The sequence below is a fragment of the Mobula birostris genome, chromosome 28 (genome assembly GCF_030028105.1).
Source record: "Mobula birostris isolate sMobBir1 chromosome 28, sMobBir1.hap1, whole genome shotgun sequence".
NCBI classification, from domain to species: Eukaryota; Metazoa; Chordata; class Chondrichthyes; order Myliobatiformes; family Myliobatidae; genus Mobula; species Mobula birostris.
Genome location: NC_092397.1, coordinates 25,892,988 through 25,964,839, shown reverse-complemented (window position 1 = coordinate 25,964,839; position 71,852 = coordinate 25,892,988). Strand labels below are relative to the sequence as shown.

Sequence of the window (71,852 nt, the reverse complement as noted above, 5' to 3'; positions counted from 1 at the left end):
AAAAATGGGAAACAGATCTGAATATTAATATTGATGAAACAAATTGGTCAAGACTTTGTCTTGACAGTATGACAAATACAATAAACGTTCGACTTAGATTAGTACAATATCATTTTTACACCAATTATATATTACACCGCAAAAAATGAATAGATTAAATTCAAATCTATCTGATAAATGTTTTTGGTGTAATCAAGAAATTGGTACTTTTTTTACATTCTACTTGGTCTTGTTTTAAAATTCAACCCTTTTGGATAAATTTAAGAATCTTATTGGAACAAATTACTGGAACTCAACTTCCACATAACCCTGTATTATTTCTATTAGGTGATATTGAAGGGATAAAACCGAAACTTAAATTGAATAAATATCAGAAAGAATTTATAAAAATTGCATTGGCAGTAGCTAAGAAGACTATAGCAGTTACTTGGAAATCTGATTCCTATGTAAGTATGGATCGTTGGAATAATGAAATGGCTCGTTCTATTCCACTTGAAAAAATTACTTATAATTTAAGAGATAAATATGTAACATTTTTGAATATTTGGCGCCCTTATTTACAAAAGATAGGATGGCATATTTAAGTGCTCCGATAAAGACTTTGGTCACTTGGGGAAAGTAACGAATAATTATACCAAATTTATTTTGAATCCCATGGAGCATGTGGAAACCTTCCAATACCTAGGCGGTTCTTTTCTTTCTTTCTTTTTTTTTCTTTCTTTCTTTTTAGGTAGGACTATATATGGGGGGGGGAGGGTTAAGGGGAGTGGGGAGGGTAGATTCTATTTTTTTCATGTATTCTTTTTGAAAATTCAATACAAATTATATTACAAAAAACATTAAATTTTGCTTTTGTTTACTTGTCCTCTTTAAATGATTGATAATGTTTGATTTGTCTTCCTTACCAAAAACTCAGCTGCAAGGCAACCTTTAGGAATCCTACAGGAGAACTCCCAAGTCCCTTTGCACATCCACTTTTTTGAATTTTTAACCTGCTTAGAAAATAGCCAACACCATTACTGCTTATACGCATGACCATACAGTTCCCGGCATCTGGCACTGCTTTGTCCATTCTCCGAATCTACCTGTCCTCCTGCAGATTCACTGCTTCTGCAACACTACCTGTCCCTCCACCTATCTTCGAATTGTCAATCACCACCTCCATTTCCATCACGTTTTCAGTCAGGAACTGCAGCTACTGCAAATTCCCTCATATGAAGTTATCAGTGACACCGACCGACTCCAGGATCTCCCAGGTTCTCAGGCAGAAAATGTCTCTGCCATAACTGTCATTACAGCTATGCAACAGGGAGAGGAATTCTGAAGAAAACCTCTGAAATTTGACTTTGCAGAGTACACTTCACCTTATAAGCCATTTCTCTGATTCACAGTCTGACTTGTTTCTTGCTTCCTATATGTTTTTCCAATGTCCTGTCCAATTTCAGCTTTCTAAATCTGACATATGACTCCTCCTACTTTTTTAAACAAATACAATATCTTTCATCTTCCTAAGTTCCTGAAAGTCCCCGTCCTTTTCTACCTTCCTAACATGGACAGGGAAATCCGGAATTCTGACCGACTGGACTGTGAGTGACTCTGACATGCCAGATGGAAAACGGCAACATTGACTTCCAGACTACCCTCTAAGATTCCTTTCCAATTCTGATGTAACTTGCCATCCACAAACTTACATTCATCGACCTGTAGGTCTATCCTTATCAATAACCATCTGAAACCCTTCAGATTTATAATCCTTAAATCTTTCCCAATTAAACTGCAAACATCTCTATAGGCTTATTACCAAGACTAAGTGAAGTATGTCCCCCTCCCTGGTGAGCATTTAGATGCTGTTTCAGGAAACCTTTCTGAACACACCTAACAAATAAAGCTCCATCCAAGCCTCAGGCAGTAAGGGAGCCCTAGTAATTCTGGGGAGATTAATTACCCCAGTACAGCAACTCTATTGAAATTTTATCAGACCATAACCTGCTGACATATCTGTTAATCTCTCTCACCGTCTATTGGTAGGCCTACAGTATCATCCCATTACAGTGATTGCACCTTCCGTATTTCTGACTGCTACCTACATTGTCTTACTGGATGAGTATCTTGGAGGACCTCAACTTCGTGACATTCTGCCTGATCAGCAGTGCAGCTCCCCAACATCGTTCACCTCTCTCTGGACTGTTTGAATCATCTAAATCCTGGAATGTTTAACCATCAGTCCTGCCCTTCTCTCAGCCCGATCTTTGCGATGGCTAACCCACTGTTTCACATAGTAATCCTATCTCCAAGTATGTCTGCCCTAACTTTTCCACACCCTTCCAGAATCACAAGACAGGGCAACAAAATCCTGATTGGCTAACATGCATCCAAGTCCTGTTATCTCCAGCCATAACCCAAACATTGCTGCTACAGAGAAACGGTTACTCCAACAGTGAACATTACAAAAAAACCTTTCCATTAGCAGTGAACCCTTACAGTGCGTTACAATGGGAAACATCCTCTCCATATCCACCCTATCTATTCTTTTCAACATTTGGTAAGTTTCATTTAGATGAACCGTATTCTTCTCAATTCCGGTGAGTCATCTGAAGGTTGACAAACGTTCCTCATATGTGAACCCCTTCATTCCTGTAATCATCCTCGTGAACCTCCGCTGGACTGTCTCCAATGACAACACATCCTTTCTAAGATATGAGGCCCAAAAGCTTACTCCAAGTGAGGCCTGGCTAGTGGCATGTAAAGGCACAGAACTATCTCTTTGCTTTTGTATTCTGTTCCCCTTGAAATAAACGCCAACATTGCATTTACCTTCTTTACCACAGACTCAGCCTATGAAATAACTTTTTTGATGTCTTTCATGAGGACATCTATGTCCCTCTGCACCTCTGATGCCTGAACCTTCTCCCCATTTAGATAACAGTCTGCACTATCATTCCTTTTACCAAAATTCATTATCATACCTTTTCCAACACTGTATTCCATCTGCCACTTTTTTGCCTATTCTTCCAACTTCTCTAAGTCCTGCTGCAAACACATTGCTTCATCAGCATTACTTACCCCTCCACCTACCTTCATATCATTTGCAAACTTTGCCACAAACCCTTCAATTCGATTAACTAAATCATTGATAAACACTGTGAAAAGTAGCAGTCCCAATACAGACCCCTGAGGAACACCACCAGTCAGTGGCAGCCAACCACAAAAGGCCTCTTTAATTCTCACTCTCTGCCTCCTGCCTGTCGGCCATTCCACTATCAATGCGAGTATCTTTCCTGTAATGCTCTAGGATTTTATCTTGTTTTGCAGCTTAATGTGTGGCACCTTTTCAACACCTTCTGAAAATCACTTTGTCCACAGTGCTTGTTACTTCCCTGAAGAATTCTAACTGATTTATCAAGGAAGATTCCCCTTCATAGAAATCATGCTGCCTGTGACTTAATTTATCATCCCTCTACAAGTACCTCGAGACCTCATCCTTAATAAGACACCAGTACTTTCCCAACCACTAAGGTTAGGCTAACTGGCCTCTCATTTCCTTCCTTTTGCCTTTCTCCCTTCTTAAAGAGTGGAGTGACATTTGCAATCTCCCAGTCCCCTAGGACCATGCCAGAATCAAGTGATTCTTGAAAGATCATAACCATTATCTCTTCAGCCACCTCTCTCAGGAATCTGAGATGTAGTCCCTGGTGACATCCACCTTAACACCTCTGAGTTTGCCTAGCACTTTTTGTTTTTTTATTAACAATGGCATTTACTCCTGCTCCCTGATACTCACAAAACTCTGGTACATAGTGTTACGTACCTCGTAACTGGGTTGCCAAACCAGCAGAAATGGATCACTCAGTTGGAGTCTGGATTACTGGAACTAAGAAAGTTTTATTAAAGAAACAAGCAACACAGTAATCAAAAGGATAATAAATGCAACAGTTCAGCAATGATAAACACACATGTGCACAGAATTAAGATAACAGGATCAATCAAGCTCTATCGTTGTCTAGGGGTAAATGACCGATTTCAAAGTGACACAAAGTTCAGTCCAATTTAGTTCAGTTCGCAGTAATCGTTGCCATGGCGATGGACAACGTGGGGGGAGGGAGAGAGAGAACAAGAACGACTGATCATTCAGAACGGCTTCCACTCACAGACCTGCGATATTGCTCTCAAGCAGCTTTCGGGTGGGTCCTTTGTGATGTCACCTGAGGTCACCGACTGTGACCCCTCCTCCAGATGCGGTCGATCCTCTGCAGTGAACCCGGCACCCAAGCAAGGGTGGACACACACCGGGTTCCCGCTGATCGTACCTTTCCACCCTGTGCGTTTAAGGCTGATCCCCCGATCAGCCGTCCAAGAGCTTTCCACCGACTTGTGATAGGCGCACTGCTTCCAGGGTCTCGTTACCTCGGGTGTCGTGTGTGTCTTGCCTTAGCGAACCTGTCCCTTTTTATCCCCCTGCTGGGGTATCGCCTGTCCATCACTTCAAACAGTTCAGGGTTCAAAGGGGGAGCCGCTCTAGACAGCTCTCTCTCTCCCGTCCCTTCATTACACATCTCCAGATGCTGCTTCATTGTGTTCCTTATCTCTCCTTCCCCTGAGGACAGGTGGCAGACCAACTGCTGATGCCTCTGGTGCTAGCCCAGGCCAGCAAACATCTTAATTTATGTGTATTCTCGTCACAATAGCTAGCATCTTCTACAGTGAAGACAGATGTGAAGTCCTCATTAAGTTCATCTTCTATTTTTTGTCCCCCAGTACTATCTTACCAGCATCATTTGCCATTGGTTCAATAACAACCCTCAACTCCCTTTTACTTGATATATAACGAAAAAAAAACTTTTTTATCCTACCTTGTAGGTACTCCTGTCAATGTGAGATCATCTTTCTCTGTGCAACACAGCTATCCTGCACCTTGTGCAATATTCCCAGAAACTTCAGCCACCTCTGCTCTGCTGTAATCCCTGCCAGTATCAACCTCCAATCCACCTGGGCTCCAATCCACCCGGGCAAGGTCCTCTCTCATGCCTCTGTAAATCATTTTATTCCATTGGGCTATGATATATGTGAGTAATGCTTCACTCTCTCAAATTGCAGTATGAATTCAATCATATTATGATAACTGCCTCCTAAGGGTTCCTTCACATTAAGCTCCCTAATGAGATCGGGGCTATTACTCAACACGCAGTCTAAAGATAGGTTTTCACCGAGCAGGCTCAAGCAGAAGCTGCTCTAAAAAGCCATCTCATGGGCATTCAACAAATTCCCTCTCCTGTGAATCAACACCAACCTGACCTTCCCAATCCCCTTGCATATTGAAGTCTCCAATACAATTGTGTCATTACCCTTATTATCAGAATAAGAATCAAGTTAGTTAACTTAGAAGCAGCAGTTCAATGCAATACATAACACAGAAGAAGAAAAAAACTAAATTAAATATATAATATAATAAATAATAATAAATAAAGAAGTAAATCAATTACAGTATAGGAAAATTGATTAGATTAACATCATGCAAAAACACAGAAATAACATATATTAAAAAGTTAGGGAGTGTCCAAGGGTTCAAAGTCCATTTAGGAATCGGATAGCAGACTGGAAGCTTTTCCTAAAGCGCTGAATGTGCGCCTTCAGGCCTTTGTACCTCCTACCTGATGGGAATAGTGAGAAAAGGGAATGCCCTGGGCTCTGGAGTTTCTCAATATTGGATGCTGCCTTTCTGAGACAGCGCTCCTTGAAGATCTCCTGGGTAAATTGTAGGCAAGTACCCAAGATGGAGCCGACTCAATTTATGACCCTCTGCAACTTCTTTCCGTCCTCCACCACCACCCCTCCCCTTACCAGACAGTGGTGCAGCCTGTCAGAATACTCTCCACGGTACATCTATAGACGCTTTTGAGTGTATTTGTTGACTTACAAAATCTTTTTAAATTCAAAATGATGTATAGCTGCTGTCTGGCCTTCTTTATAAAGGCATTGATATGTTTTGACCAGGTTAGATCCTCAGAAATCTTGACACCCGTGAACTTGAAACTGCTTCATCTCTCCTCTTCTGATCCCTCCATGAGGATTGGTATGTGCTCGCTCGTCGTACCCTTCTGGAAGTGCACAATCAGCTCTTTCGTCTTACTGACATTCAGTGCCAGGTTGTTGCTGTGGCACCCCTCCATTAGTTGGCATATCTCATGCCTGTAGGACCTCTCATCACCACCTGAGATTCTACCAACAATGGTTATATCATTAGCAAATTTATAGATGATATTTGAGCTGTTGCTAGCCACGCAGTCAAGAGTATGGAGAGAGTAGAGCAGTGGTCTAAGCACACACCCCTGAGGTGCACCAGTGTTGATTGCCAGCAAAGAGAAGAGGTTATCACCAATCCGCACAGATTGTGGCCTTCCGGTTTGGAAGCTGAGTATTCAATTGCAGAGGGAGGGACAGAGGCCCAGGTTCTGCAACTTCTCAATCAGGATTATGGGAATGATGGCATTAAATGCTGAGCAATAGTCTTGTCATCGGTGTTTGTGCTGTCCAGGTGGTGTTAAGCCGTGTGACGAGCCACTGAGATTGCATCTGCTGTTGAACACTTGCGGCGATAGGCAAATTGCAATGGGTCCAGGATCTTGCTGAGTCAGGAGTTCAGTCGTGTCATCACCAACCTCTCAAAGGATTTCATCACTGTAGATGTAAGTGCTACCAGACCATAGTCATTAAGGCAGCTCACATTATTCTTCTTAGGCACTCGTATAATTGTTGCTTTTCTGAAACGAGTGGAAGCATCTGCCCATAGCAGTGAGAGGTTGAAAATGCCCTTGAATACCCCCGCCAGTTAGTTGGTATAGGTTTTCAGTGTCTTAGAAGGTACGCCATCGGGACATTCCACCTTGCGAGAGTTCACTCTCTTTAAAGGCAGCTTAACATTGGCCTCTGAGACAGGGATCTACCTCCTTGCCCTCCAAGCTCCCTAACATATTTATGCATGCAGCATTGTCGCCGAGTCCAAATCTTTCCCCATTGGTAAATACTGAAACAAAGTACTTATGATGTATTTCACTCATATCCTGCACATCCAAGCAAATGATTCTCTTTTTATCCTTGAGGTGTCCTCCCCTCTCCCAAGTTATCTTCTTATCTTGATGTATGTACAGAGTACTTTGGGATTCACCTTAATTCTACTTGCCATTGACTTCTCATGGCCCCTCTTGTTTTCATAAATTTCCTTTTTTAGTTCTTTTCTGGATTCTGTATAACCTTCATCTACTCCATTTGATCCTGACTTCCAAAATTTGACATACTTTTCCTTTTTCTTCTTGACTAAATTTATCACTTCTGTGGGCACCCAAGTTTCCCTTCTCTTTCCATCCCTGTCCTTCCCCCTAAGAGAAATATACCTTTCCTGTACTCTGTGCAATTGATCTTTAAACACTCTCCCCATGTCTGATAGGGATTTTCCAGAAGAAAAGTTATTTCCAATTAACCGTTCTGAGTCCCTGCATAATACCCTCGTAATTTTCCCTTCTCTGATTAAAAAATACCCCATCCTTATCTATAACTATCTTAAAAGTGAGAGAGTTGTGGTCCCTGTCAGCTGACTGCTCACCCACTGAGGGGGCAGCCACCTGAATAGACTCATTACCCAACACTAGGTAGTAGTACAATCCCATTAGTTTGATTGCTCCCTTCCTGTTCTTGAGTTCTACCCAAATGCACTCAGCGTCTGAACCCTCCGCTAGATCTCTCCTGAGTGCAGCTGTAATATTGTCCCCGACTGGTAGCCCAACTCACACCTCTTTTACCTCCTTCTCTATCTTTTCAAAAACTTCAAAAGCCTGGTAGATTAATTGTGCATCCCTGCCCATCTCTCAACAAAGTCTCTGTAATGGCCACAACATTGTAGATCCATGTACTGATCTATGTTCTATGTTAATCACCTTTGTCCATAATATTCCTGACATTCAAATACACACCATTGAAACGATATGTCTCATAATACCTGTTAATTTGATTTTGCCTGGCCATACTTTCACTGATATCTACCTTCGGTTCTAATCCTTCACTTACTGACCTGGGGTTCCAATTCCCAGCCCCCTGCAAAACTAATTTAAACCTTCTGAGTAGCATTAGCAAAACTCCCGGCCAGCATATTAGTTCCCTTCCAGTTCAGGTGCAACCTGTCCCTGTTCTACAGATCAGTCCTTGACCAGTGAAGGGTTCCATTGATCCGAGCGTGAAACCCTGCCCCCTGCACCATCTCCTCAGTCACTCATTCAATTATGCTGTAATTCCGTTCCGAGCTACACTTGCCCATGGCACCGGGAGTAATCCAGAAATTACTACCTTGGAGGTCCTTCTCTTCACACCATTTCCTGTCTCTATATGCTCAGTCTGTAGAAGCTCATCCTCGTTTTTGGCAATGACATTAGCGTCAATATGCACAATGAGCTCTGGCCGCTCACCCTTCCCCTTGAGAATATTCTGCAGACACCCTGATAGATCTGGACCCGAGCACCCGGGAGGCAACACAGCATCCTGGAGTCTCTGTTGTGTGCACAGTATCTCCTATTTGTACCACTAACTATCAAGTTCCCAATCACTAATGCACTGCATGACTTGACCTTTCCCTGCCACAGGGGAACCACCAGGGTTTCTTCATCTCATTTTTAACTTTAAGAAATTTATTGAATCACGTACAGGCAAAAGTTACCAAAATTGTTCATGGACCAGTGCTGACTGGCGAATAGTCGGTGACTGCATCGGTTTCCTTCCAGAGACCAAAGGCGAGTTGGATGGTGCATTCACTGGCCGCAATATACTGTCCTTTGTGTACGTGGGAGACAGAAGGAAGTGGCGATATAAGATAGTGCAGTTACTGTGGATATGGTGAGGGCCATATCAATGACAGTTACGTCCTGCAGAGTCAGAGCCCAAGTTCACGGTCAGATTGCGAAGTTCGGTCTGGGATGAGAAGCAGCGAGAGCCAGTGCCTGATTCCGGGAGCAAATCTCAGCGATTCCAGGACCAGTGCAGTTGTCAAATTGTGGCCGGTTGGGAATATTTTGCAGTAAGTGTGATTACACTCACAAATTGCGGTACTGCCATTTTATGCTGTCCTGGGTCTGGGGAGGAGCTCTGAGTGGAACTGCAATTATACCGTATTGCAGACCGCACTGGTTTCCTTCCAGAGACCAAAGGCAAGATAGATGGTGTGTTCACTGGCCACAAGATACTGATCTTTGTGTACATGGGTGACAGAAGGAAAGAGGCCTCTTTCCTAATTCTATACACTCAGCATGTAGGACCTCTTCTCAGTTTTTGACAATGACATTGGTGCCAATTTGCAACAGGACCTCTGGCTTTTCACCCTTCCTCTTGACAATATCCTACAGCTGCACCTCTACACCCTGGACCCCAGCACCAGGGAGGCAACACACCATCCTTGTGTTTATTTTGCTGCCACAGTATCTCCTGCCTGTCCCCACTAAGTACTGAGTCTTCTGTCACTACCACACTGCCTGACTTTTACTTTCCCTGCCACAGGGGAACCACCAAGGTTCCTTTGTCTCACTTTGAACTTACAGAATTCATAGAATCAGGTACAGGCAAAAGTTTCCAAAAAGTGTTAGTGGACTCAGGCTGACTGTCTGAGAACCTTGCTTAAAAACTGCCACGTTCTTGACATTGAAGATCACGGAGATCAGGCCCACAGGCCAAGTGTTGCATGGTGCACATAGAAGGTGACCACATCGGTTTCCTTCCAGAGTCCAAAGGCGAGCTGGATGGTGCAGGCATTGGGTGTAGGACAATGTCCCTTGTGTACATGGGTAACATCTATATATGGAATACTGAAAAAAATAGTACCCCTGTAATACATTTTAACCACAGGGTATATGCAAATATGAGAGCTATAGTCAAGTGGGAAATTGTGATTGCCAAAGGCAGCTTGAGAAGGATATTCCTGATAATGGTAACATTGAACCCCAAGAGACTTTGTCAATATTTTAGTTGTAAAAGAAACGTCAAGTGGGAAGTTAAGTGTATTTGGAATAACAGTGGGGTATTAAATTATGCAGAGAAGGACATAGCGGATACTCTCATCTCTTATTTTGCTGAAGTGTTCACCTGCAAAGATGTTAGCAATATGCCAGTAAGGGTAGAGAAAAATAAAGTTCCCTGAAGTGACTCTGAGATCTTAGAAAGTGAAAAGCCTGAAAGTTAATAAATCTCAGTGTCAGACAACATATATCCAAGGGTACTTAAACTAGTCTAGGATTGAAAATACAAAGGCCTAACAAGAATTATTCAAAATTCTCTTAAGATTGGTAAAATCCTGAAGGTCTTGAAATGGGCTAACGTTTTACTGGTATGTAAGAAGGGTGACTGTGCTGACCCTTGTAACTATGGACCAGTAAGCTTGATGTGTATTGTGTGTAAGATAAGGGAAGCATTAATAAAGAACGAGTTGTAAAATCATCTGGTAAGAACAGGCATGCAGCTAGTGGGAGTATAGGATCCTTGTCAGGTTGGCTGCCAGTAACTAGTGATGATCCGCAGGGGTCGGTGTTGGGACCAATTCTTTTTATGCTGTACCTCATGATTTCCATGGTGAAATAGATGGCCTTGTTGCCAAGTCTGCAGATGATACAAAGATTGGCGGAGGGGCATGTAGTGTTGAGTAAGCAGGTAGGATGCAGAAGGACTTGGACAAATTAAGAGAATGGGCAGGAAAGTGGCAAATGAAATATAATGTTAGAAAATGCACGGTCATGTACTTTGGTAGTTGAAATAAATGTGCGAACTATTTTCTATATGGGGAGAAAATCCAAAAATCAGAGATGCAAAAGGACTTGGGACTGCTTGTGTAGAACACCCTAAAGGTCAACTTGCAGGTTGAGTTGGTGGTGAGGAAGGCAAATGCAATGTTAGCATTCATTTCAAGAGGTCGAGAATACAAGAGCAGGGATGTGAAACGTCCACTGTACCTCTTCCTATAGATGCTGCCCGGCCTGCTGCGTTCACCAGCAACTTTTATGTGTGTTGCTCATTGTTTTGCCAACTGAAATATTTCTCAATTTCTTTTGACATTTGAGGTGCTCATTAAAGACTATTAGATCAGCAACATCACACACAAAATGCTGGAGGAACTTGGATTTCCAGCATTTGCAGATTTTCCCGTGTTTATACAATCTACGCAGTTTTATCTCCTGCATCCATTCATCTGCCTATTTTGAGTACTGTATTTATTCCTGTAGCTGGTTTGCCTCTTCCTTTGCAGATTGGAATATTTCTTCTCTATTTCTTTTGTCCTTTGATGAGATTTGAGATGCCCATTAAAGACTGCTACATCACACAAAATGCTGGAGGAATCAGCAGAGTTCATTGTGTTGCCTTGGATTTCCAGCATCTGCAGATTTTCTCCTGTTTTTACATCAGCAACATGCTTATTGACCGTTTCCATCCTGATCTCTGTTTCTCTAGTGTATATTTGTCCGAATTTGTGTTTGTATGTTTTGAATTGTATTGCTTTATGAATTACATCCTTCATATACATGAGGAGTAAAAATATTTATGTTATGTCTACATCTAAATGTGCAATGTGCAATTTATAATAATTAATAATAAATAGAATGCACAACAGGACAGTCACTATAACATAGAAACACAATTGTACAGTTGTTTCTTGTGTGTTTGTGTGTGTGTGTGTTTGTGTGTGAGACAGAGAGACTGAGAGAGACTGTGAGTGTGAGAGACTGAGACTGAGTGAGTGTATGTATCACCAGGAAGAAGCTGAAGGACAGTCCAAAATGGGAAACTGCAGGGACAGAGGTAGGGATCGGTCAGTGTCGCTGGTCTCCGTTCAGAGATGAATAATTAGCCAACCAAAAGATGAAATCTGTAAATGTAGCTGCTCAGTCTCAGTCTTTGAAATTAAATCTATCGGTTGATTTCCACCAGAGGCACTGCTGAGGTAATGCCAAAGAGTTTTGATGTATTTGTCTCCAATCGCCCGAATATTTACACCAGAGACAATGGTATTGAGTTGAAGTGTTTGTTCAAGAAATTGTAACTGAGCAAGTTAGTGAGGTGCATAACCGTATCTCGGGAGACAGACCCTCTGTATAAATCAGGACTGCTTTGAATGCATCAGCTGTCTACCGGAGCTGCGAACACAGGAGCAACAAAAATCACAGGTTTGCACTAAAATGGTGTATCCAGTTACCTGGCGGATAGAAGACGTTTATTGTCGCAGTTACAGTGGCATGCAAAAGTTTGGGCACCCCTGGTCAAAATTTCTGTAACTGTGAATAGTTAAGTGAGTAGATGAACTGATCTCCAAAAGTCATAAAATTAAAGATGAAACATTCTTTTCAACATTTTAAGCAAGATTAGTGTATTATTTTTGTTTTGTACAATTTTAGAGTGAAAAACAGGAAAAGAGCACCATGCAAAAGTTTGGGCACCCCAAGAGATTTGAGCTCTCCGATAACTTTTACCAAGGTCTCAGACCTTAATTAGCTTGTTAGGGCTACGGCTAACATGTCATTGTGAGGAAAGGCCAGGTGATGCAAATTTCAAAGCTTTATAAATACCCTGACTCCTCAAACCTTGTCCCAACAATCAGCAGCCATGGGCTCCTCTGAGCAGCTGCCTAGCACTCTGAAAATTAAAGTAAATGATGCCAACAAAGCAGGAGAAGGCTATGAGAAAATAGCAAAGCATTTTCAGGTAGCCATTTCCTCAGTTTGTAATGTAATTAAGAAATGGCAGTTAACAGGAATGGTGGAGGTCAAGTTGAGGTCTGGAAGACCAAGAAAACTTTCCAAGAGAACTGCTCGTAGGATTGCTAGAAAGGCAAATCAAAACCCCTGTTTGACTGCAAAAGACCTTCAGGAAGATTTAGCAGACTCTGGAGTGGTGGTGCACTGTTCAACTGTGCAGCGACACCTGCACAAATATGACCTTCATGGGAGAGTCATCAGAAGAAAATCTTTCCTGCATCCTCACCACAAAGTTCAGGGTCAGAAGTTTGCAAAGGAATATCTAAACAAGTCTGATGCATTTTGGAAACAAGCCCTGATGAAGCTAAAATAGAACTTATTGGCCGCAATGAGAAAAGGTATGTTTGGAGGGAAAAGGGTGCAGAATTTCGTGAAAAGAACACCTCTCCAACTGCTAAGCACAGGGGTGGATCAATCATGCTTTGGACTTGTGTTGCAGCCTGTGGCACGGGGAACATTTCACTGGTAGAGGGAAGAATGAATTCAATTAAATACCAGCAAATTCTGGAAGCAAACATCACACCATCTGTAAGAAAGCTGAAGATGAAAAGAGGATGGCTTCTACAACAGGATAATGATCCTAAACACACCTCAAAATCCACAATTGACTACCACAAGAGGCGCAAGCTGAAGGTTTTGCCATGTCCCCGAAAGTCCCCTGACCTAAACATCATTGAAAATCTGTGGATAGACCTGAAAAGGGCAGTGCATGCAAGACGGCCCAAGATTCTCAGAGAACTAGAAGCCTTTTGCAAGGAAGAATGGGTAAAAATCCCCCAAACAAGAATTGAAGGTCTCTCAGCTGGCTACAGAAAGTGTTTACAAACTCTGATACTTGCCAAAGGGGGTGTTACTAAGTACTGACCATGCAGGGTGCCCAAACTTTTGCTTTGGGCCCTTTTCCTTTTTTGTTATCTTGAAACTGTAAAAGTGGAGTTGCTGGTAGTGTTGGTTGTGTTGCGATGGGTGGAGAAAGCTAGACAAGTCAAAGTGTTGATATGCTCAGATTCATCCTCAGTTCCAGCAAGTTTAAGGTCTTTTCACTCAAACAGTCAGCAAGGTGTACTTTATGAAGCCCTTCAGTCAGTCACAAGAATTGCAAATCAGGGAGGTCAGGTAAAATTTCTATGGGTTCCAGCACGTGTAGGGATGAAGGGGAATGAGAGGGTGGATGAGTTGTCAAAGAGGGCGTTAAAGAAAGAAAATATAGAAATGCACATTTGTATCAGTAAAGCAGAGGTTAAGTGTGAAATCTGGGAAAAAAAATCAACCAAATGTGTCAAGAAAGATGGGACAGGGAGGGGAAAGGGAGGCATTTATATCAAATACAAAAGAGTGTTGCAGGTACTGGGGTAGGTAGTGGATACAGAAGAGAGGAGACTGTGTGGACTGGATTAAGGCTGGGGCATTGTGCATTTCCCTATTCACTAGGGAAAAAGACCTTGGCAATTGCAGGAATGACTTACAGTGGACTGAAACACTTGGGAATATATAGACATTAAGAAAGAGGATGTGCTGGAGCTTTTGAAAAGCATCAAGTTAGATAAGTCACCGGGATCGGATGAGGTATACCCTAGGCTACTGTGAGAAGCGAGGGAGGAGATTGCTGAGCCTCTTGTGATGATCTTTGCATCATCAATAGGGACGGGAGAAGTACCGGAGGATTGGAGGGTTACAAATGTTGTTCCCTTGTTCAAGAAAAGGAGTAGAGATAACTTGGGAAATTGTAGACAAGTGAGTCTGACTTCAGTGGTGTGCAAGTTGTTGGAGAAGGTCATGAAAGGTACGATTTATGAGCATTTGGAGAGACATAATCTGATTCGGGATAGCCTGCATGGCTTTGTCAAGGGAAGGTCGTGCCTCATGAACCTGATTGAATTCTTTGAGGATGTAATAAAACACTTTGAAGGTAGAGTAGGGAAGTAGTGTATATGGATTTCAGTAAGACATTTGAAAAGGTTCCCCCTGCAAGGCTCCTTCAGGAAGTAAGGAGGCATGGGATCCAAGGAGACCCTGCTTTGTGAGTCCACAATTGGCTTGCCAGCAGAAGACATAGGGTGGTTGTATATGGTTCATATTCTGCATGGAGGTCGGTGACCAGTGGTGTTCTGCAGGGATCTGTTCTGGGAACCCTCTTCTTTGTGACTTTTACAAATGATCTGGATGAAGAAGTAGAAAAGTGGGTTAGTAAGTTTGCTGATGACACAAATGTTGGGGGTGCTGTAGGTAGTCTGGAGGGTTGTCAGAGGTTACAGCGGGACAGCAACGGGATGCAGAACTGGGCTGAGAAGTGGCAGATGGAGTTCAACCCAGATAAGTGTGAAGTGGTTCATTTTGTTAGGTCCAATTTGAAGACAGATTATAATATAAATGGTAAGACCCTTGGCAGTGTGGAGGGTCTGAGAGATCTTGGGTCTGTGTTGATAGGACACTCAAAGCTGCTGCGCGGGTTGACAGTGTTGTTAAGAAGGCGTGTGGTGTGTTGGCGTTCATCAACCATGGGATTGAGTTCAAGAGCCGTGAGGTAATGTTACAGCTATATAAGACCTTGGTCAGACCCCAATTGGAGTACTGTGTTCAGTTCTGGTCACCTCACTACAGGAAGGACATGGATACGAAAGAGAGAGTGCAGAAGCCATTTACAAGGGTGTTACCTGGATTGAAGAGCGTACCTTATGAGAATAGGTTGAGTGTACTTGGCCTTTTCTGCTTGGAGCGATGGAGGATGAGAGGTGACCTGATGGAGGTCTATAAGATGATGAGGGGCATTGATCGTGTGGATAGCCAGAGGCTTTTTCCCAGGGATGAAATGGCTAACACAAGGGGTCATAGTTTTAAGGTGCTTGGAAATGGGTACCGAGGGGACATCAGGGGTAAGTTTTTCACACAGAGTGGTGGGTGTGTGGACTGCACTGCTGGTAGTGGTGGTGGAAGTGGATATAATAGTGTCTTTTAAGATACTCTTAGATAGGTACATACAGCCTAGACAAATAGAGGGCTACGTGGTAGGGAAATTTGAGGCAGTCTGTAGAGTAGGTTACACGATTGGCAGAACATTCTGGGCCGAGGGCCTGTAATGTGCTGCAAATTTCTGTGTTCTATGTTCTTCTTTCATTTCCATAGATGCTGCCTGACCTGCTGAGTTCCTCCAACATTTTGTGTGCATGTTTGAGAAATGGCTGATAATATTAGCACTGATAAACATAATGTGATGTGTTTTGGGAGTATTAAGGAGGCTGGGACATGCACCATGGATAGTCCGATCATTGGAAGTATCGAGGAAGGGATGGATCTTGGTCTGCAAGACCAAAGAGCCTTGGAAGATGGCAGCATAGCGAGACAAAGACCATACTGAATATTGGCTTTCATTATCTGGGGCACTGAAAGCTGCTTATTCAGTTAATTAGTATGCCAAAATAGTCGTGAACATAATGATTTAGTAATTGTACAAATGGCTTTTTAGTACACAAAAATTCCTGAAAGAAATACTAGAAAGAACAGCTAGTAAATTTAGTAACTTCACCATTAATGGCTGGGGATTGGAAATGATAATGTTCTTAGTGTATTAAAAATGGTGTCCGATGGAATCAGTAGCCTAACAATCTTATCCTATCGACAACCCTCATGCCCATATTTAAATTTAAAAAGAATTCTTTCTTTGGGAAGCAAGCTCTGGGAAGGTTTGTGTAGTGGCAAAACGGATCCAAAATCAAAACAAAACAATTGCTATCAGCCTGCGACTCCACGGCGTTGTTATACTTGTGTGACACGCCACTGCTCTAAAGATTCGAATTCCTCATTCTGTTCCTTAATTAGCAATTAGCAAACATACAGTTAAGCATTATTGAGCGTTATCTCAGCAATCAGCAAAGATATGACCTTCACGGTCCCAAAATAAGCACCTACAAGTAACTTATTCCCTTCGTGTTCACCAGCAACTTTGATGTGTGTTGCTTGTCAATAAGTTTCTTTCTTCACTCTCCTAGTGAACCTGCTGTCAATGGAATTGACATATTTCACCAGTTGTCTGCTGTTTGCAGCTATAGTTAAGGAAAGGGTTTGGGACTACTCTTTCACAGTTGCACTCAGCCATATCCTGCTGACTTCAGCAGGTAAGAACTCCAATTTAATCATATCATGAATTGGAATATGAGAGTCATTTTATATCGGCTTTAAATACTATTGTTTTCCTCAGTGTCAATTATTCTAATTGTTCTTTGTTTCACTGGTTAGTATATCCTGGGCCACTGAGGTGGGGACCAAGAAATTCTCCATCAGTTCACGTGCCTATGAAGTATATCTGCCAGGGTTTATGCAGAACCAGACAGAGGTGGCAACATGTGGCTTGGTGTAAAGGCTGTACTTCTGCATCAGTGGTCTCGAGTAATAAGTCAGAAAACATGAGAAGCTGGGGTTATTCTCCTTAAAGCAATGAAGGTTGAGAGTTGATTTGATAGAGATGTACGGGTCTGTCACTAGTCAGGTTAAGCAGATGGGGGTGGGGGACGTGTGAAGGGGGTTTCAAGGTCACGTGTAGAAGGAGATAGACGGAAAAACATTTCGTGCAGAATACTTACAATTTTGAACTCATCAGCTGTCAGCGTGGTAAGAAACCATTTTCAAAAAGGAACTGGATAGGCAGAAAGGAAAATAATTGCCTGGAGTTTGGGAAAGGACTACGGGCTGCTCTTCTGGGTACTGGTGGTGGGTAAATGGTCGTCCTCTACTCTGTGATTTGAATGAAAAGATGAGAACTATAAGATCAACATTTATTTACCAATTTCTGTATTCAGTAATGCTACACATTACTGTTCTTCATGGGCCTTAATTCAGAAAAAAGGGAACCCAATGAAAAACGTAATATTTAATCTTTGTTATTGACAGCAAAACCCCAACTTTGTTGGAAGTAGAAGTCTGCTGCACCAAACCATCATGGCTGATGTATCATCCCTCTCAATCCCATTTATTTATTTACTCATATCTGTGTTTGTTTGTTTGTTTATTTATTGATATACAGCGTGGAGTAGGCCTTTCCTGCCCTTCGAACCGCGCCACCCAGCAATCTCCCAATTTAATCCCAGTCTAATCACAGCTCAATTTACAATGACCAGTTAATCTACTAATCGATACAACTTTGGACTGTGGGAGAAAACCAGAGCACCCGGAGGAAACCCACGCGGTCATGGGGGGGAACGTACAAACTCCTTACAGGCAGCGTCGGGAATTAAACCCAGGTTGATGTTACTGTAAAACTTTTCCTAGCCACTATGCTACCGTGCTGCCGCATTCTCCTACCTTCTCCCCGTAACCCTCAACGCCCTTACTAATCAAGAACTTATCAACCTCTGCTTTAAACAGACCCAGTGACTTGGCCCCCACAGCCATCTGTGGCAGTAAATTCCAAAGATTCACCATCCTCTGGCTAAAGAAATTCCTCCTCGTTTTGCTTGTTTTAAGAATCTTATGTCAAGGTGTGAAACACTGCAAAGTCATTAAATTCGGGTTTCATTTCATTTCCAGTGATGGTCGAATTTCCTTTAGTATGGCAGTGGTGGTTGGCATTGGGTGAGTCTGAGTAGATTTTCTTCAAAAATGTTATAAACATGCTGTAGATTCTTTATTCAATTCACCTCTGAATAGTTAAATCAGACTCTACTGGACAATGAGCACTAGATTTCTTTTTGCAGCTTAACAGAGATACAATGCTGAAATGATGTTATCATAGTTAGTCATAGAGTCAGGCCCTTTGGCCTAAATTGTCTATGCTGACCATGTCATACAGCAATCTACTCTCATCTGCTCATGTTTGGATCACAGCTCTTTAAACCTCTCCAATCCATGCACTTGATGGTTTTTAAATGTTCAATGGTTCAGTTTAATATCAGAGGATGTATACAGTATACAACTTGAAATTCTTATTCTTCACAGACTTCCACCAAACAGTACTCTAGTAATTTTATATATTGCGCTATACTGCTGCAAAAAAAAAAATAATTTCATGGCATATGTGAGTGGTGATAAACCTATGGGTCTCTATTGTGGACTGAGAGTGGGAAGGGAGCAGGGAGAGGAGAATCATGGTTGGGAAAGGGGAAGGGAGTGGGAAGCACCAGCGAGACATTCTGAAATGATTAATAAACCAATTGTTTGGCATCAAATGACCTTGCCTGTTGTCTCAGGGCTGGGTGTGTCTGCACCTACAGCAAATCCCCACCCCTGGCACTCCTCTGCTTCCACCTGTCCCACACCCCTCCCATGGCGCTCCACACTCACTATTCCCAACATCCTTTGCTTCTTCCAGAGTTATAAACTCGCTCTCTGCTCCACATTGACAAGTACAGCACCGTGCAAAAGCCTCAGCTGTGTCTGTGTGCCTGAGACTTTTGCACTGTACTGTATCTGGCAGCTCATTCCAAATACATACACACTTCCCTTTGCACTGAGAAGCTGCCCCTGATGTCCCTTTTAAATTTCTGATGCCTGATCTTCAACCTATTCCATCTTATAAAGTATTGTAAGACTATCTGTACAGTTCATAGACCATGGTGATAGTTATGAGTTTTAACGACTGTGATTCTTCTTTTAGGTGTCGGTTTGTTGCTGATGATTGCTGATGGACAGTTGGTTGCACATTTCGTTTGCCGGAATAACCCCAGTTACTCTTCAGTCAATGTTTGAGAGAGAATGGAGGAAACATGGCTGCAGACATCAAGGAACTAAAGAGAGCTCTACGACTGTGTGGACTGATACCGTATCTGTATTCACTTTAGTAAAAAAAAAGTCGCGCTTCTTCAGCGATATCATATGCTTGAAATGCAGACCCTACATTTTATCAGTGAGACGGGATATTTTGTAGCAAGAAAATTATGAAAATCGGGGAACTGAAACAAGAGATTAATTTTACAATTTCATTCCCCTGGTTTGTTCCGATGTTTAATTGTTCCCACTTTCCCTCTTGAAAAGTGATGAGTTTGGAGATAATTTTAATTTGGCCCAAACTTATGTGCAGTTGGAACGGCTTGAAAAAGTTTGCTTTTAACATGCTCTTGATAAGGATTGCTGGAACAGAATTATCTCCGGTATAAGTTGAGACCTTGTAAAATGTGCTCCAGTCAGGCCTGCTTTTGTTCAGTTTGACTGTGCCATGTTGACGTGAAAACAATCTTGTGAAACTTTTAAACAGCGAGCACGAAAAGAATTAGTTTATTCAGATTTTCTTTTTATGTGTAGTGTATTCATAGTCGTAAAGTAGAATTTAAAATACTCCCCAGAAGTGTTTACAGTATTCATGTAAAATATTAAACTTTATTTCTATTTTGATGCAGAGTTTATAAACATTTATTTTAATAATTATAATAAACATATACATATGTACATAATTTTTTCTATTTTGTATTATTTTATTTAGCGATACTGTATAGTACGGATTGGGCCCTTCCGGCCCAACAAGTTACACCACCCAGCAACTCACCTATTCAACAGTAGCCTAATCACAGGACACTTTACAATAACCGATGGACCAGTACGTCTTTGGGATGTGGGAGGAAACCGGAGCACCTGGAGGAAACCCACGTGGTCCCGGAGAGAATGTACAAACTCCTTGCAGAAGGCGCTGGAATTGAACTCCCAACTCTGGAACACCCTGAACTGTGATAGCATTGTGCTAAGTGCTCCACCATGGTGCCTGCCCTTCAACCCCTGTAACTTCAAATTTTAAAATAAATAAAATACTACCCATTGTCGGTTTCTATATGGTGAAATTTAATCTACAAAGTTCGCAAATAAAGTTGAAAGAGTACAGAAAAAAATTTACAAAGATGTTGCCAGAACTGAAAGACCTGAGTTATAAGGAAAGATTGAACAGGTGAGGACTTCATTCCTTAGAACGTAGAAGACTGAGAGGAGATTTGATAGAGGTTTACAAAATTATGAGGGGTATAGATAGGATAAATGTAAGCAGGCTTTTTCCACAGAGGTTGGATGGGACTACAACTAGAGGTCATGGTTTAAGGGTGAAAGGTGAAAAGTTTAAGGGGAACATAAGCGGAAACGTCTTCACTCAGAGGGTTGTGAGTGTGTGGAATGAGCTGCCAGTGCAGGTGGTGCATGTGAGCTCGATTTCAACATTTAAGAGAAGTTTGGATAGGTACATGGGTGGTAGGGGTATGCAGGGCTATGGTCCCGGTGCAGGTTGATGGGAGTAGGGAGTTCAAACAGTTCGACATGGATTAGATGGGCCAAAGGGCCTTTTCTGTGCCACTAAGACCCCTTCAATTTAAAGATTTTATTGAAATAGGCATGGATGAAATGCTTGCCTCCCATGGGTCTGCAAAATTCCCATTTACAGCATCTGGCTTACTCATTTGTCTGGAGTTTGAGATATCGTCTCAAATATAAGCAGGGTGTACAGACGGAACTGGGGAGTAGGCTAAGTATTCGGCGGAGCTGTGGTCCAGGTCAAGAACGCCAATGGTCAGGAACATGGGTAGATTACAGCTGGAGCTAAGGTCCAAAGTGCACCAACTGCGACTCCAGCCTTGAACTCCAGGCCGGGTCTTTATGTGCTGCTACTGTGACTCCCGTCTCCCTTTCCCCCACCGCCACTCTGCAACCCCCGTCACCCTCAGATCCCACCGTCAGCTCCTGGGCCCTCAGAGGCTCCATATTCCTCTCACCCCAAACCTCCCATCTCCACTGACACCCCTAGCCTCCCCCTCCCCACTCTGATCCCAGCTCTCATCCATGCCGGGTCTTTACCATCCCCTCTGACCTTCAACTGTCTGAGGTAGAATGCTCTATCCTCAGTAAGGGCCTCACCTTTGTCCCCCTTCGCCCACACATCAGCGAGTTGCGCGTTCGCCATGATGCGGAACTCTTCTTCCGCCATCTCCGTCTCCAAGCCTACTTCTTCAGCAAGGACTCTTCCACCCTCACTGATGACCCCTTCTCCCGTCTTCAACCCACCTCCTCTTCATGGACACCCCGCACTGGTCTTCAGACTGCTCTGGATCTCTTTATTGCTAACTGCTGACGGGACATCAACTGTCTCGACTTCACCGCACCTTGTTCCCATTCGAACCTTACTCCTTCCGAACGCTCTGCTCTCCACTCCCTCCAAACTAATCCTAACCTTACTATCAAACTCACTGATAAGGGGGGTGCTGTTGTAGTCTGGCGTACTGACCTCTACCCTGCAGAGGCACAGCGATAACTTGCGGATACCTCCTCTTATTTACCCCTCAATCGTGACTCCACTAAGGAGCACCAGGCCATTGTCTCCCACACCATCACCGACTTTATCCGCTCAGGAGATCTCCCATCCACTGCTACCAACCTTATAGTTCCCACACCTCGCACTTCCCATTTTTACCTCCTACCCAAGATCCACAGACCTGCCTGTCCTCGCAGACCTATTGTCTCAGCTTGCTCCTGCCCCACTGAACTTGTTTCTGCATACCTCGACACGGTTTTATCCCCCCTTGTTCAATCCCTTCCTACCTATGTTTGTGACGCTTCTCATGCTCTGATACTTTTCGATGATTTTAAGTTCCCTGGCCCCCACCGCTTTATTTTCACCATGGATGTCCAGTCCCTATATACTTCTATTCCCCATCAGGAAGGTCTCAAAGCTCTCCATTTCTTTTTGGATTCCAGACCTCAGCAGTTCCCCTCTACCACGACTCTGCTCCGTCTAGCAGAATTAGTCCTTACTCTTAATAATTTCTCCTTTGGCTCCTGGCACTTCCTCCAGACTGTACCTCTTCCTACAGATGCTGCCTGGCCTGCTGCGTTCACCAGCAACTTTGATGTGTGTTGCTTGAATTTCCAGCATCTGCAGAATTCCTCGTGTTTGCGTCTCTAGGAAGAGGTGCAGTTGACGTTTCAGGCCTAGACCCTAACAGAAGTATTTCTTTTAAAAACAGCGAGTTTGAAAATTTATGTTTTCTGCTGAGATCGCATCTGGAATATCATGCACGTGTCTGGTCTTCCTAACTGAGCAAAGATATGCTTGTGTATTGCAGCTGAGTTCAACGGGTTGTTTATTAGTGGAGCTTTGAAACGGGCACAAGGGAATGATGTTTCTCATGTTGGACTATATACACACAGTGGCCTCTTTATTAGGTACACCTACTCATTGATGCAAATATCCTCAGCAGTCAATCAAGTGGCAGCAACTCAATACATAATTATTACACATTATTATTGCAAATTATTGCACATTGGTAAATTATTGTGCATGTTATTATTCTGTACTTTATTATTAGTTAAGTCTGCACACTGCTAAATGTGTCTTTAAATGTTGCTGCTGTAATGAAAGAATTTCCTACTAGGGATCAATGAAGTACTTATTATTATTATTACAATGAAAGCTCAACATCAGGCTCTTGAATAAAAGAGGATAACTACACTCACTTGCCCCATCATTGAAATGTTCCCACAACCAATGACCTCACCTTAAGGACTCTTTATCTCATGCTCTTGTTATTTATTGCTATTTATTTATATCTGTATTTGCAGAGTTTGTTGTCTTCTGCACTCTAGTTGACCTTTCATTGATCCTGTTATAGTTACCATTCTATAGATTTGCTGAGTATGCCCAATGGAAAGTGAATCTCATGGTTGTATATGGTGATATGCATGTAGTTTGATAATAAAATTTACTTTGAACTTTGAAAGGAATCAAGGGATGCAAGACTTGTGAATAGATTAGAAAGAGATCAACAAATTCTGAATTACAGAGAAGGCCCACAGGGCTGAATGGCCTAACTCTTGCTTCTATTTATGTACATAATAAACCCAAAATTTATACAGAGCTTGAGTTGAGACTGTGTTGCTGCCTGCCACTCAGAGGCATCGGAGTTGGTACGTGAAAGATTGTCATGGTTATTTCACTCGTGATTTTGGTTATTTCACTCGCAATCGCAAGACTCTTTTGCAGAGTGATAGTGTAAGTTGCCGCAGGCCTGTTACACTTGTCTGGTGGTGCGATAGTAGAAGCCACGTAACCCCGATTGTAGCGGGGACGAGTCCTCAAGCCGCGGGCTTGCCTGCAGCTGCAGGCCAGGTGAGGGACGCTGGAGGCGGTGCAACGTGGCATCCGCGCTCAGCAGGGGGCTGGCGCCTCCCGTTGGTGCTGCCCTCTCCTGTTCGAGTGGTGGAACAACAGTCTGGACTGCACGTGTCTGCACACTGCCAGGAGATTTTACCATTGATTGCAGGACAGGTCACTGAGGGTCTTGGACTACATATATGTTCTTATTCCACGTGAAGAGGCTTCTCTACTTGCTTTTTTGAATGCACTATGTTGTTCGTTCTGCACCGTGTCCCCCGAGGGACGCTGCCTCATTCGCCCTATCTATTATGGCTGAATGATAATTAAACTTGATTTGATTTGTATCTCACTCTGCTGACAGGATAAAGCAAACAGGGAGAAAGAAAGTGACACAACTTACATGACACAAAGTAAGGCTTTCATTGTACAGATCCAGTCAATTTCTCATTCTTACAGATATGGTAAAAAGTTTATATTTCAGACTGGATGGAATAAAGCTGAAAATAAACTATCCTTCCTGTTCTTTCTGAAACTATCTGATTTCTAAATCTATCTAGATTATTTACAAATTAACAAAATGACATCACATGATTAGAATCTCTTTGCTTGATATAAATGATGTGGTAGCAGCTTTGAGGGCCACTTGATAGTCCTGAAATCGAACCTTAGTGCAGACTGGCACCTTCAGCTTCCCTGCTTGAATGAAGCTGCACAAATGGGAGATCATTTCCTGGAGCAAACCACAGACATCCCACCCTGCAAAAACTCATTTCAGGGAGGTAGCACCACCATTTCAGGGAGGTAGCTCCCCCGCCCCCTGCAACACCATATTCCCCCCTCCCGCCCGTTGACCTCCAAGTGTGTATGTAATACTTTGTTTAGTGATTTTGTCTAATCTGTAAACCAAGTTGGGTATACTAGTGCACAGAGTCTTTTCATCTTCAGAAGTTTTCTGATGACTCTGCCATAGTTGGATGCATCAGCAAGGGAGATGAGGCTGAGTACAGGGCTATGGTAGGAAACTTTGTCACATGGTGTGAGCAGAATGATCTGCAGCTTAATGTGAAAAAGACTAAGGAGCTGGTGGTAGACCTGAGGAGGGTTAATGGACCGGTGACCCCTGTTTCCATCCAGGGGGTCAGGGTGGACATGGTGGAGGATTACAAATACCTGGGGATACGAATTGACAATAAACTGGACTGGTCAAAGAACACTGAGGCTGTCTACAAGAAGGGTCAGAGCCATCTCTATTTCCTGAGGAGACTGAGGTCCTTTAACATCTGCCGGACGATGCTGAGGATGTTCTACGAGTCTGTGGTGGCCAGTGCTATCATGTTTGCTGTTGTGTGCTGGAGCAACAGGCTGAGGGTAGCAGACACCAACAGAATCAACAAACTCATTCGTAAGGCCAGTGATGTTGTGGGGATGGAACTGGACTCTCTGACTGTGGTGTCTGAAAAGAAGATGCTGCCCAAGTTGCATGCCATCTTGGACAACGTCTCCCATCCACTACATAATGTACTGGTTGGGCACAGGAGTACATTCAGCCAGAGACTCATTCCACTGAGATGCAACACAGAGCGTCATAGGAAGTCATTCCTGCCTGTGGCCATCAAATTTTAGAACTCCTCCCTTGGAGGGTCAGACACCCTGAGCCAATAGGCTGGTCCTGGACTTATTTCCTGGCATAATTTACATATTACTATTTAACTATTTATTATTTATGGTGCAACTGTAACGAAAACCAATTTCTCCCAGGATCAATAAAGTATGACTATGACTATGACTATATGCAGCAAATGTGACATTAAAATATGTGTTATATTATATTTTATTATCATGTTTATTCTATTACAACTTTAAGCAAGTCTGCAGGGAGGTTGGCCTCATCACGTAGGACATCAATAGCGTTGTTCCTTAGCAGCTAACCAGCTAGTTTAAATAACGTTAGCTATGCTGTAATGACACCTGTTAAACTCACCTCAACATGTCTTTTACATTTTAACCCACCATGGGCAGTAGAAAGGTCACTGTTGCAAAAGGTGCAGCGAGCAACACTGTCATTATTTTTGAGGTCGACTGTAAAGCCCGCCCACAGAGAAAACTGATAGGTCTACCTAGCAGCGGTGCCCAACATTTTTTGCACCGCAGACCGGTTCAATATTGACAATATTCTTGCGGACCGGCCGACCCGGGGGCGGGGAGCAGGGGGCGGTGTTAATCACGACCGGAATATAGGTGATAAGTCAATAGCATCATAACATTTTAAGTAACGTTTGGATATTAAACACACAGCGCATATTTTCCCCGTGTAAACATATAAATTCATTGCAACACACCAATATCGCTGAATCAGTGTGAGCCCTGGGCTTGTTTTCCTGCAACAAGACGGTCCCATCGAGGCGTGATGGGAGACAGCGATACTCGAAGGGGGTTCCTTATGTCCAGTCTATTCCGCAATTTAGTTTTCGTTGCATTCATTGCAGAAAACTCCGCTTCGCAGCGATATGATGTTGGAAATGGACGCAACGTTTTCAGTGCTTTCGTGTCTATCTCAGGATAGTAAGCCTTGCCTTTGATCCAGAATGCCGGCAGAGATGTTATGTCAAACATACTTTTCAGCCCGCCGTCATTTACAAGCTCCAGGAGTTGATCTTTTTCCCGCGCTGACATGGATGAGGCGTGCGTAATGACCTCGCGTGCGTTCGAGCTCAACAGTGCGTGACAGGGAGTGAGGAAAGGTGCAGCTGACTCATATCGTTTCATATCGCCAAATCATATTGTTTCCTCACGGCCCGGTGGTTGGAGACCACTCTCAGCACGAAGAGAGACCAAACAGGATGCTCGCTCTCCCTCTCAAAAAAATAAATCTATTTCCGGGATATTGTATATAATTCCCGGGCGTCAGGGAGCCACTATCGATATGCGGGAGACTCCCGGATCTTCCGGGAGAGGTGGGATGTCTGAAACCTGCCTCAATGACCGGAGAGTGAAGCTGGCTGGAGACAAGGCCCTTGTGGTTTGGCTTTTGGGAGGGTCACCCATGCCAAAGTGGGACCCATAGTAATGTGGAGCATAGTAATGGACACTGGATACCCCCCTAATTTTCTTATATTATGTTCATATTATTTTTAGTGCTTTGGTTTTGTTATTTGGTTCATTGACAATTTGATTAATGTTCAGTGGGTTGGTTGATGGTTACAAGGGGCAAAGCTTATCCAGGCAGTTGGGGCAGCTGAGGGGTCCCGGGGATGTGATGGAGTGGACGGAGACGGCCCGGCAGCGTGCGTGGAAAGCCGATGCGCTGTGTTCCGGTGTTTCCAGAAAGGAAAATAAAGACGCTATTTTAAACTTCGGCACGCCTGGAAATCCCTTTTGTGTGCAACAAATATTTGGTGCCGGAACCCGGGACAATTAACGTCGCTCAGTGTGGCCACAATGAGGACACGGATCGCGTTTGATGGAGAGCGGGAGCGCGCTTCTTTGGGGGCGCGGCTGCTTCACACATAATGGATCGGGGGGAGTTGGCAGAGACCTTGTCTCAGAGCCTATGGCTTTTGCAACTGGATCAGCTCAAAGAGGTGTGTGTGGAAGCTAAGATCCCGTGTGAACATGTTACCACAAGGCGAACGTTAATTAGACTAATTACTGAATCTAAGGACAATGTAATTAATAATGAAGAGGAGGATATTCCACTATTTGTCTTCTTTTGCACATGATTTGTCTGTCAGTCTTTGCTGTCTGTAGTTTTCATCAATTCCATTGTATTCATTTTCCTGTAGATATCTGAAAGAAAATGAATCTGAAGTAGTAACCTTTTGCATCAGAGGTCCCAACACACTAGGGCACTGCTACACCACGATCAGGAATGCCTGTTGTTGTTAAGTTGGATCATTTGACTGTACTCCTGCTACCTGCATACAGACAGAGACTAAGGAACAAGGCTCCAGATATCCAGATAACCGAGGGGTGGTGTTGGGAGGCAGAGGAACGGTTACAGGATTGCCTTGAGTCAGCAGGCTGAGCCATGTTCAAGAACTCATCGAAGGACCTGAAGGACGACACCGGGGTCACTACAGACTTCAATAAAACAGCTGTGGAGGCGTGTGTCCCCACAAAATCATTGAGGCTTTTCCCAAGTGAGAGGCTCTGGGTAAGCACTGAGATCTGGAACCTGCTGAGCACCAGATCAGATCCATTCAGGTCTGGAGATCAGGAATACTACAAGAGCTGCAGGTATGATCTGCGGAAAGCCGTCTCTTGGGCAATGTGGAGATTCTGGAATAGAATGGAATAAAAGAGTGATGCTCAAGATCTGTGTCAGGGTTTGAATGCCAGAACCTCCTGCAAAGGTAAATCTCGTGACAAAGGGGACAGCACAGCTTCGGTTCCAGACGAGCTCAATGCCTTCTATGCTCACTTTGGACAGGCAGAAGAGGAAGGAACCATCGCGCACCCCCGTGTCTCCCGATGGTCATTTGGTCTCAGTATCTGAAGATGACGTGCAGGCTGCCTTCAAGAGAGTGAATCCAAGGAAAGCATCTGGTCTGGATGGAGTACCTGGCCGAGTACTGAAGACCTGTGCTGACCAGCTGGCTCGTGTATTCACGGATATCTTCAACCTCTCGATCTAGCAGTGTGTGGAACCCACCTACTTCAAGGAAGCTTCAATCATATCGGTGCCCAACAGGAGCGTGGCAACCTGTCTGAATGACTATTGCCCAGTGGCACTTACATCCACAGCAATGAAGTGTTTTGAGAGGCTGGTGTTGAAGCATATCAGCTCTTGTCTGAATGGTGACTTGGATCCTCTCCATTTCACCAACTGAAGCAACAGCAGATGCTGTCTCGTTGTCTCTTCACACAACTCTGGAACATCTGGACAGCAAAGGTGCAAACATCTGGATGCCCTTTATTGATTACAGATCAGCACTTAACAATGTCATCCCCTCAAAACTGATCAGTAAACTCCCAGTCCTGGGCCTCAATACCCCCTTGTGCAATTGGATCCTGGATTTCCTCAGTTGCAAAACCCAGTCAGTTTGGATTGACAAGAAACATCTCCTCCACAGCACAGGAGTCCCACCCAGAGTGTGCTTTGCTCCCCGCATCCTCCCCCCCCCCCCCCCACACTCACTTTACTCCGACAGTATGAATGTGTGGCCAAGTACACTTCCAACACCATTACAAGTTTACTGATGACACAACTGTTGTGGGCTGTATCAAAGAGGGTGATTAATCGGCATACAGGAGGGACTCTGAAAACTTCGCTGAGTTGTGTAATATCAACAACCTCTCACTCAATGTGGATGAGACCAAGGAACTGATTGTGACTTTAGGAGGGGAAACCCAGAGGTCCATGAGCCAGTAATCAAAGGACGATTAGAGGCGGAAAGGGTCGGTAACTTTGAATTTCTGTGTGTCACTCTCTGAGGACCTGTCCTGAGCCCATCATATAAATATTATTGTGAAGAAGTCCCGACTGCACCTCTGCTTCCTCAGGGCACTCAGAGATTCAGCCGGTCATCGAAAACTTTGCCAAACTTCTATAAATGTGTGGCAGAATGTGTGCTGACTGGCTGCATTACGGCATGGTATAGGAACACCAATGCCTTTGAGTGGGAAATCCTACAAAAGGTAGCGGATTCGGCCCGGTATATCACGGGTAAAATCCTCACAACCACTGAGCACATCTACATGAAACATTGCCGGAGGAAAGCAGCGTCCATCAGCAAAGATCCTCACCACCCAGGCAATGCTCTTTTCTCACTGCTGCCATCAGGTAGAAGGTACAAGTACCTCAGGACTCGCCCCACCAGCTTCAAGAACAGTTACTACCCCTCAATCATCAGTGTCCTGAACAAAAGGGGATAGATACACTCATGTCAGGACTGTTATATCGTTATTTCATGCTTGTTATTTATTGCTATTCATTTTTCTGCATTTACACAATTTGTTTACAGTTTATAGTTCCTCATATTTACAGTTCACGGTTACTGTTCTATAGATTTGCTAAGCATGCCCGCTGAACAAGAATCTCTGGCTATCTGTGGTGACACGTATGTACTGTGAGAATAAATTTTAATTTGATCTTTGAACTATATGGTGCCTTATGCGAAGTGTGATAACAACTTACTTTGGATTAATATTTTGGCTTTGACAATATTTTTCCGTGACGTTTTTTTCCAGTGATCTAGTTCCAACATCCTTCATCCCAAATTATAAAAGATTATCCACACAAAAATATACAAAATACAAACATGACATATTTATAAGATCGAAGAGCTAAATTATAATATGAATGTTACTGTGTATAACACACTCAATTCCAGGGAATGGGGGAGTGGGTCACGTCCCAGGAAATCTCCCGCTCTCCCCATTCTGTTCACAATGGTGACAAGTTTTTCAGCCGCTCTGCTGATTGACAGCTCCCTCTGCCCCGCCTCCCCGGCTGTCGGGTTACTGTCACGTGACTCCATGCGATTGTTGACCCGTGGCGCGCTGACGTCACAAAGCCCTACAGTCACCGTCGACGTTTCCGTGGAAACGGTCCAGTGCGGGAAGTCCGAGATGGTGGAGCCGGTCTCCACTTGTTGGGGTTTCGGCTCCGCTGTGGGATCCGCCTCTCCTCTTCCTGCCCGCGGAACAGTGAGTGTCTGTCCGCGCCTCACTGCACCGGCTCTCTGCCTCAGGTACAATATTTAAAACATATTTGCACAGTCACATGGATGGGAAAGGTTGAGAGGGATTCGGGCCTAATGCAGGCAGATGGGCCGAGTTCAGGTCGACAACTTGGTCGGCGGGGATGAGTTGTACTGAAGGGACTGTTTCATTTCTGTATAAACCAGTGACTCTATTTTGGGAGTTAATTCCGGATGCCAGCTATTCTCTGTGTGAAATATTTACCCCTCAGATCCCCTTTGAATCTGTCTTTAAACAGTTTTGTCCAACTCTAATGAGAGGCAGTTCTTTGGCTGACAAGGCAAGTAGAACACACAATCCTGTCTACCTGTGATGCCACATACAGGGAACTGTGTAACAATATTAGAGGCACATGCACAGGGGCTTCAGTGAGCAAGGCCCAGAGGGTTATGAAACTAATGCAGGAAAGTGGGATTAGTACAGCTGTGCATGATGGGGAACATAAATGTGATGCGCCAGAGGGTCTGTTTCTATCCTGTACAACCCTGACCACAGCAGTCCTCCACTGCAGTGGGGTTTGTCACCTTCATTCTCAGCTGTGAGCTTGTTCCACTGAACCCCTTACCCTCTGAGAAAATATTTGCACCCTCCCACTGTGACCAAGGTGTCAGACATATCTCCTAATATCACCCAGAATACTTCACCAAATTCCCAGACAAAAGTATTGTTACTGGTGCACAGGGAATGGCAGCATTTTGGTCACCTTTTGAGGGGGTTGGTTCAGTATGTGGCCATTAGTACCTTTGTCCAACAAAAATCCATCGTACTGGGTTCTGAATGTTTTAGCTGAGTCCACCCTGAAGTTCTGTGTTTCAGATTCCCCCTGCACTTTCACAGTCAGTGGTTTCTGCGTGTCTATACCGACCATTGAGAATCTGTCCCCAGTAACTCAGCACTTGGTCTGTCTCCTACCCTGCCTTCGTGATTCAAATGCTCATCCAGATGGTCCTTAAATACCAGCCTGCACCACCCCCTCAGGCAGTGTGTTCCAGATTGCAGTCTCCCTCTGGGGAGAGAGGAAATATAGAAAACCTACAGCACAATACAGGCCCTTCAGCCCACAAAGTTGTGCCAAACATGTAGCTACCTTTGAAATTACTACGGTTACCCATAGCCCTCTATTTTTCTAAGCTCCATGTACCTATCCAAAAGTCTCTCAAAAGACCCTATCGTATCGGCCTCTACCACCATTGCTGGCAGCCCATTCCACGCACTCACCATTCTCTGTGTAAAAAAAACTTACCCTGACATCTCCTCTGTACCTACTCCCAAGCACCTTGAACCTGTGCCCTCTTGTGGCAGCCATTTCAGCCCTGGGAAAAAGCCTCTGACTATCTACACAGTTAATGCCTCGCATCATCTTATACACCTCTATCAGATCACCTGTCATCCCCCGTCGCTCCAAGGAGAAAAGGCCGAGTTCACTCAACCTATTCTCATAAGGCATGCTCCCCAATCCAGGTATCATCCTTATAAATCTCCTCTGCACCCTTTATGTGGTTTCCACATCCTTCCTGTAGCGAGGCGACCAGAACCGAGCGCAGTACTCCAAGTGGCATCTGACCAAGGTCCTATATAGCTGCAACATTACCTGTTGGCTCCTCAGTTCAATTCCAGGATTGATGAAGGCCAATGCACCGTATGCCACCTGAACCACAGAGTCAACCTGCGTAGCTGCTTTGAGTGTCCTATGGACTCTGACCCCAAGATCCCTCTGGTCCTCCACAATGCCAAGGGTCTTACCATTAATACTATATACTCTCATCATATTTGACCTACCAAAGTGAACCACTTCACACTTATCTGGGTTGAACTCCATCTGCCACTTCTCAGCCCAGTTTTGCATCCTATCAATGTCCCGCTGTAACCTCTGACAGCACTCCACACTATTCACAACACCCCCAACCTTTGTGTCATCAGCAAACTTACTAACCCATCCCTTCACTTCCTCATCCAGGTCATTTATAAAAATCACGAAAAGTAAGGGTCCCAGAACAGATCCCTGAGGCACACCACTGCTCACCGACCTCCATGCAGAATATGACCCGTCTACAACCACTCTTTGCCTTCTGTGGGCAAGCCAGTTCTGGATCCGCAAAACATTGTCCCCTTGGATCCCATGCCTCCTAACTTTCCCAATAAGCCTTGCATGAGGTACCTTATCAAATGCCTTGCTGAAATCCATTTGCACTACATCTACTGCTCTCCCTTCATGAATATGTTTAGTCACATCCTCAAAAAATTCAATCAGGCTCGTAAGGCACGACCTGCCCTTGACAAGCCATGCTGACTATTCCTAATCATATTATACCTCTCCAAATGCTCATAAATCCTGCCTCTCAGGATCTTCTCCATCAGCTTACCAACCACTGAAGTAAGACTCACTGGTTAATAATTTCCTGGGCTATCTCTACTCCCTTTCTTGAATGAGGGAACAACATCCGCAATCCTCCGGAACCTCTCCTGTCCCCATTGATGATGCAAAGTTCATCGCCAGAGGCTCAGCAATCTCCTCCCTCGCCTCCCGCAGTATCCGAGGTACATCTCATCCTGTCCCGGCGACTTATCCAACCTGATGCTTTCCAAAAGCTCCAGCACATCCACTTTCTTAATATCTGCATGCTCAAGCTTTTCAGTCTGCTGCAAGTCATCACTAAAATCATCAAGATCCTTTTCTGTAGTGAATATTGAAGTAAAGTATTCATTAAGTACCTCTGCTATTTCCTCTGGTTCCATACACACTTTCCCACTGTCACACTTGATAGGTTTTATCCTTTCAAGTCGTATCCTCTTGCTCTTCACATACTCGTAGAATGCCTTGGGGCTTTCCTTAATCCTGCCCGCCAAGGCTTTCTCATGGCCCCTTCTGGCTCTCCTAATTTCCTTCTTAAGCTCCTTCTTGTTAGCCTGACAATCTTCTAGATCTCTGACATTACCTCACCCTCTGAACCTTTTGTAAGCTTTTCTTTTCTTCTTGTCTAGATTTACTGCAGCCTTGATTGGAACATACCTATGCAGAACTCCACACTGTTACGTACCCCATAACTGGGTTGCTAAACCAGCAGAAATGGAACGCTTGTTGGAGTCTGTGATTACTAGGAACTATTAAATTTTTATTAAGGAAATAAGTAATACAGTACACTAATTGCAAGGATATAAATGTAACAAGTTCACAATGATAATACCCACATATACACAGAAATAGGGTAATAGGAATCAACCAAGCTCTATCGTAGTCTCGGGGTAAAATGATCAGTCTTAAGCAGAGTTCAGTTCAGTTTAGTGCAGTTCGAAGTAATCACTGTTGTTGTACCGTTGGAGGGAGGGAGGGAGAGAGATATATAGAGATGCAGTTGGTTTCGGGCAGATCTTTTGATATCTTCTGATCCCGCTGTGGTCACTGACTGTGGCCACTCTGTTCCGGATACGATCGTTCTTCCGCAGTGAACCCGGCACTCAGGCAAGGGCGGACACACACCCTGAGAGCATCTGATCAATTCCCGCAAACCGGTCCTCCAAACTCCACCAACTTGTGGGGGCACACTGCCCTTTCCAGGGTCTCGTGGCGTTTCTCGTGCCTCTTTTTATCCCCCTGCTGGGGTATCACCTGTCCATCAAACTTCAAACTATTCAGGTTCAAAGCAAATGGTCTGTCAATATGTTTCTCCATTGTCTTCCATTATCTCTCTCATTAGCATCATCCGTCCGGTAGCTCTGCTTGGCGACACACATGACAACAGAAATATTCCCTGAACATTTGCCACATTTCTCCCGTACCTTTCCTTGAGAACATCAGTTCCCAATTTAAGCTTCCAAGTTCCTGCCTGATAGCCTCATAATTCCCCTTACTCCAATTAATCGCTTTTCTAACTTGTCTGTTCCTAGCTCTCTCCAATGCTATTGCAAAGAAGATAGAATTATGATCACTATCTCTAAAATGCTCTCCCACTGAGAGGACTGACACCTGACCAGGTTCATTTCCCAATACCAAATCAAGTACAGTCTCTCCTCTTGTAGGCTTATCTACATATTGTGTCAAGAAACCTTCCTGAACACACCTAACAAACTCCACCCTATCTAAACGCCAATCGATATTTGTGAAATTAAAATCTCCCACCACTACGACTCTTATTCTTATCTGTTTCCCTATCTGCTCCTCGATATCCCTGTTACTGTTGGGTGGACTATGAAAAACACACAGTAGAGTAATTGACCCCTTACTGTTCCTAACCTCCACCCACAGAGACTCCGTAGACAATCCCCCCATGACGTCCACCTTTTCTGCAGCCATGACACTATCTCTGATCAACAGTGCCACGCCCCCACCCCTTTGGCCTCCCTCCCTGTCCTTTCTGAAATATCTAAAACCTGGCACTTGAAGTAACCATTCCTGTCCCTGAGCCATCCAAGTCTCTGTAATGGCCACCACACCATAGCTCCAAGTAGTGATACATGCTCTAAGCTCATCTGCTTTGTTCACAATACTCCCTGCGTTAAAATAGACACATCTCAAACCATTGGTCTGAGCACGTACCTTCTCTATCACTTGCCTGTCCTCCCTCACACACCGTCTCCAAGCTTTCTCTATTTGTGAGCCAACCGCCTCTTCCCCAGTCTCTTCAGTTTGGTTCCCACCTCCCAACAGTTCTAGTTTAAACTCTCCCCAATAGCAAACCTCCCCACCAAGATATTGCTCCCCGTGGGATTCAAGTGCAACTCGTCCTTTTTGTACAGGTCACATCTGCCCCAAAAGAGGTCCCAGTGATCCAGAAATCTGAATCCCTGCCCCCTGCTTTAATCCCTCAGCCACGCATTTATCCTCCACCTCAATTCTATTCCTATACTCACTTTCCCGTGGCACAGGCAGTAATCCCGAGATTACTACCTTTGCTCTCCTGCTTCTCAACTTCCTTCCTAACTCCCTGTAGTCCTTTTTCAGGACCTCCTCCCTTTTCCTACCTATGTCAATGGTAGCAATATGTACCACGACCTCTGGCTGTTCTCCAATCCACTGCAGGATATTTTGGACGTGATCTGAAACATCCCGGACCCTGGCATCTGGGAGGTAAACTACCATCCGTGTTTCTTTCCTGCATCCACAGAGTCGCCTAACTAAAGAGTCCCCTATCAGTACGGCCTTTCTCTTCCTTTCTCTGCCCTTCTGAGCCACAGGGCCGGACTCTGTGCCAGAGGCTTGGCTGCTGTTGCTTCCCCCAGGTAGGCTGTTCCTCCCCCCCAACCCCCCCCCCCAACAGTACTCAAACAGGAGTACTTATTGTACAGGGGGACAGCCACAGGGGTACTCTCTGGTACCTGACTCTTCCCCTTCCCTCTCCTGACTGTTAACCACTTGTCTGTCTCCTGTGGTCCCGGTTCGACCACCTGCCTATGACTCCCTTCAATCACCTCCTCGCTCTCCCTGACCAGACGAAGGTCAACGAGCTGCAACTCCCGTTCCCTAACGCAATCCCTTGGGAGCCGCAGCTCGACACACCGGGTGCGGATATTCCCGTCCAGGAGGCTGGGAGACTCCAGAACTTCCCACATCTGACACCGAGTACAGAACACCGGCCTCACACACATGCTTCCTTTGTCACATCTTTCTACCGATTTGTTACCATTCTTTACCAGCAGAGCCACGCCATCCCCATTGCCCACCTTCCTGTCCCTCTGACACGTGTAACCTTGGGCACTTAGCTCCCAACTACAAACATGCTTCAGCCGTGATTCAGTGATGGTCACAACATTAAACATGACAATCCATAACAGGGCAATAAGATTATCCACCTTATTTAGTAGACTCTGGGTATTGAGATATAACAGTTTGAGTACTGTATTTGCTACCATAATTGTTTCTGCATCCCTCATGCACTGATACTCACCCTGCTGGCTGCATTTATGTCCTATCATCTGCCTGCCCTTCCTGACTGCATGCTATCTTTGCTTTTTTACCATCTGTCCTATCTTGCATCCTTTCACGCCTGTTCCCACGCCCCTGCAAAATTAGTTTAAACCCTCCCCGACCGCTCTAACAAACCAGCAGTATGCCCACAAGAAAACTAATCTCAGGGTTGCATATGGTGACAGAAATGTATTTTGATAATACATTTACTTTCAGCTTTGAACTTTGTAGTAGAGAGCCGGGTGTTGTACTGGTCTGTGTCCTCACTGGCCGGTGCTGTGCTCTGGCAGCTCAGTGTGCTTGGTATACAGTGTCAGTGTTTCGACAGAAGTGTGTCCTTATTACACAATTGATCTTGTCCATCCTGGAGCTTGGAAGATTCACTGGCGACCAGAATGATTTTTTCAGACTATTATTGGGCAGAGAATCATTCTGTGATCGTCGAGACTATTTGACCCGTCAAGTTAATACTAACTCCTGCTACAACATTTCCACGGTCCCATTCCCCACTCTGTCCCCACAGCACTGCAGGTCATTTCTCCTGAAGGACCTGTCTAATTCCTCTTTGAACACTGGTTGTTCCTGCCACCACTCCGCTGAGTCCCATATTTCCCAAGGTGAAGTCAAGAATGTCCCCCTCCCTGGTGGACGACATATTGTTTCAGGAAACCTTAATGCTCCATCCAAGCCTCAGGGTGTAAGAGAATCCCAGTTACTCTGAGGAGATATTCACTCACCAAATCTACTCTCTTGATTTTTACTTCATCCCATAACCTGCTAACATATCTGTTTCTGTCTCTTACTGGCTATTGGGAGGCCTACAGTATAACCCTATCATAGTGATTGCACTTTTCCTATTCCTGATTTCTATCCAGATTGTCTTACTGGATTAGCCTCTGGGATGACCTTGACCTTGTGACATTCTGCATGATCAGTGTGTGGACTGGGCCAATGGCACCAACACGGGTGATGCTATCCGACTCAATAAACTGATTGGAAAGGCTGGCTCTTATAGGAGTCAAACTGGACACACTGGAGGCCGTGGTAGCAGAAAGGACCCTACGGAAAATCCTGGCAATTCTGGACAATGTTTCTCACCCTCTGTATGCCACCTTGGCTGAACAGAGGAGCATCTTCTGTAACAGACTAAGACAACTCTGCTGCTCCAAGGAGCGCTGTATGAAGTCATTCTTACACTGGGCCATCAGGGCCAATAATGAGTCAACCTATAGCCGGGGAAGTGATGACCCCCCCCCCCCCCCCCCCACGTTAGACTGTTGGAGGTAACTTACTTTTTATTCTTTCTCTTGCTTCTCTTCTGATATTTGTAGATGTGTGCACTTGTAATGCTGCTGAGACACTAATTTATCCATTTGGAGTTGCTTTCTGTGTTAATCCACATCAATCACTGCCAGTTACTGACCTCTTACTCTTCCCATCACCTGTCCTGAAGGAGAGCCCAATGATCCATGTAACTAAAACCCTCCATCCTGCACCAGCTCGTGAGCCACACATATAACGGTACCACCTTTGTATTTCTTCCCTCGCTAGCAGGTGGCACTGGGATTTCCACCCCCCCCCCCCGACCACAGAGTTTCCACTTAACTTTTTCCCCAACTCCCTAAGCTCTCCTTGCAGGACTTTTCTCTTTTGTTCGTGCCAATATGGACCACTACCTCTGGCTGCTCACCCTGCCCTTTCAGAATGGCCTGTACTTGTTCATTTCCATCCTCGACCCTGGTACCAGGGAGGTAATGCACCACTGTGCAGTCTCTCTCCTTACCACAGATACACCTGTCTGTGACCCCGGCTAAAGACTCCCCCTGTCACTGAGGCTCACTGAGAACACAGAACAGTACAGCACAGGAACAGACCCTTCTTCCCATGATGTCTGTGCTGAACATGATGTCAAATGAAACAAACCTCTTCTGCCTGCTTATAATTCATGTGCTTCAATTCTCTGAATATTCATGGGCTTGTCTAAAACCCTGTTAAATGTCATTATCATATCTGCTTCCACCACTCCCCATGGCAGCCCATACCCGGCCCTCACCACTCTCTGTACGGAATTAGAAATCTTACCTGTCCTAACGTCCACCTTTAAATTCTCACCCTGGCATTTTAAAGCTGCGCCTTCTCATATTTGATATTTCTACCCTGGCAAAATGATCCTGCCTGTTTACCTTGTCTACATCTCTCATAGTTTTATAATCTTCTGTCAGGTCTCCCCTCAGTCTCCTTCACTCCAGGGAAAACAGTCTCAGTCAGTCTGATCTTTCCTTGTAACTCAAGCCCCCAGTCCAGGTAACATTCCTGTGAATCGTTTCTGCACCTTTCCAGCTTAATCACATCCTTCCTCTCATGTGACCAGAACTGCACAGGGTACTCCTGGTGTGGTGTCATTATTGATTTGTACAACTGTAATGTGATGTCCCAACTCCTCTCAGAGCCTTTGCTGATGAAGACAAGCATGTCGTGCTCCTTCTTCACCACCTTGTCTACCTGTCTTGGCACTTGCAGGGAATTGCTTACCTGTGCCCCAGGTTTCTCTTTCATCAACACTCCTCAGGACCCTCCATTCACTGGGTACGTCCTGACCTGCTTTAACTTCCCAAAATCCATCATTGTGCACTTGTCTGTCACAGTAACAACACTTCTCTGTTTCTCTGCACCAACACCCCGTCAGTAAATGTCAATGAACCATTCACCTCTGAACCTTGGTCATATATGGTTTTATGAACCACTCACTGCTCCCGTCTCTGTTTTGTTGTGTAGTTCAGCACCTCGACCCCTCTCTATTTCTCTCATTTACAATTTATCTCCACATAAATCATAGTCTGACTTTTGATTCCTCCTACCATTCTACATGTCATCACACTTCACCACATTAAACTCCATTTACCAAGTATTCTACTCACCAGCTTCCCCATGTCCCATTGAAGAGATGAAATGTCCAATCACAACATGTCCCCCACCACATTCCCTGTCATTGCCACCGTGGATTCCTCACTCTCTGCCCCTCCTCCGGGTCATTAATATCAATAATAAATCATTGACAATCCAGAACTGGTCACTGGGACACTCCACTAGTAATATCATCCCAGTCTGAAACAGACCTGTTATTCTGTCTCCGTATGATGACCAGTCTTCAGTCAGTATTAACACACTTCCTTCCCAGTACTGAGCTCTGGTCTTGTGCACCAGCCTTACATGTGGCACCTTGGCAAATGGCTCCTGAAAATCCAAAAACACCACTTCTCCAACTTCCCCTGTAAAGTCTTAAATCTCTGGTATGTTAGTCAAACATGACTTAACATTCAACAACCCAGGTTACAGGGTCCAAGACCAGGTTCCAGATGGACAGGGTGGTGAAGAGGCTTTTGGAACACTGGCCTTCAGTCAGGGCACCGAATATAGAAACTGGGATGAGATGTTGCAGTTGTCCAACACGTTGGTTTGGCCACATTTCGCAAATAGTGTTTAGTTTTTGTGACCCTGCTGTATGACAGACACCATTAAGCTGGAAAGAGTACAGGGGAGATTTACGGGGATGTTACTGGATCTCAAAGGATTTGTGGAAAGGTGTTTCGGATAATTTTCCCTGTAATGTTGGAGAATGAGTGCTGATATTGCAGAGGTGTATAAAATCATGAGAGACCTGGAAGCTGGAAATGGAAAGAGCTGCTTGGGGGAGTGGTTGAGTCAGGTACATTAAAAAGGCACTTGGACAGGTAGATGGAAAGGAAAGGTTTTGAAGTATCTGGGCCAAATGCAGAGAAATGGGACAAGGAGGAGGATAACCTTCTTCATAATGTGGTGGTGAGGGGGTTACAGACCACGAGCTCAGATGGGAACTTTGGTCATCGTGGAATCTGTGTGAACCTGACTGTAGACATTAAACTTTTCCAAATGATTTGTTATTTCTTGATAGATTATCAACTCCAGTACCTGAAGTGAAGTTAACAGGACTACAGTTACCTGCTTTTTATCTTCCACCCTTCTTCAGCAATGGTTTTCAACTCCACTGGGACCTTTCTGTAACAGTGAGTTTTGACAGACTTCAATGTCTCTACTTTCTCTACAGACTTCCTGTGAAACCCTCCAGTGCAGGTCGTTGGGACCTGGTAATGTTTGCTTTTAGCCCCATTAGTTTCTCCCTTGTGATGCCAATTGTTATACATTATGGCACAATGTTGAAATGTCACCGTTAGATATCTGTGCGATGTTTGCTGTGTCCCACTGTGAACACTAATGCAAATTACTGAGTTAACTTCTCTGCGTGTTCCTTTTTACTTTTAGCTTTTCACTGGTTCCTAGAAAATCTCTGATTCTCTTGTGCACCACCAGCGCCTCTTTGTATGTTCTTTGATTTAATATTTCCTTGAATGCCTTTGACCACACCCCAGGATCTTGAGGCCACTCCTACCAATGTTGTCTTTCCCTCCCCCTTTCACCATCATTGTCCCTACATATAAAGTTCCTATGAAAATTTACAGCATTGAATCTCAGTGGATTGAATTTGGCTTTTTTTGAAACCAATCAATGGAAGAAGAATCTTTTGTGTCAAAGGGAAAACAAATCTCTACAAAATGCTCTCAACTAATTACAAATCAAAAACACAAAATAATTGTCTGTTTAAGTATTCACCCCCTTTAATATGACACACCAAATCATCTCTGGTGCAGCCAATTAGTTTTTGAAGTTACATGATCAGTTAAATGGAGATGACCGTGTGCAGTGAAGGTGTTTCAATTGATTGTAGTAATAGTACCCCTGTAAGTAGAAGGTTGAACTGCTGGTGAGTCAGTATCCTGGGAGAAACTACACCGTGAAGACAAATCAACACTCCGAGCTGCTCTGCAAACAGGTAATTGACAAACACAAGCCAGGAGATGGATACAAGAACATTTCCAAGTCACTGAATGCCCTTGGAGTATAGTAGAGTCACTCATCCAGAAGTGGGAAGTATATGGCACAGCTGTAAATCTGCCAAGAGCAGGCTATCCTCAAAAACTGAATGGCCATGCAAGAAGGGGCCAGTGGGGGAGGCCACCAAGAGACCTATGATAACTCTAGAGGAGTTACAAGCTTCAGTGGTGGGAGAGATTGTGCATACATCAACTGTTGCCCGGGTGTTTCACCAGTCGCAGCTTTACGGGAGAGTGGCAGAGAAAAAGCCAGTGTTGAAAAATGCTCTCATGAAATCTTCCCTGGAGTTTCCCAGAATTGTTGGGGACTCTGAAGTTAGTTGGAAGAAGATTCTATGGTCTGATGAAAACAAAATTGAATTTTTTGACCATCACAAACACTAAGTTTGGAGTAAGCCAAACACCGCACAACATCAAAAACACACCATCCCTACCGTGAAGTATGGTGGAGGCTGCATCATCCTGTGGGTATGCTTCACTGCAGCAGGCCCTGAAAGGCACATAAAGGTAGAGGGTAAAATGAATGCAGCAAAATACAGGGAAATCCTGGAGGAAAACCAAATTCAGTCTTCAAGAGAACTGCGACTTAGGAGAAAATTAATTTTCCAGCATGACAATGACCACAAGCATAAAACCAAAGCTGCAAAGGAATGCCTTAAAACAACAAAGTTAATGTCCTGGAGTGGCTTTGTGAGAGTTCAGACCTCAATCCAATTGAGAATTTGTGGCTGGACTTGAAAAGAAGTGTTCGCTCACTAACCCATGCATTCTGACAGAGCTTCTGCAGTTTTGTAAAGAAGAATGTGGAAAAATTGCAGTGTTCAGATGTGCAAAGCTGATAGACACCTATCGACACAGACTCAACTGTAAATACTGCCAAAGGTGCATCAACTAATTACGGATTTGAAGGAGGTAAATACTAAGGCAATGAATTATTTTGTTTCATATTTACAATTAATTTAGATCTGTTTTCACTTTGACACCATAGTCTTTTCTGTTGATCAGTGTCAAAAAAGCCAAATTAAATCCATTGCAAAACAATAAAACCTAATAACTTACATTTTGCCAATTCCGTGTGGAACATTGAATATAGTGGAATGTCGAAGTCCCAGTCTCTGTAACCATGTCCCTGCAATTACTGTTAGATCAAACATATTCATCAGTACACAATATGGAACAGATGGCAACCTGCCCTTCGTCTCACAATATCTGCGCCAATCATAATAATGATCAGACTTTATTAAGTACTGTGGAGGTCTCACTGGAGTATTGTGAGCAGTTTTGGGCTCTTCATCTTAGGAAGGATGAGCTGAAACTCGATGGGTTTCAAAGGAGGTTCTCCAGATTGATTCCAGGATGAAACATCTTGTCGTATGAAGAGTGTTTGATGGCTCTGGGCCTGTATTCACTGGAATTTTTGAACAATGAGGGGTGGCCCAATTGAAACCTATCGAATGGTGAAAGGCAGTGATAAAGTGGATGTGCAGAAGATGGGAGTGTCTAATATCAAGACACAGCCTCGGAATAGAGGAGCATCCTTGTAGAATGTGGAGATGAGGAATTTCTTTAGCCAGAGAGTGGTTCATCTGTGGAATTCATTGCCACAGGGAGCTGTTAAGCCAGGACTTTATGTATATTTAAGGCAGAGGTTGATAGATTCTTGATTGGTCAGAGTATGAAGGGATACAGGGGAAAGGCAGGAGACTGGGGCTGAAAGGAAAAATGGATCAGCCACAATGAAATGTCGGAGCAGACGACGGGCCAAATGGTTGAATTCTGCTCCTATATCTTAGCCTGTGTCACTTCCTGAGAAACCTCAATCAAATTTATCAAGCGTGATCTGCCCACACAAAACCATGTTGATTGTCCCAAAGCAGGCCATGCCTTTCCAAATGTGCATAAATCCTGTGCCTCAATATCCTCCCCAGTAGCTTCTCTACCACTGAAATGAGGCTGCCTTGCCTATAGGTTCCTGGATTCTTGTTATTTCCCTTCTTGATCAAAGCTGCAATATTTCTGACACTCTAGTCCTGTGGGACCTCACATGTTGTGATCGAGGACACATAGATCCTTGTCAAATCACCGGCAATCTGCTCACTTGTTTCTTTCACTGTTGTAGGATATTTGCCTTCAGGCCCTGGAGTCTTAGCCATCTTATTGCTTTTCAGACGTCCCAGCACAACCTGCTCCTTAATCTCAAAATGTCTCTGCACATTCGCATGCCTCATTCTGTTTTCATTGCCATTCAATTCCTTCACTTCAGTAAATACTGACACAACATACTCATTCAGTACCGCAGCCACTTGATCTGACTTCAACCACATCATTCCTCCTTTAATCTTGAGTCGACATTTCTATTCTCTGGTTATCCTCGTCTTATTAATACAAATCACAAGGCCTTGGGATCATCTTTGGTCCTACATTACAAGGACAGTTTGTGGCCCCTTTTGGCCTTTCCTATCACCTGCTTTAGCATTTCCCTGCTACCTTTATATTCCAAAGGTACCCAGTCTGACTTTAGCTTTACAAACTTTCCATAACCTTTTGACTAAATTTAGGATCTCTCTGCTTGTCTAAAGATCCCTTACTTACCATCCTTCTCCTCACTCCTCACCGGAACATGCTGATCCTGAACTCAGAGTTGCTGGTCTTTAAACAACTCCCACACATCAGATGTGGACTTGTCTGACAGTGGCTGCTCCCAATCAATGTCCTTTGGCTCCTGTCTTCCTCCGTCCTGACTTGTCCTCCTGCAAATTAGTACCTTCATACAAGATCTACTTTTATTTTTACTTGTAACTAAGAAAAAAGAAACTTGTGATCACTGTTCCCAAATGTTCACTGACTCTCAACTGTCACCTGGCCTGGCTCATTCCCAACTGTTCTCACCTCTGGTTGGGCCCTGTACATAATGTTTCAAACACCTCTCAGATTCACTGAAGAAATCTGGCGCATTTAAGAATTAAGCAAGTTCCAGTTAATCTAGAGAAGATAATGTCCTCCCACTGGTTGTTGCGGGGCCAATACAAACACCCCAACAGTGTAACTGCAGATTGCCTCTGTAAATGAACCTTGCAGTTTGCTGTGACATTCCCAGTGAGGTAACCTCTGCATTTTTAACCCCCCACTCACATGTAAAACAATGAAACCCAGGAATGTTGAGCTGCCAGCCCTGTTCGTCCGATAACATAGTACTCCTAGTGTTGAAATAAACTCATTTCAGCCCATCAGTCCCACCATGTTTATTAGCCTGACATTGGCTCTCGTTCTTTTCAGACTGTGTGTGAGGGAGTTTTGTTTTTCGCTGGAGCGCTTTGTGTCGGATGAATCGTTGGAAATTGGTGGTTGTGGTAAAGTGAAGGTGGAGCTGGACGATGAGAGGCCGCTCTCGGCTCTGTCCGTCACTCTGACTCTGTCTCCTCCCCTCCCCGCCTCTGTCTCTCTGCGCGTTTCTCGGGCAGGTCGGGGCGCTGTGTATAAAAGGAGACAGCAGCAGGCAGTTTGTCAGTGAGCGGCGACCTGAGTGAAGCAGCATCATGTCTGGCAGAGGGAAAGGAGGCAAAGGACTGGGCAAAGGCGGAGCCAAGCGGCACCGTAAAGTGCTCCGTGATAACATCCAGGGCATCACCAAACCGGCCATCCGCCGTCTGGCTCGCCGTGGCGGCGTCAAGCGGATCTCGGGTCTGATCTACGAGGAGACCCGCGGGGTGCTGAAGGTTTTCCTGGAGAATGTGATCCGGGATGCGGTCACCTACACTGAACACGCCAAGCGCAAGACGGTGACTGCCATGGATGTGGTGTACGCTCTGAAACGCCAGGGCCGCACTCTCTATGGCTTCGGCGGCTGAAAAACTCCCACTTCCTCCCGAGCACAAAACAAAAGCTCTTCTAAGAGCCACCCACCGCCTCACAAACGGAGCTGTATCCGCAACCTTTTAATTATTTTTATCGATACATTCAGCTGAGTTACATTTGAAACAGATTAATCGGTTCGGTTTGCAATATTCCTGCGAATCTGCCTTTCCAGTCGGTGATTACTTCAGAACCTCTGAGCGCGTTAAGATCGATCTTCATCCTTTTATCCGTCTCGGACAGGAATCAGTTCACTCGGTTGGAGAAGCGACTCCGTAATTGTGCATTTAAATCTTAACTCAGGGGATTAGATATTAAATGAAACTCAAATTGTATAATGCGTGATAAAACTAACGGTAGATAATTTTTAAAAAAAGTCTTCCAGCACCGTTGCTGGGTGCTCTGAAATTGGCGGGCAATTTGAAATTGATCCTGCGCCAATCACACTGTATTCTGATCCGATGAAGTCCGACCGGCAGTAAATTCCTAGAACTCCTTCTGTACGTGGTGTTAAAGGGCGTTTTTTTCTCTCTCTCTGGAGCTCTGTGTTTCGGACAAACCGTTGGAAATTGCCGGGTGTATTAAAGTGAAGACGGAGCTGGACGATGAGAGGCCGCTCTCGGCTCTGTCCGTCACTCTGACTCTGTCTCCTCCCCTCCCCGCCTCTGTCTCTCTGCGCGTTTCTCGGGCAGGAGTGGTGGCAGAGGATTGGAGGATGGGTCATGTTATCCAGTAACTTAGAATCGAAGGAAAACCAAACACAAGACCATTGTGCAGATGCTGATGGAGGGTCTCGGCCTGAAACGTTGGCTGTTTCCAGTTTCTCATAGATGCTGCCTGGCCTGCTGAGTTCCTCCAGCACTGCGCGTGTATCGCTGCGAGGAAAAGCCTGGGAGCTGAGTCAGGGCTGATAACGTCACTGCCCGGCTCAGCAAATTTATCGATGTCACTAAAGTTGGTGATATCGTGGAGTGTGAAACAATGTAACTAACATTACAACAGGACGGTGATCAATGAGGTCACTGATTTGAGGAATGACAGATAAATGTGAGATGTGCCATTGTCATTGACGAACCAGGGCAGAACTGCCGTGGGGAATGGTCTGTCCCTGGGAGTGCTGTAAAACAGAGATATCGGGGTGCAGATATCGAATTCCTTCAGAGTGTAAACACAGGTAAGCAGGACGGTGAAGAAGCTGTTCGCCACACTCGCATTCATCGGGTAGAGTATCGGGCACTGGACTGTGACGTCACATTACAGCTCTACCAGCCTCGGGGAAACTACTCTCGGAGCACGGAGTACAGTTATAGTTGCCCTGGGATCAGAGGGTGACATTAAACTGGAGAGGGTGCAAAAGGGATTTAACAGGACGCTGCATAGGCCAGGACCTTTCTCACCAGAGTGTATGTGATATTAGAGAGGTGATAAAATAATGGCAGTCATAGATACGGTCAACAGTGAATCTGTTATCTCCAGGTTTATGGAGTTGGAAGCGGGAGATTACAGATATAAAGTGAGAGAGGAAACATTTAAATAGGACCCTGAGGAGCAGGTTTTGTACACAGAATGTGCTGTTTACATGGAACAAACTACCCCAAGTGGTGGTGTAGGTGGGCACAGTTGCAATATCTCTTGGACTGTGGAGAGGGAAGTTTCACAGGGACATGGGCCAAATGCAGGCAACTGACAATAATTTTGTTTGGCCACTTGGTCAGCATGGATGTGTTGGGCTGAAGGACCTGTTTCTGTGCTGCATAACTCAGTGACTATGTCTGCTGCTGTGGCAGAGCGGGAGGGACGGTAACAGTAGTGAGAAGGTTTGGGGGATGTATACAGGAGAGTGAATGGTTGAGGATGTGGCAGGTGGAACAGAATGTGGGGAAATGTGCGATCACCCAGTCTCAGGAACAAACTATCAGAGTCATTTCCACATGAGGATGTTCAGAGGGACCTGGACATTCTTGTAAACAAATCACTTGAGTTTACATGCAGATACAAGTAATGAGAGTGCCTGTACTGTGCTGTACTATTCTATGTTCTATTTATATGGGAGGCAGGGTTTGAGGGTCGGCACAACATTGTGGGCCGAAGGGCCTGTACTGTGCTGTACTATTCTATGTTCTATGTTCAAACAGTATTTTGTCCTGTGATCCACGGGGATTGTACAAGAGAGTACAGAGGTCTCACTGGGATTATATAGGGGCCCTGGTGAGAGCACACCTTGAGTATCGTGTCCAGGTTTGGTCACACTTCCTCAGGAAAGATATCCCTGCAATAGAGGGAGTGCAGTGACTGTTCCCCACACTGACTGGGCTGGTTCCAGGGATGGAAGGTTGGTTATGCGAGAGGAGAGTGAGTGGGCTGGGTCTGCATTCCCTGCTGTTCATGAGAAAACGAGGAAATCTGTTAGATTCTTTCAGGATATGACAGGCAATAGGCAAGGAGGATCTTTCCCCTGAATGAGAACTCCATAACTGAGGAAAATACCCTCAGAATGAGGCGTAAATCACAAACACGAGAGAATCTGCTGATGCTGGAAATCAAACGCAACACACACAAAATGCTGGAAGAACTCAGCAGGACAGGCAGCCTCTATGAAAAAGAGTTAACAGTCGACACTTCGGGCCGAGACACTTCATCAGATCTCAGGGTGAAGATTCTCAGCCCGAAGCATCGACTCGTTACTCTTTCCCATAGATGCTGCCTGGCCTGCTGACTTTCCCCAGCATTTTGTGTCTGTTGCTCAGAATGAGGTGACAAGCATTCAGGATGGAAATGAGATGTTTTGTTAATCAGAGAACAAAGAACTTTTGTATTCCTTATATAAGTAATGTGGAGCCTCAGTTGCTGGGTTGAGTCAAAGCTGAGATCAACAGTCTCTGGGAGAGATTTAGTCACTAAGTGAGTCCATAAGACCATAAGATACAGGAGCAGAATTCGGCCATTTTGCCTGTCGAGCCTTCTCTGGCATTTCATCATCACTGATCAATTTTTCCTCTGAGAGGCAGTCTCCTGCCTTCCATTGTATCCCTTCATGCCCTGACCAATCAAGAATCTATCAATCTCTGCCTATACCCAGTGATTTGGCCTCCACAGCTGCCTGTAGCAAAAAAAATCACAGATTCACCACTCTCTGGCTGAAGAAATTCCTCCTCATTTCCATTCTAAAAGGATGACCCTCTATTTTGAAGCTGTGTGGTCCAGTTTTAGACACACCCATCACAGGAAAAATCCTCTCCACATCCACTCAATCAAGCCCTTTCACTATTTGATAGGTTTCAATTTGGTAACCCTTCTTTCTTCGAAGTTCCAATGAATAGAGGCCCAGAGCCGTGAAACTCTCTTCATTAGGCAAGCCATTTAATCCTGAGTAAAATTCTCCATTTGTGATGTCATGTCAGCACAAAAAAATCTGGATTTCAGAGATGTTTGCATTTTGGAATTATGGACCAATCTGCACAGCCCTAATCACTAATTTGTACTGCAGTGAACACTGTTAATTTAACCCATGCAATCCCAGGCATACAGATGCAAAATAAAGACAATTCTAAATTGAAAGTAGGAAAGTTGAACCTTACTTGGAGGTAAAGCCTGATTACTAGGCCTCAGAACATTCTACTCCCCAAATGGTCAAAATAAAGCCAAGTAACAAGGTCTAAAATACCCACAACATGCAGAGTTACATGCCTCTCGTTACCTTGATCCATGGGATAAACACAAGCAGGCCTGATTAACCCTGGCTGGGTTGTCTGGGCGAGGATGTCTCATGATTAAAGACCCAAAACACCCAATGACCCCAGGTTGCTTTCCTGATGATGTGTCCCTTTGCAACACCCGGTTCATTAAGCCAAGTGGTGTCAGGCCACATTAATGAAGGGAATGGGCCAGATTGAAGTGACTCCACTACATTACCCTATCCACCATAGCCCCACCTATCTCACCATACTAAACTCCACAGCCTTATCTCTCCCAGCCCCACATATACATCCACCAGCCCTACCCTCAAACCTAATTCTGAGGTCCAAGGGGGCACACACCCCAACTAACCCTGGGCACACCCCCACAAACCCGATGACCAGTGTAAGGGGGGGGGGAAGATGCACTAAAGGCAAGTGTTGGACTTGGTTGATGAAGGCATGGGCCAGATCAAAGTGGCAGCGTTGTGTGACACTGAATCTAGAGTGACGAGATGAAGAAGCACAAGAGGGATGATTCTCCCACTGCCGGCATAATCTGTTTGTTATTTTGATTTTGTTCTGATAGTCTTCTGTCTGTTTGAATATTTTGGTATAATTCATATTTAATATCAGTGTTCCTTGTCAGTGTTGTGTCTCTGATGCAATGTGTCTGTGATGCTGCTACAAATACTTTGTTCCTTTCACCTGTGCATAAATAAACTCGATTTAAACTTTACACTGAAATGTCCAAATCTCTCCTTTACTCTCCTGCAGCCCTATGTCATGAACTAAATGTCCTAGTGTTTAATTTTACAATATTTCATCTGATTTTATTTTCATTCGGCTTTTGAAATTGCGTTTCCCTTTTCAATTTCAGCCCGCAGCCCGGCCTGTCTCTGCCCTTCAGTACTTCCTCCCGCATCAAACGACAGCGGTAAACCCCGCCCATTGGCGCCGCTACCCATCCCCCAGCGTTCCGATTGGTGATTCATTTCTCCAAACAGCCAATAGAAATGCTCAGTATTCCCATCCTCATTAACATACCGCTTTGGGCGCTGCCTATTTAATCCGCGCTCCGAACAGCTTCTGCTTATTATTGTGTTTGAAACCGACGAGGAAATGCCTGATCCAGCGAAACCCGCTCCCAAGAAGGGCGCCAAGAAAGCTTTGTCCAAGCCAGCGAGCAAGACTGGCAAGAAGCGCAAGAGGTCGAGGAAGGAGACTTACGCCATCTACATCTACAAAGTGATGAAGCAGGTTCACCCCGACACCGGCATCTCCTCCAAGGCCATGAGCATCATGAATTCATTCGTCAACGATATTTTCGAGCGCATCGCGGGCGAGGCTTCCCGCCTGGCCCATTACAACAAGCGGTCCACCATCAGCTCCCGGGAGATCCAGACCGCCGTGCGCCTGCTGCTGCCCGGGGAGCTGGCCAAGCACGCCGTGTCCGAAGGGACAAAGGCGGTGACCAAGTACACCAGCTCCAAGTGAAGACAAGTTCACTGACAAAACAAACCGGAAAATCAAAGGCTCTTTTAAGAGCCACTCACGGTTTCATTAAAAGAGTTACACGATGTTGAGACATGGAATTGAGGTAAATTTGGAATTGCTCATTCAGAATCTTATTCCCGTTAATCAGAATTTGCTGTCCGCTGCTCAGTATAATCCCAATTTCTCTGTTAATTCCTGCCAACTGCCCAGGCACGGAATCGTTACACACCCCTTTCCCCGTCGCTTCCTCTCGGTCATCAGATTTCTCTGACATGGACGCTAATGTTTCTGGTTTAATTACCGTGGGTTCATTAAGCTTTGTCCCATTTTGGATACTTCTCTTAACCCCATTCCGACGCGAGAGCTGAATACTGTCACGGGTCGTTCAGAGCATTTGTTAAAGCTCCACTTTCTGCCGGGCGACCCGTTGCTAAACTGACTTGAGTTTACACAATGACCGACCGCGAACAGCAGCTGAGAATCGGTTTTATTCCAATCGTTTATCAATTGAAAGATATCGGTGAACTAATGTCCCAGACACCATCGCAATATTAACTACACTTTGTTTAAGTGTGTCGGACTCCAGTAACGGGGGTAAAGAGCCGACAAACAAACCTGTTGTGGTTTAATTTCAGCAACAAAGGCTTTTTTGGCGGTGTTTTGCAAATTTCAGTTTATTTCGGCGGTTAGACGGTATTTTCCGCGCTTTTACAGTTGCTGTCTCTTGATTGGTGAATAAGGCAGCTCTGTGATTGGAGTATTTGCTCTTTCCAATCAGATCAGGCACTGTTTCACCAATCATAAACGTCCCACTACATTCCGCACCCCCCCCCGCCCCGCCTGCATCAGAAGGGTGATTTCCAGAAGCCTGATTTCTAATGGGCAAGACTTCAAATGTATTTCTGATTTATCAAATCTATGTGATGTTATATGTATCAGGAAACCTGATTTGTTACCACATTTAAGTTCTTCCTTCCAGTGTTATATTGTAATTAAGCGTGATAGATTAGTTGGTAGAGGAGGTGGTGTTGCAAGTTTTTTTTAAAGAGAGGGAGAGGGCATAGAGTTGTGGATGTAAATGAAATGTATGAGGCATTTGAAGACACATTTGATTCCACAGGTAGGGGCAATAAAGTGGTATATTATTATAACGTCGACTGTACCTCTTCCTAGAGATGCTGCCTGGTCTGCTGCGTTCACCAGCAACTTTTATGCGTGTTGCTTGAAATTCCAGCATCTGCAGATTTCCTCGTGTTTGTGTGTTATTATAACCATTGTGGAAAGCTCCCGATTGATTTGTTGGAGAGTATATGTAGCTCTAGCTCACTAAGCGTTGTATGGTGTGGGGATTTTAACACATAGTTAGTTCACTGTGGGGTTGTTCTCAGATTGGTGATATTTTGTTTATAGAAGAGTTTCAGATATTTCATATCCTGTTAGTCTTTATGGTGGGAGAGGTACAAGATTTAATGTTCATAATAGTTCTGAAAATGCTGTAAATTTAACTTTAGTTTTGAACATTGGAGTGAGTAGTGGGATGTCATGGGAGATGAAGCATTGGGGAGTGATCATTTTCCTATGTTTATAAGCTTGAGTTTGGATTTATATAGGGGGGCATGAGGCCACTTTTAGGAGGTGGAGCTCTGGTAAAGCAAATTGGGAGAAGTTTGAATGTTTTATGTGCTGAGTGTCTGTCTGGGCTGAATGGTGAGGATAATGTGGATTTCTGCAAAGAAACGTTGTGACATTATTCATCAAATAGTGGTGGCAGAGATTCAATTTAAAAAGTGCAGTAGTGGGAGAAAAGCTGTACCGTGGTGGACGGAGGAGTGTGCAGAGGCAGTTACTGAGAGAAACGTGGCATTTCGGAAAGTTAAGTATCACTCTCCGCGTGATCATATTAAGTGTAACAGGTCACAGGCCGTGGTGAGGAAAGTAATGAAGCTTGTGAAAAAGATTTACTGGAGGTCATATTGTGAAAGTATTGGAAGGACTATTAAACTTGAAGATGTTTGGGGAATGACTAAGAAAATGGGGGTGTGGGATTCATAGGGTTCTGAATATTGATTAAAGAAGGTAATACAATTGTTCCTGAAGGAGAGACGGTTGAGTCCTGGCTTGGTCATTTGCTGCAATTCATAATTAAAATAGGTGGAGAGACTAAACAATGTAGCAATAAGGTTTTACAAGAATACCTTAATGTGTTGGAAACCAGCTGTAGCAATGATAGTATTAGTGATGTAGAGTTTCTTTGTGTGAATTTAAGAAAGCTATTTATAGTACAGGTCAGACGGCTCCAGGAAAGGATGATACATGTTATTGCATGTTTAAACATATGGTCAACAACTCTCTTGAGATAATATTACATTTTTAAAATCATAATTGGAGTTCAGGCCATCTTCTCTCCTCATGGAAAATGGCAATTGTACTGTCTATTCTAAAACCTGGGAAACCCCTGATGGATCCTCCTAGTTATAGACCAATATCACTGACGTCCCATTTGTGTAAACTTACGGAATGGATGGTGATAGTGTGGTTGAATTGTATTTTGGAAAAGGGAGGTGATGTGCTGTTGTTAACAGACTGGATTAATTTGAGGGGCAAGTGCTGGTTCCACGCCACATGTTTCAAAATCAGTCAATGATTTTATGCAGAAAACTCAGCAGCTACTTGAACACAGCAAGCTTCCACAAACAGTGTACTCAATGGAGACGTCAATCCATGGCCTCGTATACTGTCGCAATGAGGCCACACTCAGGTAGGAGGAACAACACCTTGTATTCTATCTGGGCAGCCTCCAATCTGATGGCATGAACAGCGACTTCTTGATCTTCCAGTCATGCCTCCCCTCGCTCATCATTCCCAATCCCCCTTTCCCTCTCATTGCCTGCCCATCGCCTCCCTCTGGTGTTCCTCCCCCCTTTTCTTTCATCCACGGCCTTCTGTTCTCTCCTGTCAGATTCCCCCTTCTCCAGCCCTGTATCTCTTTCACCAAACAACTTCCCAGCTCTTTACTTCATCCTTCCCCCTCCCAGTTCCACCTGTCACTTTGTGTTTCTCTCTCCCCTCCCCACCTTTAAAATTTACTCCTCATTGTTTTTCCTCCAGTCCTGCTGAAGAATCTCGGCCCAAAACGTCAGCTGTACTTTTATCCACAGATGGTGCCTGGCCTGCAGAGTTTCTCCAGCATGTTGTGTGTGTTCCTTGGATTTCCAGCATCTGCAGATTTTCTCCTGTTTATTACACAATGTCAACAAGCATTTTGTATGACAACTGTCACAGTCCCACTCATTTAGAAATGCGGATATGAAACTCGAGGTTCAGCAGATGCTGGGAATAAACTCTGAAGTGACACACACAAAGTACTGCGGGAACTCAGCAGGTCAGGCAGCAGCTAAACAGAGGAATAAACAGTCTAGATAGGATGAAGTGTCTTGGCCCATAATATCAACTATTTATTTGTCTGCACAGATGCTGCTGGGGGGCACTGAGTCCCTCCAGTATTTTGCAAACATAAACCTCTTTTTTCAGTCAATCAGTTTCCAAATGTTGCTGAACTTCCATTTGCAGCCTCATCCTCCTGGTCTGATTCCCTCCTACTCTACGTAAACTCGAGCCTCCATCACATCTGGAGCTCCAAAGCCCTCATTTGTGCTGACCCCTCTTGTTTCTGCTCCACCATTCTGCTGTCGTAATTTAGAGGAGAGTGTTGTATTGCAACAGCCCAGCAATGTGAGGCACAGCCCTTCGAAATCAGTGAAAATGACACAAAACAATGAATAGAGCGGGACAGGAAGATTTTAACAACACAAGATTTCAGCCTTGGTCCAGAGCTGTGAGGGATGAGGAATATTTGGGAGAAAACCACAGTAAATTAATCCTCTGCAGTTTACAGAAAGTCGTGGAGTGAATTCAAGGTAAACCTCTTTATCGCCAGACCGGTGACCAGTTACATCCTGAACATTATAGGGTGAGTTAGTGGTGAACGGCAGGGATGGGGTTGAAAGCTCTGGTGTGCAATAGGAACACAAGCAGGTACCAGCTGGACTGAGTGGCCTCTCGACTGTTCATTATCGGTGTAACAGGGAGGAAGCACCTGAGATACAGGATTTGAAATGGAATTGATGTATTTGTCTATGACAGATCCACAATATTAAACATCAGTGTATTTTAAGATGGTGGGATGAACCCCCTCAATGCTCAGTAACCAGGGTTCAGTCCTGGGTCTGATGAGCAGCCACAAGATCTGTGGAATCTGACATTAACAGTCCCATATACAGCTTATTATAACTTCCTCCCTGATGTGAAGTTGCTGGTGTTTCAGCAGGTGGGATGACTTGAGTAAATTTCTTTGCTGACTCAGGACAGAAGTGTGTCCTCTATGAATTGTAAACTCACTGGAGCCTCACATGGTGGGTGAACTGAATGAATCTCCTCCCACACTTGGAACAGGTGTGAAGCTATACTGAGAGACAGAGACAACAGAGCCAAGTCTAGCTGCTCACCGGTGTGAACTGGCTGGTGTTGTAATAGCTCATGTGACTGAATGAATCCCATCCGCCATGGAGCAGGTGAATGGCCTCTCCCCGTGTGAACTTGCTGGTGTATCTGCAGGTGCAGTGGCCTGGTGAATCCCTTCCAAAATGAGAGGCGGTGAACGCCAACTCACTGGTATCAACTCTATGGCCATTTATCAGGTCAGTCCATGGACAAGTCCACGTATTGGGACTCTGGTGTGCTGTCTTCTCAACCATCTCCCCCTTCATATTCAGTGACTGGTAGCATTCAAATGCTGGGGAACCGACAGACACAGCAGAAGTGACACGCTGTTGCATTTGAGATTCTCAGACAGAAATTCTTTGCCTTTTCTGCCTGTAAAATGTTTGCAAAGATGATCAACAGGTGAAAGAGAATACATCTCAGCTGAGATTATTTTGGTTTTCATGTTGATGTCTGATGTCACACTGTTACAGTGAGGCTGAACACTGTGCGGAGGAACAACACTTCTAACTGGGCATAGTTCAGGCATAAGGACACAACATCAAATTCTCTGTTTTCCTCTCTGCCCATCAAGCTGTGACTTGGCTCAGTGTGTCTCTCTCCATTACTATAGCTTCACATTCTGGGTATCTCCCACAGACCTACTAAGCACACAATACAAACAGAGCTGCTTTGTGAGAGTTTCTGCTGATTGTGACCCTGCTGGCATTCGACGGTAGTAAACTCAGAGTCAGCAATGCCATTAACCCTCAAGAGAATGTGATCAGGTTTTCTTGGTGCAGATTGACACTGCGGTATTCTTGCAGTGTGAAGGCTTTTACAAATAAAATGGCATGAGGCATTTTCTGTTTCAGGAAAACCATAACAACTCATTTATTGTTCTCCAAATACAGAAACATAAAGCACAGTTTAAAAAAAAAACTTCACATACTTACATCATAACAGCAGTCCAGCTTCTAAAAGAGAAACACAACAGAATGTCAGTGGTCATTAATTACGCACATTTCCAGCCATGACATTACCCTACAGCGACCCCACCCCCCACTGGATCCTCTTACTGCTCCCCCTCTGTGATCTTCAGAGTAGTTTACTTCCTTTTAGTGACACTTGCAAGATAATACAGAGAAACACATAAAGTTCTCTCCTGTATTAGTGCTCCTAAGGGTGCTGCCATTTACTGTGGAGTTTCTGACGACATTTAACCTGTAAAACTCCTCACACTTGTCCAGATTAAAATCCATTTCCCCCATTTCTCCATCCATGATTCCAATTGATCTATATCCACTTCTGTCCATTTGACAACCTTCCTCGCCACCCACAACTGCACCAATATTCATGTCATCAGCGATCTGATCAGCCCATGTGTGTTTTAATCTGATCAAACAAAGGTCCCATCACTGATCACTGTGGACACACTGGTTACATATCTACAGTCAAAATCATTCTCAATTCCATCAGTTCAAATGTTGCTACACAATACACACCATTCAAACCCTCCCACACCGAGACTCGAGGAAAGTTACACATTTATCACAAGACCAGAGTTGGATTCAATGGTCTGGGCTTGTTACTCTGGATGCCCTGCTCCAAAGTCCATTCAGATTAGTACAAGGTAACCAGATACATCATCCCTGATATACCGATGTACAGCATTGTGTCACAAACAGGAGAAAATCTACAGTTGCTGGAAATCCAAGCCACACACACAAATGCTGAACAAACTCAGCGGGTCAGGCAGCATCTATAGAAAAAAAACACAGCCACTGTTTTGGGACAAAACCCTTCGGCAGGACTTAGGAGAAAATCTGAGGAGTAGATTTAAAAGGTGGGGAAGGGGAGAGAGAAAATAAGGTGAGTGTGAAACGTGTAGGGGGCTGGAAAGTTGATTAGTGAAAGAGACAGGAGGCCATGGAAGAAAGAAAAGGGGGGAGGAGCACCAGAGGGAGATGGTGGGTGGGCAAGATGATGGGAAATGGTGAAGGGGGGGGGGTGGGAGGCATTACCAGAAATGCGAGAGTTCGATGTTCATGCCGTCAGGTTGGAAGCCACCCAGAAGGTGTTGTACCTCCAACAAATGTGTGGCCACATCGCATTGTGTGATATTGTTTAAAAAGCTAAAAAGAATTCAATTGTGAGGATGAATCTGAAAGAAGTTTCTACATTTACATTGCATGAGAGACTGGGAGACACAGTGCCAAGTACCAACTCCCACACTGTACCGGAAACTGACAGGTACAGAATGAACCTCACACTGTACCGGAAACTGACAGGTAGAGAATGAACCCCACACTCTCACACTGTACCAGAGACTGACGGGTACAGAATGAACCCCACACTCTCACACTGTACCAGAGACTGACGGGTACAGAATGAACCCCACACTCTCACACTGTACCAGAGACTGACGGTGACAGAATGAACCCCACACTCTCACACTGTACCAGAGACTGACGGGTACAGAATGAACCCCACACTCTCACACTGTACCAGAGACTGACGGGTACAGAATTAACCCCACACTCTCACACTGTACCAGAGACTGACGGGTACAGAATGAACCCCACACTCTCACACTGTACCAGAGACTGACGGGTACAGAATGAACCCCACACTCCCACACTGTACCAGAGACTGACGGGTACAGAATGAACCCCACACTCTCATACTGTACCAGAGACTGACGGGTACAGAATGAACCCCACACTCTCATACTGTACCAGAGACTGACGGGTACAGAATGAACCCCACACTCTCACACTGTACCAGAGACTGACGGGTACAGAATGAACCCCACACTCTCACACTGTACCAGAGACTGACGGGTACAGAATGAACCCCACACTCTCACACTGTACCAGAGACTGACGGGTACAGAATGAACCCCACACTCTCACACTGTACCAGAGACTGACAGGTACAGAATGAACCCTGTACGTAATGTACAGACATTACGTACTTTAACAAACCCGAACAACGCTCCTCCCCACCTCAAGACAGCACCACTTTGATCAATTTACACTACAATGGACTGTCTTGAGACTCGTTCAAATTCTCTGCAACACACATCAAAGTTGCTGGTGAACGCAGCAGGCCAGGCAGCATCTCTGGGAAAGAGGTACAGTCGACGTTTTGGGCCGAGACCCTTCGTCAGGACTAACTGCTAATTCTCTTCTCTTTTTACAATTCTGTACAGCAGTTTAGTTCTTGTGTGCACTGTATCGTGGATACTATGTGTTTATGATGCTGCTGCAGTAAATTTATCTTTCACCTGGTCCATTTGACCTTCGGTCTCCTGCTGTCCTGTTTCATTACATAAACGTTTCATATTATCAACTGTGTGTTTTTCTTATTCCATCTGCTTTTCTAGCAGATACGACGGGCCGAATGACCGAATACTGCCGCTGTAGTTGGTCCATTTTGTATTTTAGATTTCCTTCCTGCGGAATTATCCGCAGCGCAACTCACCAGATCGGCGACAGGTCCCTGTCCACGGTGTTACCCAAAACGAACACTGGGTAGTGCAGAACGAGTTCTGATTGGTTGAACGAATTCCTTTAGCTATCCAATCAAATTATCCTACTGCATGAACGTTACTTCAAATAGCCATTGAGAAACCTAGGCATCCCATCCCTCATTAGCATACACCTCTGGGCGCTGCCTAAATTAATTCGTGCTCCGGGCCCGTTTTGCTCATTTGTGGGTCTGAAGCGGTCAGCTGAAATGCCTGAGACAGCGAAACCCGCTCCGAAGAAGGGCGCCAAGAAAACTTTGCCCAAACCAGCAGGTAAGGCAGGGAAGAAACGCAAGAGGCTGAGGAAGGAGAGTTACTCCATCTACATCTACAAAGTGATGAAGCAGGTTCACCCCGATACTGGCATCTCCTCCAAGGCCATGAGCATCATGAACTCATTCGTCAACGACATCTTCGAGCGCATCGGGGGCGAGGCTTCCCGCCTGGCCCATTACAACAAGCGGTCAACCATCACCTCACGGGAGATCCAGACCGCCGTGCGCCTGCTGCTGCCCGGGGAGCTGGCCAAGCACGCCGTTTCCGAAGGGACAAAGGCGGTGACCAAGTACACCAGCTCCAAGTAAAGCTCCCCAGTGAGATGATCGAAAACACAACGGCTCTTTTAAGAGCCACTCACGATTTCACTGAGAGAGTTGTACTGGCATCGTGGTGACTTTACAGGAGCTAAAGAGCGGTTGGAATATCCGCTTCATCTTCCCCCTATAATCCTGGTGTTTAACATTCCTCCCACTCCCGTTGCTGTTTTAGCTGTGGGTTCAGGAGTTTATTAGTTGGAGTTAGGTAACTTCTCTGAATCTCATTTTAATTCGAGGCCGGAACGACTTCACGGTTCTTTCATACAACAGTTTTTTTTTAAAAAATTGCAGACTAGCCGCTGGTCACAGTTTGAGAAGAGCCGTTTGTCCATAACCTGCTAACGTTTACACAATGGCCGGCACCGGGCAGAAGCTGAGTGTCAGATTTACTCGGTTCTTTTACGAGTTGAAAGAAATTTGAGTGCCCAGACACTCCATTATCAACTACACTTACATTAAATGTGCCCGGTTTCAGTAACAGGGGGAAATACGAAGACCCAGTCCTCAAACAGATCAGCAATGATTTAATTTCAGATTACATTTGAACAATGAGTTTTTTTGGCGGGCTTTTTCCAATTTTCAGAGTACTTTGGGGAGGAGATGGTTACACTCCGCGCTTCTGCCTTTACGGGCTCTTGATTGGTGATTAAGGCAGTTCGTCGATTGGGCCATTTCTTTTCACCAATGAAAACAAGCAGCATTAAACCAATCACAAGCATTAGTTTGCATTCTCAAAGAAGGTATAAAAAGGCGAGCTGGGGTGGGGTGAACATTCCATCACTGTCGTTGGAGCGGTTACTGTGACTTTGAAAATGTCTGGACGTGGAAAAAGCGGCGCCGGCAAAGTTCGGTCCAAGGCCAAATCTCGCTCATCTCGGGCTGGACTGCAGTTCCCGGTCGGCCGGGTTCATCGACTCTTAAGAAAGGGCAACTATGCTGAGCGGGTGGGTGCCGGAGCCCCTGTTTATCTGGCTGCTGTGCTCGAGTATCTGACAGCCGAAATCCTCGAATTGGCCGGTAATGCAGCCCGGGACAATAAGAAGACCCGCATCATCCCCCGACACCTGCAGCTGGCCGTCCGCAACGACGAGGAGCTGAACAAGCTGCTGGGAGGGGTGACTATCGCTCAGGGCGGTGTGTTACCCAATATCCAGGCTGTGCTGTTGCCCAAGAAAACCGGCGGTGCCAGTAAGTGAGGCGACGTAAGCTGGACCTATTTATCCAAAGGCTCTTTTCAGAGCCACTCACAGTGTCTGTGGAAGGGCTGAACAGCGGGTGATTGCCGTTCGTAGTAACTCGGCTGTGTATCTGACACGGCCCCGATCGGAGGCATCCCTGGTAACGTTTTCTCTCCTTCCGTCGTGTTTCTTCCGCGAATTAAACCGGTATAAGTCTGCACAGTACGCGGTCCGCTTCGCCCTGACTCATTTCCCCTCTCTGCTGGCTGAATGGAGCTCTCTCCCCTTGCGGGGTGGGGAAATGAACTTTCAGAGTCAGCCCCCGGAGGGTGAATTTAATCTCCAATCATTGAACGATTCTGGTCTTCATGACCTGAAACCGCGTTGTCTGGGTTTCACATTGCGGGTTGACCCTGGACCGTTCCGCTGATCGCTTCATGAGCAATTCCCACCGCTTCACAGAACAATATTGATTTGCAGCTTTACATTTATCTGCAAAAGTACATTTACCATATGGAACTGACAGTATTTACTGAAAATCTCGTCCGCCTGGGTCTCTGAAATATAAATGAACATTTGCAAAGACGGGGTCAGTTTGGTCAGATCTCCCGAGACGCGGCTCCCTCTGTGAGGCGGTGGGTCGCTCTGATACAGACTTTTGTTTGTGCCAGGAAGAAAAGGGAGGGGGTGGGTGGATCGACAAGGAGGTTCAGTGCTGTCCTGTCTCTAGTAGGAACTTCTAAATACTGATTGATAAAACTGGACGCACAGAATAAATTCTGCGCCACCAACCCTTTTGCAGTGCGGCGGTCCCAGTATACATGATGCGGCAACCCCCAGGGATGTCTTCTCTAAGTACCACTGAGATGTTCTCTCTGGTCAAACACATCTCCGCCTTCTCTTCTCTCCCCTCCACTCCATCGTACCTGTAGCATTTGTACTGTGAAACTGAGCTGCCGGTCCTGCCCCTCCGACAACCATTTTTGTGTTGGGGATATAATATCCCAGTCTCCTGCACGGATCCATGCCCAGAGGCCATCTGCTGTTCAAAGAACAAAGGACAGTACAGGAGTGGCCCTTTGGCCCTTCTCTACATATTCTTGTGACTGTCTAAGATTTCCTTAAATACTCCTGTGCTCTCTGCCTCTGCCACCACCCCTGGCAGTGCATTCCATGTCTCCATCAATCTGTTGTCTTCACTTTCTTCCTCTGAGCTTAAATACATGCCTTCTGTGAAAAATATTACTGGCTGTCTACACCAACCATGACCACAAAATTCCACAGGTATCTATCAAATCTCTCCTGAGCCGACGCCACTCCAGAAGCAAAAAGTTTCAGCATGTCGAGCCTCTCCTCAGCGCACACCTCCTCCAGACATCCTGCTCCAAACCCTCCACATGCTTCCTATATTGAGGTGATCAGAACTGAACACGATACTCTCAATGTGGCCTAACCAGCATTTTATAAACCTGTAACATCATGTCCTGGGGCTTGAACTCAGTGCCTTGCCTGATGAAGGTAAACATACCATACACCAACTTTACCTCCCTGTCAACCTGTGCTCCCAGTTTTAGGGAGCCAATATCTCTGAACTTCGACATCCTTCTCTTTGTCAATACTGTTAATGTTCCTGCCATTAACTGTGTACACACCCTTGATGTTGGATCTCCCAAAGTGCAGCCCTTGGTCTCCTTTTCACCACAACGAATGTATGGAATGCAATGGGATTATCTTCAATCCTACTTGCCGGAGATTTTTCATCAGTGTTTCCAGCTCTCCGAATGTTCTTGAGTTCCCCTATTTTTTAAATATAGTCCTCAAACACCCTGTTTGATTCTAGCTTCCTAAGCCTTACTTATGCTTCTTCCTCCTCCTTGATTAAATTAACTTCCTGTCTCATCATCCAAGGTTCCTGAACCTTGCCATCCTTGACCCTCCCTCTTACTGGAAAAAACTGGCCCTGAAACACTGCACTGGTCTTTAAACAAACTCCAGGTCAGATGTGGATTTGCCTCAAAATCCATCGTTACATATTGCTGTGCCTGGCATCTAACTCAGCTTCAATCTCTCCGTTCAGTGACTGGTGTTCTGTTTCACATCCCCCTGTCAATCTCGTTTCAACCCTCATAGGGAGCAGCAATGAACCTCATGATCCTGACTGCCCTCCAGTGAAACTGCAAACCATCCCTCTTGTAAATGTCACCACAACACCAGAAGAGGTTCCAATGTTCCGTAATCCTGAAACCCTGTCCCTGTATCAGCTCCTTAGCCACACATTCATCAGCTCTCACTTTCTGTTTGTATCCCTACCACCACAGGGCACTAGGAGTAAACTGGAGATTACAACATTTCAGGTTCTGCTCCATAACTTCTTCCCTAACTCCCTGTGGGACATCATCCCTTTTCTACCTGTCCATTGGTACCGATGTGAATCACCATCTCTGGCTGAATGAACACCATCCCCCTGTTCTGTATCTGCTCCGAGATGTCCCTGACTCTCAGAGTATTTACAACTTTTAAAACCAACAAAAAAAGTCATGAAGAGAGGGAAAAGTTGGAATACAAAGGTAAGCTAGCCACTGGTATTAAAGAGGATACCAAAAGTTTCTTCAGATATACAAAGTGTAAAAGAGAGGCAAAAGTAGATATTGGTTCATTGGAAGATGTTACTGGAGAGGTAGTAATGGGGTACAGGAAAATGGCAGACAAACTGAATAAGTATTGTGCATCAGTCTTCACTGGGGACGATATTAGCAGTCTGCTGGAAATTCAAGAGAATCAGGGGGCAGAAATGAGTGATTTTGCCTTTACTAGGGAGATGGTCCTTGAGAAACTGAAAGGTCTGAAGGTAGAGAATTCACTTGGACCAGATTATCTACACCAGTTCTATGAAAGATGTGGCTGAAGAGATTGTGGCAGTTTTAGTAATAATCTTCCCATAATCTCTGGATTCTGGTGTGGTTCCACAGAACAGGAAAATTGCAAAGGTCATCCACTCTTAAAGAAGAGAGGAAAGCAGAAGAAAGCAAATCATAGGCCAGCTAGTCTGATCTCAATGGTTGGGAAGATGATGGAGTCAATTGTCAAGGATGTATTTTCGGGTACTTGGCAACACATGAAAAAATAGGCCAAAGTCAGCATGGTTTCCTTTAATCAGTCCTCACCGAAGACTTGTGTATCTGCAACACTTCTTCCCAACTCTTGTACTCAGTGACATGAATGATGAAAGCCAGCAGATCAAACCCCATCTTCACCACCGTATCTAGCTGAGACGTCACTTTCAGTGAATTACACATTCACATGGACATTATTTATATAAATTGCAAACAACAAAGGTCCTGTCACCCAGTGGCACACCACTAGACAGACAGCTCCAGTCTGAGACACAACCCTCAACCATCAGCCTCTGCCTCCTGTCACGGAGGCAATTATGGAATCGATCAACCATCTCCCCAGATTCCAGTTTCTAGATCTAACCTTCCAGACTATAGTCAAAGGCCTGGCTAATGTCCATATAGACAACATCCACAGCCCTAACCTCATCTACGTCCTTGTGAAACCCCTCAAAGGGCTGCAAGAAATTACCAGACATAATTTTCCTTGCACAAAACTGTGCTGACTGTCTTGAATCAAACCAAATTTTGGTGGATCCTGTTCATCAGAAACTCTTCCAACAAATTACAGACTGATGGGCCTGTAGTTTCCACTACCCTTTTTGAACAATGGCACCGCATAAACCATCAGTCCTGAAGTCACAGGAGCAGGATTAGGCCTTTTGGCCCATTCAGTCTGTTCTGCCATTCCATCATATATCCCTCTCAACCCCATTCTCCTGCCTTCTACCCATAAACTTTGATACCCTTAATAATAATTAAAAATCTACTAACCTCTGCTTTAAATAAACCCACTGACTGCCTTTATGGCTGCCTGTGGAAATGAAATCCATTGATTCATCACCTTCTGACTAAAGAAATTACTCATCTCTATTCTAGAGGGGCATCTTTTTATTGATGGTGTGGTTTGGTTCTAGATTCCTCCATTATTGGAAACATCCTCTCACATCAATGCTATCTAGGCCGTTCAATATTCAATGTGTTTCTATAAGATTCTCCCTCATTCTTCTAGACTCCAGTGAGTACAGGCCCAGATTATCAAATGATTATTATATCCTAACTCTTTCAGTCCTGGGATCATTCTCGTGAATTTCCACTACAGCCTCTGCAATGCCAGCACGTCCTTTCTTAGAAAAGTTACCCAACCCTGCTCATGATACTCCAAATAAGGTCTGACCAAAGCCTCAGCATTAGATCCTTGTTTTTATTTTCTAGTTCTCTTGAAATGCATGCAAGTATTACATTTGCCTTCCTCACTACCAACTCAATGTGTACATTAACCTTTAGGGAATCGTACACTAAGACCCTTCACACAACTGATTTCTGTTCTCTCCCTGATTAGAAAGAGCCTAGGCTGTTATTCCTCCTACCAGAGTACATGACCACACACTTCCTTACGCTGTATTTTATCTGGCACTTCCTTGTCCATTCTCTAAATCTGTCAAATGCTACTGCAGACTCCCTGCTTCCTCAACACTGCCTGTCTCTTCATATCATCCACAGTCTTGGCCTCAAAACTATCAATTCCACATTAGTCACCCTGTCCAATCATGTGCAACCTCAACTGGTGCCTGAGATGAAGCAAAATAATCTCTCCCCTGGCCTCCACAGTGTATTCTCCAGCTTCCCACAAAGTACGAGAATGTACCTGATAAGGCCCTGGAGATTTAACAACCTTAAAGAATTTTTGCAATGGTGAAATAACTGTCAGAAATATTCGTGGATAGCCTCTCCTATTTCATTTGCCTCCACACACAGATGGCCATGTTCACCTCCAAGGAGAACGATTCTGTGTCTAACTTACCTTGCCCTATGAATATACCAAGAGAATCTCTTGGATTTTGCTCACTTTGCCTTCTGACTCATGATATCCTCCTTTTACCCTCCTAACTTTTATTAGAGATCCTATCTCTAATAATATACTCAAATAATTTCCCGAGCATTTATCCAAGTCTCACCAGTCTATAATTTGTCTCTATTGCCTGAGGAACAACATGCCCTGGAATATCAGCATTCCCTTCTCTGATCTCACTATCCTCCATGACCACACTGATGAATACTGATGAGAAGTACTGGTTTAGTCCCTCGCACACTTCAGACATAAACTCTCTCCTCTGTGCTTGTGTTGTCGTACCCTCTCCGCAGTGCCCCTTCTCACCAAAGTTATTTCTTCTTCCCGTTTCACACTTCTGATTCTCTCTCTAACTTCTCTCTTACTTGTTTCATGTTGCCAGAGGCCTTCTCCAATTTCTACTTCTGAAATATTCCTTATTCTTCATTTTCTTTCAGTCTGAATTCATAACATCTCTCACTATGCCCCTCTGCCAGACCTTACCATCCTTGTGTTTCCTCCTCATAGAAACAGTTCTGTCTGAATTCTGACCCGATTGCTTTTAAACATCATTTACATGTTCAATGTAGACAGTTGCAATTAACTGTACCCCAAATGACCACATTACCACCGGGTCCAGTCTTGTCCTTATTTACCGTTCCCAAAATGAAACTTCTATCAATGGCCAGGCTCATTTCCCAATACAATGTTTTCTCTGACCCCCTTCCCAGGTTAGACTATCCACTTCTATGTTAAGTAACATCCCAGTATTCTTCTAACATATTTGGTGATATCTAAGCCCCTGACTCTAAGGGAGTCCCAGTCAACATTGGGGAAATTTATCACCCACTGCAACTACCCTGTTGCTTTTACATCTTTCATTACCTGCTACATTTCTGTTCCTTTATCTCCTGCTGGCATTTGGGAGGCCTGTGGTATAATCCCATCAGTGAATGCACCTCTCTTATCCTGAGCTCCATCCACATTGTCTCACTGGATGAACCCTCCAGTGTGTCCTCTCTTAATCCCTCACCCACAATTCCATATAAAGGCTGATCTGCCATCAGCCTTCCTTGTATGTCAATCTTACTTCCCTGATTTTACAAACATTTACCTTCCTTCTGTTTGAATCTTTTCAGTTACCCCGTCTCCCTATTCATCTCAGTTAGGGAATTCCAGTGTTTGTTATACAGTGTTTTTTTTAAATCATTTGTGGCCTTGTAGAACAGTGCAGGCATGGTTTCCTGTAGTCCACAGTTTTGAGTGCCACAGTCCCACACAGTTATCAGATTATGTAAAGGGAGAGGGAGTTTGATGAAGTGAACCTGGGCAGTTGGCACATTTTGCATGTCACAATTCCCAAGGAAACTTTCGATTGCCCGTAATTTGGAAGGTGGCAAGATCCAATAAAAAGAAGTTAGATTTAAACAGAGCGGTCATTGTATGAGTGGGACAGAATTGGAGTGAGGAGTTGAGGTTTCGTCTCTTCTGAGAGATGTAGGCCGTAGGTAGATATATTTTGATTTAATCTTTATTTCTTTTGCATTACACATTTAGAGCAGAGGGGATGCCAGACAAGATACTTGTCTTGGTGGAAGGAGACAGAGGGTGGTTATGGCAGCTTGTTATTCAGGTTGGAGGCCTCTGACCAGTGACAGTCACAGGGATCGGTGCTCATACTGTCATTTGTCATCGATGGTAACAATTTCTCTGACATTGTACTTAATGTGATTAGTGAGTTTGCGGATGACAGCAATGTTGGTGGTAGAGTGGACAGGGAAGATTCTTTGAGAGTACAATGGGATCGAGATTAACTGGGGAAGTCGGCCAAAGAATGGCAGAAGGATATTGACGTGGACAAGTGTGAGGTGTTGCATTACGAGAGGTTCAACTAGGGAAGGATCTGCACAGTAAATTCTTGTCCCTTGGAGAGTAAGTATTACAGAACAGAGGGTCCATGAAATACAGAAACATCATTCACTGAAAGTGACAACACAGGTAGTCAGGATGGTGAAGGTGGTGTTTGGCCTATTTGTGTTCATTAATCAGGGAACCGAGTAGAGAATTTGGGATGCTGTATGACAACTGTAAAAGTCAAAGTGAGACCACACTGTATTTTGCACAGTTCTGATCATCCAGTTGCAGGAAGGATGTCATGAAGCTGGAAAGTGTGGAGGGAAGTTTGATGAGGATGTTACTGACACTGGAGGACCTTAATTATCAGCAGAAACTTGGACAGACTGGGACTCTCTTTCTCTCTCCTGAGAGAGTAAGGAGCCGTCTGGTGACTGTCCTTTGTGTCAGGGTAGGGAAGCCTAAATTTACAGGGTAATTGTTTAAGGTGAAGGGCAAACATTTAAAAGCTACCTTACGAGTTGGGGATGTTGCATCTTTGATTAAGGAGACCAACACTGCAGTAATAAGAGGGTAAACATGAGGAATTCTGCAGATGCTGGAAATCCAAGCAACACACATCAAGGTTGCTGTACCTCTTCCTAGAGATGCTACCTGGCCTGCTGCATTCACCAGCAACTTTGATGTGTGTTGCAGTAATAAGAGGGGTTTTGATGAGGTCTTGTAAGTATAGGTTTTAAATAAAATGATGAATGATGATTTTGATGGGATTATACCGCCGGCCTCCCAATCCGCTCAGATATTGTGCAGCAGACATATTAGTAAATCACACAGAGGGGTAATGGGAACAAGCTTACAGCAGTTGGGCATTTCAACTTCCTCAGATTACCTTGTATGAAAAGTTTCAGTCTCCAGGAGAAATTTGGCAGACACAGGATCGGTTCATCCCTCAGCAGAAACAGTATTTGAAAGGGAGGATGAGGCAACCATCGCTAACAACAGAAGACAAAGGCAGCATAAAAGAACATGAGAGGGCAAAGAATATCACCAAAATTACTGGGAAGCTAAAGGATAATGAAACTTAAAAAAAGAAAAGAGCACAACTAAAATAGCAAGATGCAGAAGTCAGATGAATTATGAAAGTAACTGGCCAATAATAGAAACAAGATACAAAAAGATTTATTTTCAGATATATGAAGAGTAAAAGAGGCAAGAATGGACAAGGTTTAGGTTTCCTATTCTCATCTTCGGACTCACACCCCCTCCCTGATCCTCTTTTTACACTGTTTATTATTTATTTCTTATTTTAACTTTTTTAGAAATTGCTCTGTACTGCTGTAGCAAAACAACAAAGTTAATGACATATGTCCGTGATAATGAACTTGATTTTGATACTAATCACCTTCACTGATCAATGCCAGTGCACAAAAGGTTTATTAATGAGTTGGAATAACTTCCCTCAACTTTACTTGGTAGGTTGTCGCTGATTACAGGGTGATCGTGCTCATTTAGGGAAGAGGGCCAAGTGTGGCAAATGCATTTCAATACAGATAAGTGTGAGGCGGTGCATATTGGAAAGTCAAACCAGTGTAGAACTTACACTATGAATGATCGGTCATTGGGGACTGGAATGGGCCGGAGAGATTTAGCGGTAAAGTGCACACAGTTCATTGAAAGTTGTGTCACTGGTAGACAGGGTGGTGAAGAACGGGGTTTCACATGCTGGCGTTCATTAGTCAGGGGATAGAATATATCAGTTGCGACATTATGTTACAGTTGTGGAAGTGACTGGCGGCCACACTTGCCGTATTGTGTGCAGCTCTTATCACTGTTCTAGGAAACGGGGTTAAACTGGGGAGAGTGTAGAAAAGATTTCCAAGGATGTTTCCCGGACCCGAGGTTCTCAGTTACACAGAGAGTTTGGCCAGACAATGTCCTTTGTCCTTTAATCCTTGGAATCAGAATTAGATTTATCACCGTGTTATATGACGAGGAACCTGTCGTTTTATTCTGACAGCAGTACAGGCCTCTGAAGGTGCAGAGGTGAACAATGTGTCAGTATAATGCCAAGAGATTCTGGGAATCGCGACAACGCGGACAAAATGCTGGAGGAACCCAGCAAGTCAGGCAGCATCTCCCATCAGAGTCCTGATGAAGGGTCTCGACCCGAAATGTCGATGTTTATTCTCACCATTGATGCTGCCTGACTTGCTGATTCAGAGAGTGTTTTAAAGCGGCGGGCGGCTTAGACGGGTATCACTGTGTTTGTGGGTCCGAACACATCGCCGGATTTCCCAGCGCCTCCTGTACAAAATGAAAAGATTTCTCTGTTACGGGATGGCCCCACTCCCCAGCTCAGTCCCGAAGCAGGAATTAACCACAAAGTTTTAGTTCGTTTCAAAATTTCAGCCGAAAACCAGAGAACAGGTCAACAATATGGAGAGAGATCGCGGGCAGTGCAGTAATGAAACGGGTTAAAATAGAAAGTGCTGCCTTTAATCCCGATTAAACTCTCTTTCCAGCGAACTTTCGGGCCTCAGTGACGGGCAGGGACCAGTCCGAGTCTCCGGAGTGTCCGATTTCAATTGGAATCGGAGAAATTTTGAAGAGAGAGAAACACAGAAAAATGAAGTCTCCGGGAACTGACAGGAGGATGTCTCCGCCCCGTCCGCTCGCTGCCTTTAAATTGCTCTGTGCCGCCGCCTTTCGCTTTAGTTCTCATTCAGTCAGATTGTGAGAAGGATTTTCCAGAGTCGCCGACATGGCCGAGACAGCACCCGCCGAAACGGCTCCTCCAGCCGCACCCGCCGCCGCAAAGAAGAGTCCCAAGAAGAAGGCGGCCGCCCGGAGCAAACCAGCCGGTCCCAAGCTGGGCGAACAAATCGATAAGATTGTGGCGGATTGTCGCGATAGGAAGGGGATGTCCGCTATGGCCATCATGAAGGCTCTGACCAGCAGCGGTGTCGATGTGGGGAAACGTCGCGCCCAGATCAGGATGTGCATCAGGAAGAGAGTGGAAAGCGGCTCCTTGGTTCAGACCAAGGGCGCAGGTCTTTCGGGATCCTTTAAATCCGGTCAAGGAAAAAGTGCCGTGAAAGCGGTGAAGAAAGCGAACAAGCCATCGGTAAAGAAATCTGCCATCAAGAAATCTCCCAGCAAGAAATCTGGCGCCAAGAACCCAGCGGCTAAGAAAGCGGCAGCGAAGAAACCAGCGGTTAAAAAGGCGGCAGCTAAGAAACCAGCGGCTAAAAAGGCGGCAGCTAAGAAACCAGCGGCTAAAAAACCGGCTGCTAAGAAACCAGCGGCTAAAAAACCGGCAGCTAAGAAACCAGCGGCGCCGAAGCCAAAGAGCCCCAAGAAACTCGCAGCCCCGAAGAAGAAGGCGGCCAAGAAGACAGCAGTCAAAAAGTGAATTGAGATATACCGTTTGTAAGTGTTTGAACCCAACGGCTCTTCTCAGAGCCACCCACATCTCAGAAAAGAGCTGATCGTGAATATTGTGATTCCCGCTGTGGGTCAGTCTGAGTTTTGCGGGGTAACTTCTCGCATAAAACCCGATATTCCCGGTACCACTCTGACATTCAGTGCGGCCGTGGCGTCCCAGATTTGAAGTGAAACACTGCGTTTCACTCGGGCTGTGTGTGTGAGAGAGAGTGAGACCGGTGGGGTAGTCTGCAGGCCCAGTTCCTTCTCCCGCTCCAGGACAGCGTGACTGAGATTCCGCGCCTCGCATCCCAAGGCCCGATTCAGCTGAGTTGATTGGGAACTGCTGAAACCTATGTGAGAGGGGAGGGGGAGTCTTGAGAGAGGGATCTGTCTCTGGGGATGAACTGTAGGGGGAAGATGTATGATAAACTACCCGGTGACTTTGCAGGCTGACCTTCAATCAGGTATGAGCCACAAAACTACATAAGTTTATTCACACATAAGCACTACTGCCTGGGGTCACCGCTCACGGAAATCCCTCTCTCTACCCATCGGGACCGCATGCTCCCACTCCAAGGACAGCCGGGCATGTCCAAAGCAAACAAAACAGAACAGCCGCAGCAGCTGTACATGGCATGTTAGTGGGAGAAGTGAAGGGCCAGGTGAGACCCTGACGGGGAGGGAGCGCGTTCATCTCCTGTCCCTCGCTGAATCAACCAGACGGCAGAGAACAGCTGATGATCGCGGTCAATCAGTGCAAAAACCGAACAACCTCATCAGGAGGGCAGATCGTCACTACGATAATACACAGATCAGCAAGCGACAGCCCTTTCCTTTGCTGTGGTAGTGGCTCTTAAAAGAGCCTTTTCTTGTGCTGGGTGTGGAGGCCGGGTTTAGGCGCGCTCCCCGCGGATGCGGCGGGCCAGCTGGATGTCCTTGGGCATGATGGTGACTCGCTTGGCGTGGATGGCGCACAGGTTAGTGTCCTCAAACAGCCCGACCAGGTAAGCCTCGCTAGCCTCCTGCAAGGCCATGACGGCCGAGCTCTGGAAGCGCAGATCGGTTTTGAAGTCCTGAGCGATCTCCCGCACCAGGCGCTGGAAGGGAAGTTTGCGGATGAGCAGCTCGGTGGATTTCTGGTAGCGCCGGATCTCCCGCAGAGCCACGGTGCCGGGCCGGTAGCGATGAGGCTTCTTCACTCCGCCGGTGGCTGGAGCGCTCTTCCGCGCCGCTTTGGTCGCCAACTGTTTGCGAGGAGCTTTCCCTCCGGTCGATTTACGCGCTGTCTGCTTGGTACGGGCCATTCTCCTTCAGAACCGACAACACAGGCTGAAATACAGGAACAAGATAGACAAAACGCGCTCCGGGACAGGGTTTTATACTGTTGGAAAGGATCCGCCCTTCAGCTCTGATTGGCTGAACCAGGTGTTTATTAAGGTTCCTTACTACGATTGGTTGATTC

General features: G+C 44.9%; 6 protein-coding genes and 1 long non-coding RNA gene across 7 annotated transcripts in view; 6 read left to right on the top strand and 1 right to left on the bottom strand.

The window, feature by feature from the left end:
* The first annotated feature begins 16,682 nt into the window (after positions 1 to 16,682).
* LOC140189159 (uncharacterized) lies at positions 16,683 to 20,093 on the top strand. Its single transcript, XR_011883472.1, has 3 exons — positions 16,683 to 16,885; positions 18,294 to 18,338; positions 19,360 to 20,093. It is a non-coding gene; the product is annotated as an uncharacterized lncRNA (long non-coding RNA).
* Positions 20,094 to 44,894: 24,801 nt separating this feature from the next.
* LOC140189183 (histone H4) lies at positions 44,895 to 45,206 on the top strand. Its single transcript, XM_072245876.1, has one exon. The coding sequence runs from the start codon at positions 44,895 to 44,897 to the stop codon at positions 45,204 to 45,206; it is 312 nt and encodes a 103-aa protein (XP_072101977.1).
* A 4,800-nt stretch (positions 45,207 to 50,006) lies between these two features.
* LOC140188828 (histone H2B-like) lies at positions 50,007 to 50,969 on the top strand. Its single transcript, XM_072245479.1, has one exon. It carries the CDS (start codon positions 50,007 to 50,009, stop codon positions 50,379 to 50,381), a length of 375 nt encoding a protein of 124 aa, XP_072101580.1. The 3' UTR covers positions 50,382 to 50,969.
* Positions 50,970 to 58,601: 7,632 nt separating this feature from the next.
* Positions 58,602 to 58,976, top strand: LOC140189246 (histone H2B 1/2-like). The gene has a single exon (XM_072245933.1). The coding sequence runs from the start codon at positions 58,602 to 58,604 to the stop codon at positions 58,974 to 58,976; it is 375 nt and encodes a 124-aa protein (XP_072102034.1).
* An 824-nt stretch (positions 58,977 to 59,800) lies between these two features.
* LOC140189166 (uncharacterized) overlaps positions 59,801 to 71,852 on the top strand; it is a 751,862-nt gene continuing 739,810 nt past the window's right edge. The window contains exon 1 of the mRNA XM_072245864.1: positions 59,801 to 60,167. Within this exon, the coding sequence (XP_072101965.1) occupies positions 59,801 to 60,167 (367 nt within the window). The remainder of the gene's footprint in view (positions 60,168 to 71,852) is intronic.
* Positions 69,701 to 70,405, top strand: LOC140188973 (histone H1-like). The gene has a single exon (XM_072245634.1). The coding sequence runs from the start codon at positions 69,726 to 69,728 to the stop codon at positions 70,374 to 70,376; it is 651 nt and encodes a 216-aa protein (XP_072101735.1). The 5' UTR covers positions 69,701 to 69,725; the 3' UTR covers positions 70,377 to 70,405.
* Positions 71,268 to 71,694, bottom strand: LOC140189030 (histone H3). Its single transcript, XM_072245706.1, has one exon. The coding sequence runs from the start codon at positions 71,692 to 71,694 to the stop codon at positions 71,284 to 71,286; it is 411 nt and encodes a 136-aa protein (XP_072101807.1). The 3' UTR covers positions 71,268 to 71,283.

What these genes read in the sequence shown, in the direction of transcription:
- LOC140189030 (XM_072245706.1), bottom strand. Translation starts at nt 71,694, where the DNA reads ATGGCCCGTACCAAGCAGACAGCGCGTAAATCGACCGGAGGGAAAGCT.
- LOC140189183 (XM_072245876.1), top strand. Translation starts at nt 44,895, where the DNA reads ATGTCTGGCAGAGGGAAAGGAGGCAAAGGACTGGGCAAAGGCGGAGCC.
- LOC140188973 (XM_072245634.1), top strand. Translation starts at nt 69,726, where the DNA reads ATGGCCGAGACAGCACCCGCCGAAACGGCTCCTCCAGCCGCACCCGCC.
- LOC140189246 (XM_072245933.1), top strand. Translation starts at nt 58,602, where the DNA reads ATGCCTGAGACAGCGAAACCCGCTCCGAAGAAGGGCGCCAAGAAAACT.
- LOC140188828 (XM_072245479.1), top strand. Translation starts at nt 50,007, where the DNA reads ATGCCTGATCCAGCGAAACCCGCTCCCAAGAAGGGCGCCAAGAAAGCT.